The following is a 72,089-nucleotide window of genomic DNA, read 5'->3' on the forward strand; positions in this document are numbered from 1 at the left end:
CCCAATTGCTCAGTTTGGCCAGCTCTAGGAAGAAGTTTGGTGGTTCCAAATAAAACATAAGTCACTTACCAATAAGCCATCCATCCTCAACAGCTCCTTCCTGGAGGATAAGGCCAACTGAACTGTTCTGCACAATGAATGAATCATGTGTCCCACCTGGCCACTACATTCAACATAGCCAAATGTGATTCACAGATGACCTGCACATTGACAGAATGGAAACCTTTTCTGTTGACGTAGTTGATTTCATTCAATGATGTGCTTTTACCTGCGATGTGTGTGCAGTCAATTGCTCCAATGACATTGGTAAATCTAGCTATGGTATGTAAATCCCTTTTCACTCTGGCCTTTTGCACAGCAGTGTATGGAAACTGTATGTATTGTGGGGTCAATAAAATAATGCCATGAAGGACTGCCAGACCGATCCGCAATCTCCCGTTGGAATGTTCCAGTGGCCAAAAATCCCAGGTTGGAGAAGACTTGGGTATGCACTGGGATGGCATTGGTGCGTTTCGTCTCCCTTTCTAATATTGGAGAGAGTTGGCTGCAGAGATACAATAAAATATGCCTTGGAAAAATATATCTACTAATAAACCAAGCGTCGCTCTCAGCAAAAAAATCTGCACGCTCATTAAAAACACGCTCCCTGCGTATTGCAGCTTGTGCCAGACAACAATGCAAGATTTGCCATTTTGGACAAGTCACAATGTCTCAGTGTTACCTTTTATACTATTTAACTGGTTTAACTAAATTGCCTCCAACGTTACATTCCACTCTCTTTCTAATTGACTTTATTATTCAATTTGGCTTAAATGGTTTCATGTTTATGAATTCGATAGCACCCTGAGAAAACTATTAGTAGCTATAGTGTCTATAAAAGAAATACATGAATAATCTATTAATGTATAACCTTTTTTCTTCATAGTTTATGATTTTGTCCAGTATGTCAAGCCTTTCTCCATTTGGGGGATGGTATTTCATTAGGAGTTTGACTTTTCACCCACGCATGGTCAGAGGTGTACTTAAATGTCCGCACATTCTCAAGTATAAATACAAATTGATGAATCCCACACATGGTTTAGGAACATTTCTGTTCGTACACAACATTGATAAATGAGAACCCCTGGATCCTTTCACAGTATTATAAGTCTGCGTTGAGACAATGACTTATCAATGATGCAAGCTCAGCTCCTTTAATCCCTACCATTGTGTCGATGAGTTGTCATAACGCTTCAGCAAATGTACATTATCCCAGGGGCATTGGAAAACACAATGTAAGCAACCTAATGTATGTCCCTCTTACTGTCCTGGAATGCCTCTGCTGACCCTACAGCTATTCTATGCAGTAATCATATGCCTATGAACCAGAGTTATACTGTTAGCACTGAGGTTGTGTGCCCTAGTAGGAAGTCCACTGTGTGCAGCTCACCCTGCACTAACACAAATAACCTGTGCATGTCTGCCTCTGCTAAGCTTCCCAGTAAAGCAAGAAAAACAATCAAGAATCCCAGAAAAGTGTTCAAATTGCCCACGTTAACATATGTACAGTATCTTAAGAAACAAGGTTCATGAAATCAATAATTTGCTAGTAACAGATGACATTCATATTCTGACAATCTCTGAAACTCACTTAAATAATAATGTTGATGATACAGTAGTAGCAATACATGGTTATAAGATCTACAGAAAAAACAGAAATGTGTCTTCAGTCTGACCACTCCAGGCCGGATTGGTGGAGCGCTGCAGAGATGGTTGTCCTTCTGGCTTTCATCAGGCTGCCCACTCAAGAAAGCTCAAGAAAGCTTCAAACTGTAACTAGTGCCTGCAACCTGGTTCAGGTTATCAATCAACCTACCATGGTAGTTACAAAAAGCACAGGAATTAAATAATCAACATGTTTTGATCACATCTTTACTAATGCTCCATAAATTTGTTTGGAAGCAGTATCCAAATCCATCAGATGTAGTGACCACAATATAGTACCCATATCTAGGAAAACCGAAGTTCTAAAGGCTGGGCCTAATATAGCGTATAAAAGGTCATACAAGAAGTTCTGTAGCAATTCTTGTGTTGTTGATGTAAACAATATGTTGGTCCGTGGTGTGTAATGAGGAGCAACCAGACGCTGCACTTTTATGAAATTGCTTATCCCAGTTACTAATAAGCATGCACCCATTAGGAAATTACTAAAACTGTTAAATCCCCATGGATTGATTAGGAATTGAAAAACTGTATGCTTGAGAGGGATGAGGAAAAAGAAATGGCAAATAGGTCTGGCTGTACAACTGATTGGCAAACGTACCGCAAATTAAGAAATTGTGTCACTAAACTGTATGAAAAGAAGAAGAAACTACACTATGAAACAAAGATAAATGACATAAAGAATGATAGTAAATGCTTTGGAGCACCTTAAACTACATTTTCTGCAAAAAGGCAAACTTCGCTCCATCATTCATCACAAAACCCACTGATAATGCCAACTGCTTTAATGATTTTTTATTGGCAAGATTAGCAAACTTAGGCATCACAAGCCAGTGTGTGGATGTATGCGGATGACTCAACACTATACATGTTAGCTACCACAGCGACTGAAATGACTGCAACACTTAGCAAAGAGCTGCATTTAGTTTCAGAATGGGTGGCAAGGAATAAGTTAGTCCTACATATTTGGGACAAATCATTCACTAAACCCTAAACCTCAACTAAATCTTGTCATGCATAATGTGGTAATTGAGCAAGTTGAGGAGACTAAACTGCTTGGATTAACCCTGGATTTTAAACTGTCATGGTCAGAACATATTGATTCAACAGTAGCTAGGATGGGGAGAAGTCTGTCCATAATAAAGCGCTGTTCTGAATTCTTAACAGCACTATCAAAAAGGCAGGTCCTACAGGTGCTGGTTTTGTTGCACTTGGACTACTGTTCAGTAGTGTGATCAGGTGCCACAATTAGGAAATTTGCAATTGGCTCAGAACAGGGCAGCACGGCTGGCCCTTGGATGTACACAGAGAGCTAATGTTAATAATACGCATGTCAGTCTCTCCTGGCTCAAAGTGGAGGAGAGATTGACTTCATCACTACTTGTATTTGTGAGAGGTATTGACATGTTAAATGCACCGAGCTGTCTGTTTAAACTACTGGTACACGGCTTGGACACCCATGCATACCCCACAACACATGTCCCCAGAGGTCTCTTCACAGTCCCCAAGTCCAGAACAGACTATGGGAGGTGCACAGTATTTCATAGAGCCATGACTACATGGAACTCTATTCCACATCAAGTAACTGATGCAAACAGTAAAATTTGATTTAAAAACAAACAAAAAAGTGCCAAGAGTGTGCAAAGCTCTCATCAAGGCAAAGGGTGGCTACTTTGAAGAACTTTAAAAATATATTTTAATTTGTTTAACACTTTTTTTGGTTACTACATGATTCCATATGTGTTATTTCATAGTTTTGATGTCTTCACTGTTAATCTACAATGTAGAAAATTGTAAAAATAAAGAAAACCCCTTAAATGAGTAGATGTCTCCAAACTTTTGACTGGTACTGTATGTATATATGCACCCATCTCAGTGAACAAATCCATTACAGAGGCCTAGACTAAAAGCCAATTTATTATTGATTCTAAAATGTGGTCAGAGGCTCCATGTGGAGGGTCTGACGCAATTGCTGAGCATCCAGAGGCATACAGAGGCCAAATCGAGCTCTGTACCACATCGCCATGCACCTCCCAAATGTTGTAACAATGCGGAGGGCTCTGTATAGCTCTGCATTGCCATGATTAGTTGACGGTAGGTGGGGGTGGTACATCCTGTATAAACTCACTTCCTTGACAACAGCTCTGCGCTGCTCCGGGAAGCGCAAGAAGTATGAATGCCCTGCCTTCTGCTGGGGCCGTACACCGTAAATGCTGCATGGCCAATGCAGAAGTCAGATTGACCATCCGCCCAGATTCACAATGCAGTTCTCTCTCCAGAATGCGCATTCTCCCGCCAAATTTGTGCACATTCATTGTTTCATAACTTCATTGTGTGTATTGTTTTTGTTTTTTAATTGTTAGTGTATATCAATTCCCCATTACATATATCACCAGTAGTACATTTACCATTAATTCCTATAATTTCTAATCTACAATGTTTGTTACTTTGGTTATGGTAATTTATTTTAATGCATTCAAAATTATTATTCCAGTCTTTCTGTTCTCATTGTCAGAGTGGACACATTGTTTGCAGAGCGCACAACCTATGCTACATTTGTGAGAAACAAGTTTTGGTTTATTTAATTCCATTTAAGAGTTCTGTCAATTTAGTAATTGTCTTTTGTTTGGAGCACCCCTGTCAATGTTGAGTAAGGATGCGCACACATAGTAGTAGGCCTATAGGCTACCTGGCCTACATGCAAATGTAGGCATATAAATGTGCCCATTTGGGGATTTGATAGTATTTCTGGTTGGCTTAAAGCACCACCACTAATGACCTGTGGAGCATCTCAAAGTAATGTTTTCTTTACCTCAAACATTTACATCCATTGAGAATTCCAATAGTTCAATGTACTGCATTTGAAAAATCCTTTCGATAACCACTCAGCGTGAAAGGGGAAAATGTTATGCTCTGATCCAGTGGAAACGTCATAAAATAGGCTTCTTATCAGTGCTTGACTTGGAGTGAAATAGGTTCTGGTACTCATTTTGGGTGCTGGTACTGTTTATATTTAGGTGCAGCTCACTGGCTCAGTAAACTCTGAGGGCCCAGAATATTTTATGCAATGTTGCTGGTTTCGGGCCAGACCCAAGTTAAAACCTTTACTTCATACCCATCCCGGATCCGGGAGCATCCTCATCAAAAAAGCTGACTAGCATAGCCTAGCCTAACGCGACAGGGATATCATATAATATAATTTCATGAAATCACAACTCCAATACAGCAAATGAAAGATAAACATCTTGTGAATCCAGCCATCATTTCCGATTTTTAAAATGTTTTACAGCGAAAACACAATATGTATTTATATTAGCTCACTACAGTAGCCAAACACACAACGCAATTTACTCCCCGCAAAAATAGCTTGCACAAAACCGACAAAATAGAGATAAAACTAATCACTAACCTTGAACAAATTCATCAGATGACAGTCTTATAACATCATGTTATACAATACAATTATGTTTTGTTCGAAAATGTGCATATTTATAGCTACAAATCCTGATTATACATTGTGAATACGTAGCATCGATTCACCAGAATCTCCAGAGATATTTTGGACACCTAATCTGACCAAAGAACTCATCATAAACTTTACATAAAAATACTTGTTGTGTGGCAAATGAAAGATACACTGGTTCTTAATTTCTAATAACAGTTTCATTTCTCAAAATCATTGTCATGTGGTTAATCAAAATTTTATCCAAATCTAAATGAAAATTATACAAACCTAAAAAGCAACTTCTATTGCCATTGCCAACAATACAAAACTAGCCTACATAAAGCAAACAAATAAAAACCTTGCAGCCTGCAGGTAGAAAATATCCTGATAAAAATAAATATCCTATAAATCACATTGGCCTGTTTGCAACTAACTTGAAACATTGTATAAACTATTAACTTCTTATGGCTGAAGGGGCAGTATTGAGTAGCTTGGATGAAAGGTGCCCATTGTAAACGGCCAGCTCCTCAGTCTCAGTTGCTAATATATGCATATTATTATTAGTATTGGATAGAAAACACTCTAAAGTTTCTAAAACTGTTTGAATTAAGTCTGTGAGATTAAGTAGAACTGTTTCACGAAAATGTGCATATAAAAACCATAACTGGCATGCGGATTGGTAGAAATGGTAAGATAAATTGGCATTCCACATGAGAAAGGTTGCCGACTCCTTGTGTAGCCTATTAATGGCAACTTCAGGAGAGTAATGGCAGAATCTGCAAAAGCCAGCAGGAGCGGGAGAAGAAAGTTGTGTCAGGTAAAGTTTTCTTTCTTTTGGTTATCTATGTCTCTGGCGCCCTCTTGAGGCATCAAACTGTAAGATTAAAGCATTAGACAAGCTCAATGTATATAGTTGATTTTATTAAAACACATAGGGTGTGTCTATATATGGAAAAATACACGTTTAAAAGTTTTGTGCAATTGATTGGTCGAAAGAAGAGAGGACTTTCAGCAGACTAAGATTTTTTTTGGTCGCGGACAGCCCTAATCTGCACATCTAAAATCCTACTATATAGATGGGAAATTTCTGTTGGGGTGGAGGAATTTTCTGGAATGCTCAACTAGATGATCAAGACAGTCTAGGGTACTGTTTTCCCGAATAGGTGACGTATATAGGATTGTACTTCTGATTCTAATTCTCAAGAGGAAAGTTAAAACCCTTAGCTATGAGGTCACTGACCAACAGTGATAAGGGGATCGCCTGAAAGGGACTGACACACAGGGATGTAACATAAGGATTTTGGGCACTGGCCAGCAGACCACGATTTCTACATTCAGGTCCTAAATCTGTGGCATGTGCTGTTTGTAAAGGCACAATTTCACTGCTGTGTCAGGCTAGTTTGGCACATTGTCTACTAGCCCAGTTTAAAAAGTTCTAACCTTGGGCTATCTTAATAAGGATCCGCCCCTTTTTTCAATTTTCGTTTAAAATGACATACCCAAATCTAACTGCCTGTAACACAGGCCCTGAAGCAAGGATATGCATATTCTTGGTTCCATTTGAAAGGAAACACTTTGAAGTTTGTGGAAATGTGAAAGAAATGTAGGATAATATAACACAATAGATCTGGTAAAAGATAATACAAAGAAAAAACCAACCGTTCTTTTGTAATTTTTTTTGCACCATCATCTTTGAAATGCAAGAGAAAGGCCGTAATGTATTATTCCAGCCCAGCTGTAATTTAGATTTCGGCCACTAGATGGCAACAGTGTATGTGCACAGTTTTAGACTGATCCAATGAACCATTGCATTTGTGTTCAAAATGTTGTGTCAAGACTACCCAAATTAGGCTAAGTTGTTTATTAATAACTTTTCATGTTCAAAACTGTGCACTCTCCTCAAACAATAGCATGGTATTCTTTCACTCTAATAGCTACTGTAAATTGGACAGTGCAGTTAGATTAACACGAATTTAAGCTTTCTGCCAATATCAGATATGTCTACGTCCTTGGAAATGTTATTGTTACTTACAACCTCATGCTAATCGCATTAGCCTACGTTTGCTCAACAGTCCTGTGGAAAGGACACCAATCCCTAAGAAGTTTTAATTTACATCCCTGCTGACATGTATAACTGACTTCAAAGGTTACTTGATTAGTCATGTACAACAGATGCATTTGTGGAATAAAACTGTTTATGTGTTTTGTATGGGGAAAACACAAGTCCTTTGTGAGCTAGCTAGCTAGCCAACATATAAAACAAAAGATAAAACAGTATATCATATAACATTATTACACTACTACATATCTACAATACAAAATGTTTGATACCACCATAAAACAATATCACAATGCATGCGTATGCGCATGTGTCTGTACCTTTGTGTGTGTCTCTTCACAGTCCCCGTTGTTCCATAAGGTGTATTTCTTCCTGCTTTTTAATTCTGATTCTACTGCTTGCATCAGTTACCTGATGTGGAATAGAGTTCTGGCAGTGCTCCTCCTTGCACAAAGGCGGAGGTAGCGGTCCTGCTGCTGGGTTGTTGCCCTCCTACGGCCTCCTCCACGTCTCCTGATGTACTGGCCTGTCTCCTGGTAGCGCCTCCATGCTCTGGACACTACGCTGACAGACACAGCAAACCTTCTTGCCACAGCTCGCCTTGATGTGCCATCCTGGATGAGCTGCACTACCTGAGCCACTTGTGTGGGTTGTAGACTCCGTCTCATGCTACCACTAGAGTGAAAGCACCGCCAGCATTCAAAAGTGACCAAAACATCAGCCAGGAAGCATAGGAACTGAGAAGTGGTCTGTGGTCACCACCTGCAGAATCACTCCTTTATTGGGGGTGTCTTGCTAATTGCCTATAATTTCCACCTGTTGTCTATTCCATTTGCACAACAGCATGTGAAATTTATTGTCAATCAGTGTTGCTTCCTAAGTGGACAGTTTGATTTCACAGAAGTGTGATTGACTTGGAGTTACATTATGTTGTTTAAGTGTTCCCTTTATTTTTTTGAGCAGTGTATTATAGTCTCTAAAAGGAAAAATATTACCACCGTCTCTTGCTCATGTCATTTTCCATATAGAGTATTTTCCAGTAAACAACAATTAGTTTACCTTCATTAGCATACTTTGTTCCAATATTTCTGTCATTCAGTGATATGTATTCTTTCAAAATTAATGGAAGAGGCAAGTGGAAGGGTAAAAGACAGCATTGGGGACTGGGGACAGGCACCTTGGTTGCATGGGGACTGTCATTGTGCTGTATTCCTCTGAGCATGCCACCCACAACGCACACAGGGACTCGGCACTCCTGAGCGCCTCCCTGATTTGGCTCGATGTCTGGAATTCATTCAGCTCAATTTGAATTGCAGTCTCATCCAGCGAGGAAATCGTTTTCTTAGCAAGGGAGAATAATTCTCCACCTGGGCGGACTGTGAGAGGATCGCGTACAAACGCAATGATATCCTTGGGCATGCTGTAGTCTTCAAATCTGGTGGATAAGTTGTCTCTCAGCTGTTTGATGAAATCTTCCATCACCTCTGTGACAATGCTGCCTGTCGTTTCTTCAGTGTGCTGAAGTGCAGTAGTCTTCCAGATGACAAGTCCAAATCGAACAACTCAAGCTTCCTAGTAAAGGCCTCAAAATTCTCCACCTTGTCCACTACTGTTTCCCTCTTCCATGTAACTGCAGATTTAACCCATTTAAGTTACAGAATATGTCCACAGAGAAAGCTGTGTGCAGCATGCAGTTAACAAATCAATCTTTCTGCGTCGGGCCTCTACATGGGGCGGAAAGGCCACTGAAAGTTCTATGCTTAGATTCAAAATTACATCTGAGATTTAATTATTTGCAAACAGTGATATTTTAATTGCAAATAAGACACACTGGTATGGCATAGGAAAAAGATGGAGAGATGAACGCATATGTCTCTGTACATTCTTCTCTGAAACTTTGATTTTCATTATCCACCTTTCTTCGTGATACTTTTTGAGAGCGACATTTTGTCTTGCTATCAAGCAAATTGATCTGAACAAATGTTTACGTTAAAGAAAGTCGTGTAGCCTACAGTAGGTTACGTAGACCTGTTTTCCCCACCAATCAACACACAGAGAAATAGACAAAAATAGTAATTGAATAGAGGCATAGTGATTTTATGAGCGTAATCAGATTATTATCTTATTGTCACTGAATGTATTATGTATTAATCATATGTGTTAAACATGTTACATTTGTAGTATAGGCCAATTAATTGTGCTAATATTATCTACTTGTTATGTTCTGGCCCTCCATCATCCAATTGTTATAGTAGGATTTGAAGCAATAGCCTATCCAGGTGTGGTCAACTATTTCAGCACCATTTCGCGCTGCTCTGAGACAAGCTCTGCTCTGAGACTGGTCTTAATAAATCAATGAGATTTTTATTTTCACTGAATCTCCGTTTGTGTATTGGGTAGCCTACAATCAGGGTCTGTAAACAGTCACATTGTACAGCGCCATATTTTCCAAACAGAAACACTGAAGGTTTCGTTTTTTTGTTTTTCTTAGAATATAAACACCATAATATTAATCTAATTAATTAAGCTACATTTAAAATCAATACCATTTTTGTTCTTACAAAAAAATAAAATCTCTAGTACAGCCAATATTGCAAAAAGTAAAACGCTTCTCAAAGATGCCCTCTAGTGGTCAAACTAGCACTAACTAGCATTAATGGCAACAATGGCTGACACTTAAATAACGTGCCACAGAATTCTGCGGCAGCCCACAAGGAGTGCTGCAGTATGATGCAACTTTTACAGGAAGAACCACTGTACTGTTGTATCAATATGTTTTGACCATGACAGTTTACAATACAGGGTTACTCCAAGCAGTTTAGTCACATCAACTTGCTCAATTTCCACATTATTCATTACGAAATGTAGTTGAGGTTAAGAGTTTAGTGAATGATTTGTCCCAAATACAATGCTTTTAGTTTTGGAAATATTTAAGGACTGACTTATTCCTTGCTACCTATTCCGAAACTAATTGCAGCTCTTTGTTAAGTGTTGCAGTCATTTCAGTTGCTGTGGTAGTTGACGTGTATAGTTTTGAGTAGACGTGTATAGTTTTGAGTATAGTTTTATCTTTACTCAAAGCCAGTGGCATGTCATTAGTAAAGATTGAAAAAAGTAAGGGGACTAAACAGCTATCCTGAGGAATTCCTGATTCTACCTAGATTATGTTTGAGAGAATTCCCTTAGAGAACACCCTCTGTGTTCTGTTAGAAAGGTAACTCTTTATCCACAATATAGCAGGGGTATAAAGCCATAACACAAAGCCATAACACATTTTTTCCAGCATTAGACTATGATCAATAATGTCAAAAGTTGTACTGAAGCCTACAAGACAGCCCCCACAATAATTGTATCATCAATTTCTCTCAGCCAATCATCAGTAATTTGTGTAAGTGCTGTGCTTGTTGAGTGTCCTTCCCTTTAATCGTGCCGAAAGTCTGTTGTCAATTTCTTTACTGTGAAGTAACATTGTATCTGGTCAAACACATTTTTTTCCAGAAGTTTACTAAGGGTTGGTAAAAGGCTGATTGGTTGGCTATTTGAAAGAGTAAAGAGGGCTTTACTTGGGTAGGGGAATGACTTTTGCTTCCCTCCAGGCCTCAGGGCACACACTTTCTAGTAGGCTTACATTAAAGATGTGGCAAATAGGAGTGACAATATTCTCCACTATTATCCTCAGTAATTTTCCATCCAGATTGTCAGACCTTGGGGGCTTGTCATTGTTGATAGAAAACAATCATTTTTTCACCTCTTTTTTCTTGTCTTTCAGGATTTGGTCAGATATACTGTGATGTGTCGTGTCAGCGTTTGTTACTGGCATGTCATACCAGTAATGGCATGCCATTACTGGCATGTTTGCTAATCTTGCCAATGAAAAAATCATAAAAGTAGTTGACAATATCAGTGGGTTTTGTGATGAACGAGCCATCTTATTCAATGAATGATGGAGCCGAGTTAGCCTTTTTTCCCAAAATGTCAATTAATGTAGGTAACTAGCCAACCAAGGTGCCTAACTAGCTCCCCCACCAGGCAATTTTTATCTAGCTAGTTAACATTAGCTCACCATTCATGTAGTGAGACTTTTCTAAGTGGTGGCATGCTAGCTAACCAACTATGCTTGCCATGGTGCCGATTTAACGTTAGTTAGCAAGTCTGACTACACAAAAGGTGAGTTAATATTAACTAGCTAGATAAATATCCCTTTCCTGGTGGGCTAACGATAGCTAGCCTGCCAGCACGTGAAAAAGTATGTCTACACAAACCGTGAGCTAACGTTAACTGGCTGGCTAGCTCACTAAAGACTTGTCAATTAAAGGTCATTAAACAGTCATTAAGCTAGCCTATGCTGGTTTTCTTTTTACTTGTAAGGAAGGTAACATGCGTTGTACACGTAACTACAGCCAGTGGCTATCTAGTTAATTTGTATAAGCACCTAGCTAACCACATATCTTTGACTTACTAAAATTGCTTGTTAGTAGCTAGCAAACAGGGCTTAACTTATCACACGTCTCCAGCGATGCCTCTCGCTTACAGAGGTCGTAAATCTATAAAATGCACGTGTGCTTATTGGAGTAGTGGTTACAATCCAGTACATAGCACAGAACAATCCTTACTTTTAGCCTAAAGTTAACTAGTTCGCTACAAAAGGCCTATTTAAAAAATGTAAGTAACAAAACAATTCTAAGGTTGCTGGGTAGGTAATTTGAAAAATGCGAAACAAGAATACACACAGAAATACACCATATCAATTATTTACACAATAAACTGAAAAGGCTATAATATCTACTTGCTAGGTTACTTGCTACTTGTCGATGAGCTTGCATTGAGAAATGTGTCTTGCGGGATAATGTCAAAGCTTGCGACAAGATGTGTAGTTCTGTATGATAGTCACATTAGCGGCTAATTAGTATTTCATTTTGGGGGGGGTATTTACAGGAGAATATATTGATAAAAGTTACCTTATCCGAGAGAGATTTACGCGGTTATCAAAACATCACGCCAGGGTAAGCCTACACGAAACACTCCCTTACGCAAAAATGAATTGTGTAAAAACTATTGGAAACATTTCAGGGTTTTACTGCTAGGTTTTATGGGTATTATGACTCATACTGTGGAACTCAATGAAGAAGAAGAAAAATGTACTACTTTAAAATGGAGACAGCCTCAATTCCCATGATGTCACAGATGCTATAGTTGCTAGTTACACATACAAAGATGAGTCCTTGGTCTATCTCTATAGCCTGTTGATCACACACGTATCTGCCCTCTCATTGGCTTAGAATGGTCCCACCTGATCTCGCATCCTCCCACCTGCCTTCCATATTTGAGGATATGTTTTGCCATTAGAGCGGTCACTTAACTATCTTATCAATGTAATAGACAATCTTTGCTTTCCCTACCAGAAAACATGTGTTACCGCAAGGTGTTGTGTATTTACGCATCCTAATTCAGGAAGGAAATAATGTTTTTTTGTTATTTTCTATTTAAATGTTCTTGTTTTTATTTATTATTATTTATTAATTATTTTTTATTAACAACAAATCAATACAAAAAGTACATGGGGGAACACAAGTATATATAAAGAGTATTACAAAGGACAATTGGGCGAGGGGGTACAGTATCACATATACACATGTTTAGCTGATATTATTGCAGGTGTAGTGAAATGCTTGTGTTTCTAGCTCCAATTGTGCAGTAATATCTAACAATTCACAACAATACACACAACTTAAAAGTAAAAGAATGGAATTAAGGAATATATAAATATTAGGATGAGCAATGTCGGAGAGGCATTGACTAAAATACAGTATAATAGAATACAGTATATACTACATGAGATGAGCAAAGCAAAAATATGTTAACATTATTATCGGTCCCAGCTTTGATGCACCTGTACTGACCTCGCCTTCTGGATGATAGTTGGGTGAACAGGCAGTGGCTTGGGTGGTTGTTGTCCTTGATGATCTTTTTGGTCTTCATGTGACATTGGTGTCCTGGAGGGCAGGTAGTTTGCCTCCCGGTGATACGTTGGGCAGACCACACCACCCTCTGGAGAGCCCTGCGGTTGAGGGCGGAGCAGTTGCCTACCAGGAGATGATACAGTCAACAGAATGCTCTCAATTGTGCATCTGTAACAGTTTGTGAGGGTTTTAGGTGCCAAGACAAATTTCTTCAGTCTCCAGAGGTTGAAGAGTTGCTGTTGAGCATTCTTCACCACACTGTCTGTGTGGGTGGACCATTTTAGATTGTCAGTGATGTGTACGCCGAGGAACTTTAAGCTTTTCACCTGCTCCACTGCGGTCCCGTCAATGTGGATAGGGGCGTGCGCCCTCTGCTGTTTCCTGAAGTCCACGATCAGCTCCGTTGTTTTGTCGACATTGAGTGAGAGGTTATTTTCCGGTCACCATACTCCTAGGGCCCTTTCCTCCTCTCTGTAGGCTGTCTCGTCAATGTTGGTAATCAGGCCTACTACTGTTGTGTCGTCTGCAAACTTGATGATTGAGTTGGAGGTCATGGCCACGCAGTCATGGGTAAACAGGGAGTACAGGAGGGGGTTGAGCACTTACCCTGGTGGGGCCCCTTTCTTGAGGATCAGCGGAGTGGAGGTGTTGTTTCCTACCTTCACCCCCTGGGGACAGCCCGTCAGGAAGTCCAGGACACAGTAGCACAGGGTCCCGAGCTTAATGATGTGCTTGGAGGGTACTATGGTGTTGAAGGCTGAGCTATGGTCAATGAACAGCATTCTTACATAGGTATTCCTCTTGTCCAGATGGGATGGGGCAATGTGCAGTCTGATGGTGATTGCATCGTCTGTGAATCTATTGGGGCGGTAAGCAAACTGAAGTGGGTCTAGGGTGTCAGGTAAGGTAAAGGTGATATGATCCTTATTAACTAGCCTTTCAAAGCACGTCATGATGACAGAAGTGAGTGCTACAGGGCGATAGTAATTTAGTTCAGTTACCTTTGCTTTCTTGGGTACAGGAACAGTGGTGGACATCTTGAAGCAAGTGGGGACAGCAGACTGGGATAGAGAGAGATTGAATATGTCCGTAAATACTCCAGCCAGGTGGTCTGCACATGCTCTGAGGACGTGGCTAGGGATGCCGTCTGGGCCGGCAGCCTTGCGAGGGTTAACACGCTTAAATGTCTTTCTCACGTCGGCCATGGAGAAGGAGAGCCCACAGTCCTTGGTAGGTTGGTCGGTGGCACTGTGTTATCTTCAAAGCGGGCAAAGAAGGTGTTTAGCTTGTCCGGAAGCAAGACGTCTGTGTCCGCAACGTGGCTGGTTTTCCCTTTGTAGTCCGTGATTGTCTGTAGACCCTGCAACATAGGTCTCGTGTCTGAGCCGTTGAATTGCGACTCCAGTTTGTCTCTATACTGACGTTTTGCCTGTCTTACTTGGCCATATTCCCAGTCACCTTGCCATGGTTAAATGCGGTGGTTCGCGCTTTCAGTTTTGCACGAATGCTGCCATGGTTTCTGGTTAGAGTAGGTTTTAAGAGTCAGTGGGTACAACATCTCCTATACACTTCCTGATAAACTCAGTCACCGTATCTGTGTATTCGTTGATGTTATTCTCAGAGGCTACCCAGAACATATCCCAGTCCTCGTGATCAAAACAATCTTGAAATGTGGATTCCAATTGGTCAGACCAAGATCGAATAGTCCTTAGCATGGATACTTCCTGTTTGAGTTTCTGCCTATTGGAAGGGAGGAGCTAAATGGAGTCGTGATCAGATTTGCCGAAGGGAGGGCGGGGGAGGGCCTTGTAGGCATTTTGAAAAGCTGAGTAGCAGTGGTCTAATGTTTTCTGAGAATGAGTGCTACAGTCAATGTGTTGGTAGAACTTCGGTAGCGTTTTCCTCAAATTTGCTTTGTTAAAATCCCCAGCTACAATAAATGCGGCCTCAGGATATGTGGTTTCCAGTTCGCATAAAGTCCAGTGAAGTTCTTTGAGGGCCGTCGTGGTATCGGCTTGAGGGGGAATCTACACGGCTGTGACTATAACCGAAGATAATTTTCTTGGGATGTAATATGGTCTGCATTTTACTGTGAGGTATTCTAGGTCGGGTGAACAAAGGGACTTGAGTTTCTGTATGTTATCACAATCACACCATGCGCGATACACTGAGAACCCAGCTGGCTGTATGGACAAAGACAGTATATCCCGAGAGAGCCATATCACAAGAAAACAAAATACTGCAAAGTTGCTTAGGAGCTAGAAGCAGAGCTTCCTTATCTGTCAACACCATCTTGCTCATCTCAAGGACCTTAAGGGACATACACACATGTATAATGGGGCTCCCGAGTGGTGCAGCGGTCTATCTCAGTGCCAGGTGTCACTACAGTCCCTGGTTTGAATCCAGGCTGAATCACATCTGGCCGTGATTGGGAGTCCCTTAGGGCGGTGCCCAATTGGCCCAGCATCGTCTGGGTTTGGCCGGGGTAGGCCTTCATTGTAAATAAGAATTTGTTCTTAACTGACTTGCCTAGCCAAATAAAGGTTAACATTTTAACTTTTTTGTTGGTAGAGTATTTATTTTGTCTTAAAATATATTTCAATTTAAATAATTTTTATTTGGATGGTTTGACTGCTTTTGTGAGGAACTGACGCACTTTGACATTCAATTTGACAGGGAGATGAGAGAATCAAATTAAAGCCAATGAATGAATCAACTGAATCACATTTGAATTAGTTATTCAAATAAGTCATCGAGTTAAATAAGCGTATGAACTGATTGGAATTGACCAGAATGTATCAATTGGACATGCACGGTGGACAGCTACCCAGGGAGGAGATGGTTGTTTGGCCAATGAAACAGTAAACAATAACGTAATTTTTTTTACGGAAGTGGAGATCTTAAACACGGCTGCATCACAGAGTTTCTAAACCCAGAGGCGCAACATCGCAAGACTTCCGGGAACGCTTGTGAAACAGACCAAGCAGACCAGGCCGGGTTTGAGAAGTCAGAGAGAAATGAAAAGTAGTAGTTTAACATGTTACTACTCCAACCGCGTGAAAGTGACAAACTGACAAGTTATCATTTTCGTCAAAAACAGCTTGATTTCGAAATAGTACCTTTGAGTTGACGGCTTGCACATGCGCAGTTCGACTGATAGACCCAACGACGTGTTTCTGTGCATCAGCCTAGCCAGCCAACGTCGCCATGACATCGCCTACATGTGTGATCAGGGATTTTTATTGGAGAAGCAGTTTCTGCCTCTCTTTACTGTACTGTCTTTGACTGGAGCCTGTGGGCACAGAACAAGGTGATAACTTTTTTAACATGAATGCATTTTGGTTTATCTAACGCAAACCTATTTCAGAATTGAATCAAGTGGATTACGATCTACTGAGTTTAGTCAAGGAATACCACCCAAAGGTGAGAAACCTTATTTGAAAAAGTATTTATGTTAAATCTTGTTGGCATGCGGACCGCTATTGGACCACGTTGTGTATGCTAGTTAGCTAGCCATTTTCAATGCTATACTCCTGTTTTTCCATTTCAATAAAGTGATCGAAGAAAAAGGTTACTTCCATACGTTAAGTATGTGTAGACGCTAGTGGGTAGCTAATTTAAGCATAATCAACTCCAAGCTGTCTGATGTTGCAGACTTAAATTGTTAATACTTGGTAGCTAGCTAGCTAGTTAGTTAGCTAGCTAGTTAGCTAGCACATGCTGCTCTGCATACAACAACGCTGTAGGTAGTGGTTCTGCCTGCTCAGTTTTAGATTTGGTTTATTTGAGTGTTCATATTTTATTTGTTCGTCACAAATTAGGTGGGCGCAAACTATCCGAAGATTAAGAGGAGCCTTATCAACATACAGAAATGGCTTCATTCAAATCCACAAAAATCCCAATATATCCCAAACTTGGAGAGAAAGTTACTCCGGACACATTGTATTGGAAAAACTACAAGGTAAGCCTGTCACACTGTCGATGCAAGTGTTGTTGGTGGCAGCATGAGCATACTAGCTATTACGTTTCCATATTGCAGTAACAAGACAATAATAGCCTACTATTGAACTGATGAAATTGACTTGTCTTTTGATTGTGATCTCTCAACTATTCTCTGTTGCTGAGTGTTTTTCAGGCCCCAGTCCAGATAAAGGAATTTGGAGCAGTCACAAGCATTGACTTCTCCCCCCTGGCACCACACAACTATGCAGTGACGGCTTCTACACGGGTAGGTTGGTCTCACTGCCATTCACATACACGTTAGTAGACTTAGTAGACTAGGAAAACAATGGTGGTTTGTTTAGGTTCTGACCTATATCCGCTCATTAAATCCATGATGACAATGGCATATAAAGTGATTCCTTCTGTGATCCATCGACTGAACTACAAATGATGATCTAAACATTTCTGACCATAGCCTCTACGAGCCATCATAAACAATCATAGTCTTGATAGTGTTGGTTTGCCATCTACACAAACTGAAAGTGTGTGTCCCTCACTCACTCTAAACCCGCTGCCTGTTTCAGATCCACATCTACGGACCGTTTTCTCAGGAGCCAGTCAAGACTTTTACTCGCTTCAAGGACACGGCGTACAGCGGAAAGTTCCGGTCAGATGGTCAGCTCTTGTTGGCAGGATGCGAGGACTCCGTGGTGCGGCTCTTTGATGTCAGCGGCAAGGTGGCGCTCAGGATGTTCAAAGGGCATACAAAGTAGGTCCTCAATTCAACGTCACCGGGTTCTCAATGTCTGGTTGGAAAATGTCCCCTAATCCTTCCCTATCAGCGGGCAAAAATAAAATTGCTATTCTCAGCAGCAGGCTGAGGTTGAGTGACGATTCCTTGAGTGATCCATCAACTGAACTAAAAATGATGGTCTCAACAACTCTGACAACAGCCTCTGATGAGTGTCTTGTGTGGATGTTTTGGATCCTATTTTTCATTCCTTTTTCTGGTGTTCTTTACTACAATTAACTGAACTGTTTGTCTCTGCTCAAGGGGGGTGCATGTAACAGATTTCACCTCAGACTGTTATCACATCCTGACGGGCTCAGACGACTACACTTGTCGCCTGTGGGACATCCCCAATTCCACTGAACTGACCTCGTACAAGGAACACACGGACTATATCCGCTGTGGCACCACCAGCAAACTCAACAGAGATATCTTCATAACTGGTGAAATGAAACGCATTTACTGATACAGCGCCATGTTTTCAGAAATCATAATTTCACACAACTGCCTCTACCAGCCATTGTAAAGGGATCATTTGGGATTTTGGCAATGAAGCCCTTTATCTACTTCCCCACAGCCGGATGAACTCGTGGATGCCATTTTTATGTCTGCGTTCAGTTTTAAGAAAGTTGCCAAATAGCATTAGCGCAATTGCTAACTAGCGTTGGTGTAATGACTGGAAGTCTATGGGAAGAGCTAGCATGCTAGCTGTTTCTGTAAACTTCCAGTCATTGCGCTAATGCTAGTTAGCATTGGCTTGTGAAGCTACCTCTTAGTTCCTTTATACTGGACGCAGAGACATTAAAATGGTATCCACAAGTTCTTTTGACTCTGAGGTAGTCGGTAAAGGGCTTCATTGCCAAAATCCAGAATTATCCCTTTAAACACCCATACATTCTTGATAGTGTTGGTTTGCTATCTACACACACGCTGAAAGTGTGTTGTTTGTGTGTCACTGTACTGTCTCTGTCCCCTACCCTCAGGCTCCTATGACCACACACTAAGGGTGTTTGATGCCAGAGTGGAAAAGAGTGTGATGACCATGGACCACAGCCAGCCTGTGGAGAGCGTTCTGCTCTACCCCTCTGAAGGACTACTGGTTTCAGCAGGTAAGCTGTAACAGCATAGCTGCATAACCATAATATTGTACTGTGATTTTGAGTTCCATAACCATTTGTGGTCCTCAAGATGAAGACCAGACACCACACATTTAGTATGGTATGTTAGGTTTCGTAGGATATGTATTAATTTGTGCATGTCCATCACCCACTTCGTATGATTTATGAATTACAATTCATATGATATATTACAAATTTGCAAAGCGTACAATTTGTTGCGAATTTACAAAATGTTTGATATGCTAGCTGGCTAACGTTATCTAGGCTAGGGGTTAGGGTTAAATGGGAAGGGTTAGCTGACACGCAAAATGGTTGCAAAAAGTAGTAAATAATTAGCTAGAATGCTAAAGTTGTTTGTGATGAGATTCTAACTTGCAACCTTTTAGTTGCTAGACGTTTGCGTTATACGCCCAACCAACCACCCTACATTTGTTTTTGCCTTAAGTAACCATCTGTCATACCAAATTTAACATATCATACAAATATGTCTAGTCTGAGACCAGGCTACCTATACGTACAGTGCCTTCAGAAAGGATTCATACCCCTTGACTTATTCCATATTTTGTTGTTACAGCCTGAATTCAAAATGGACAATAAAAATCAAATTTGCCCATCTACACACTACCCATAATGACAAAGTGAAAACTATTTAAAAAAAAAATGTTTTAATTCAGAATTATCTCATTTACAAAAGTATTCACACCCCTGAGTCAATTATTTGTAGTTTTTGAATTTATTAAGGATCCCCATTCTCTTCCTGGTGTCCAGCACCATTTAGACAGTTATATACAGTTAAAAGAATTACACATTACATTTCATAACACTTTACCCAATACATTTAGTGTGTTCCCTTGCATCAGTTACCTGATGTGGGTTCCATGTAACCATGGTTCTATGTAGTATTGTGCGCCTCCCATAGTCTGTTCTTGAGATTGTGAAGAGACCTCTGGTGGGTGGCATGTCTTGTGGAGTGGCATGTCTTGTGGGGTGTGCATGGATGTCCGAACTGTGTGCTAGTAGTTTAAACAGACACCTCGGTACATTCAGCATGTTAACACTTCTTACAAAAACAAGTAGTGATGAAGTCCATCCCTCCTCCACTTTGAGCCATGAGAGATGTATTAATGTTAGCTCTCCGTGTACATGTAAGGACCAGCCCTGCTGCCCTGTTCTGAGCCAATTGTAATTTTCTGAGGTCCCTCTGTGGCACCTGAACACACGACTGAACAGTAGTCCAGGTTTGACAAAACTAGGGCCTGTAGAACCCTAGTTGTTGATAATGCTGTTTAGAATTCAGAACAGCACTTTATTATCGACTGACTTCTCCACATCCTAGCTCCTGTTGTATCAATATGTTTTGAACATGACAGTTACTCCAAGCACTTTAGTCACCTCAATTTCCACATTATTTTTTATAAGATGTAGTTGAGGTTTAGTGAATGATTTGCCCCAAATACAATGCTTTTAGTTTTGGAAACATTTAGGACGAACTTCTTCCTTGCCACCCATTCTGAAACTAACTGCAGCTAGTTAGTTCAGTCATTTCAGTCGCTGTAGTAGCTGACGTGTATAGTGTTGAGCCACCTGCATACATAGCCACACTGGCTTTACTCAAGGCCAGTGGCATGTCGTTAGTAAATGAAAAAGTAAGAGGGCTAGACAGGTGCCCTGGGGAATTCCTGATTCTACCTGGTTTATGTTGGAGAGGCTTTCATTAATGAACGCCCTCTGTGTTTTGTTAGACAGGTAACATTTTATCCACAATATAGGATGGGGTGTAAAGCCATAACACATACGTTTTTCCAGCAGCAGACTATGATCGATAATGTCAAAAGCCGCACTGAAGTCTAACAAAACAGCTCCCACAATCTTTTTATCATACATTTCTCTCAGCCAATCATCAGTAATTTGTGTACGTGCTGTGCTTGAATGTCCTTCCCTATAAGTGTGCTGAAAGTCTGTTGTCAATTTGTTTACAGTAAAATTGCATCTGGTCAAATTTATTTTCCAAAAGTTTACTACGGGTTGGTAACAAACTGATTCGTCGGCTATTTGAGCCAGTAAAGGGGACAATACTTTTCTTGGTGCTGTTGTATGACTTGCTTCCCACCAGGCCGGAGTGCACACACTTTCTAGTAGGCTTAGATTGAAGATATGGCAAATAGGAGTTGCAAATCTTCCGCTATTTTCCTCAGTAATTTTCCATCGACGGTGTCAGACTCCGGTGGCTTGTCGTTGTTGATAGACAACCATTTTTTCACCTCCTTCTTCCACACTTATTTTACGTAATTCAAAAGTACAGTGCTGGGCCTCCCGGGTGGCGCAGTGGTCTAGGGCACTGCATCGCAGTGCTAACTGCGCCACCAGAGTCTCTGGGTTCGCCCCCAGGCTCTGTCGCAGCCGGCCGCGACCGGGAGGTCCGTGGGGCAACGCACAATTGGGCTAGCGTCGTCCGGGTTAGGGAGGGTTTGGCCGGTAGGGATTTCCTTGTCTCATCGCGCTCCAGTGACTCCTGTGGCGGGCTGGGCGCAGTGCGCGCTAACCAAGGGGGCCAGGTGCACGGTGTTTCCTCCGACACATTGGTGCGGCTGGCTTCCGGGTTGGAGGCGCGCTGTGTTAAAGAAGCAGTGCGGCTTGGTTGGGTTGTGCCTCGGAGGACGCATGGCTTTCGACCTTCGTCTCTCCCGAGCCCGTACGGGAGTTGTAGCGATGAGACAAGATAGTAATTACTAGCGATTGGATACCACGAAAATTGGGGAGAAAAGGGGATAAAATTTTAAAAAATAAAAATAAAGTACAGTGCTTGTCTTTCATAATTTAGTCAGTTATACTTGGATGTACAGTGACAGCTTTTGTTGCTGGCATGTCATCCCTAAATTTGACAATTTAAATTTAAACTTGCCAATGAAAAAACCATTAAAGTAATTGCCAATATCAGTGGGTTTTGTGATGAATGAGCCATCTGATTCAATGAATGATGAAGCTGAGTTTGCCTTTTTTCAAAACATTCCATTGAAGGTGCTCCAAAGCTTTCTACTAACATTCTTTGTCATTTATTTTTGGTTCATAGTGTGGTGTCTTCTTTTTATTCAGATTAGTCACATTTTTTCTCAATTTGCGTTACGTTTGCCAATCGGTTAGGCAGCCAGACTTATTTGCCATTCCTTTTGCCTCATCCCTCTCCACCATACCATTTTTTAAATTCCTCATCAATCCACAGGGATTTAACAGTTTTTAGTCATTTTCTTAATGGGTGCATGCTTATTAGTAACCGGAATACGCAAATTCATAAATGTGTCAAGTGCAGCGTCTGGTTGCTTCTCATTACACACCACAGAACAACAAATATTCTTTACATCCACAACATAGGAATCACTACAAAACTTAGTATGACCTCTTATACACTACATTAGGCCCAGCCTTTGGAACTTGGTTTTCCTAGATATGGCTAATATATTGTGATCAATACATCCGATGGCTTTAAAGCTAATTTCTGCAGCATTAGTAAAGATGTGATCAATACATGTTGATTTCATTCCTGTGCTGTTTGTAACTACCCTGGTAGGTTGACTGATAACCTGAGCCAGGTTGCAGACACTGGTTACAGTTCAAAGCTTTTTCTTGAGTTGGCAGCTTGATGAAAGCCAGTCAATATTTAAATCACCCAGAAAATATACCACCTCTGTTGTTATCACATACATTATCAAGCATTTCACACGTTATCCAGATTCTGACTGTTAGCACTTGGCGGTCTACAGCAGCTTCCAACCAGAATGGGCTTTAGGTGAGGCAGATGAACCTGCAGCCATAATACTTCAACAATATATAACATGAGATCCTCTCAAAGCTTTACAGGAATGTGGTTCTGAATATAAACGGCAACACCTTTGTCATTTCTGTCTTTTCTGTAGATGTTATAACCATGTATTGCTACCACTGTATTCTCAAAGAAAGGTATTATCTAAATGAGTTTCAGAGATTGTCAGAATATGAATGTCATCTGTTACTATCAAATTGCAATCCCAGCGATGAAGGCGCAGGTAGATCAGGCACCAGTGCAGTGAAGCTATTCCTTATGTCAATCTGCTCTGAACCTCTCGCAGTCACTCCCATCCGCTTAACAGTATGCAGCTGCCTTCGATTTCCACAATTTGTGACATTGGACCAGTGCTGATTGGAACAATCCTCTTGCAGTTTTTACATGTTTTATTTATTTAACCTTTTTTTAACTAGGCAAGTCGGTTAAGAACAAATTCTTATATACAGTGATGGCCTACACCGGCCAAACCCAGACGACGCTGGGCCAATTGTGTGCTGCCCTATAGGACTTCCAATCACGGCCAGTTGTGATACAGCCTGGATTCGAACCAGGGTGTCTGTAGAGACGCATCTAGCACTGAGATGCAGTGCCTTAGACTGCTGCGCCACTCGGGAGCAGTTCTCCGTCTACTCCACTACAAAATGGAGGTGGAGAAGCAGATGGAGACGACTTCCTTGTCAGGGATGTTTCAGGTAGCACAGGCTATTAGAAAAGGGACAGATGACAAGGCGGGGAAACATCCATCAGGCCTGAGCAGCGTCCAGCCACAGGAGTTGAAAATGAGAAAGTTCCAATTATCTTTTCCCCATAAGCTTGCGTAGAATTGAGATTTACTTGCTAAGCATAGCCACCTCATTTCTGTAATCCTCCGCTAGCAAACAATTGCTGCATTGGAACTCCGGATTGTCACTGTTGTCCCTTACAAGAGCGTAATAAACACAGCTTCTACAGCGCTGGAAAAGTTCGTTAGCTATTCCATGCGAAGTGGGCTCCATTGCAACCTAGCTAGCTTGTTGGTAGCAGGTGTTGACACAAACACTTATGAACAAAATAAAACTTCGGAAACAACAGTTCGTGGCGCCCGAGGCATCTGAGTTAGTGACAGGAATTGACGCGTCCAGGAAAATGTAGAAGCACCTTTGGCAGTGATTACAGTTATAAGTCTATAATAGCTTTCCATTGCTACACAACCATTTTCAGATCTTGCTATAGATTTTCAAGCAGATTTAATTCAAAACTGCCACTTGGTAAGCAACTCCAGTGTAGATTGGGCCTTGTGTTTTACGTTATTGTCCTGCTGAAAGGTGAATTCATCGCCCAGTGTCTGGTAGAAAGCAGACTGAACCAGGTTTTCCTCTAGGATTTTGCCTGTACTTAGCTCCATTCCGTAAATTTTTTTATCCTAAAAGACTCCCCTCCCCATTCCTTAACGGTTACAAGTAGGGATGCACCGATATGACATTTTTGGCTGATATCCGATATTTTCCTTGCCAAGAAAACCATACCGATAACCAATGTTTTTACATTTTAGCAGCCTTTTAAGCATTCCAGTACAGTTAAATAGTTAACACACACACACACACACACACACACACACACACACACACATGGACGCAGCATTGCACTGCATCTCAGTGCGTCACTACAGTTCATGGTTCAAATCCAGGCTGTATCACATCCGGCCGTGATTGGGAGTCCCATAGGGCGGCACACAATTGACCCAGCGTCGTCTGGGTTTGGCTGGGGTAGGCTGTCATGGTAAATAAGAATTTGTTCTTAACTGACTTGCTAGTTAAATAAAGGTTACACCACACCACACTGACCAAAAAGTTATTTTGTTGGCGTTTACGTACAGTTGAAGTCGGAAGTTTACATACACTTAGGTTGGAGTCATTAAAACTCGTTTTTCAACCACTCCACACATTTCTTGTTAACAAACTATAGTTTTGGCAAGTCGGCTAGGACATCTGCTTTGTGCATGGCACAAGACATTTTTCCAACAATTATTTACAGACAGATTATTTCACTTATAATTCACTGTATTACAATTCCAGTGGGTCAGACGTTTACATACACTAAGTTGACTGTGCCTTTAAACTACTTGGAAAATTCCATAAAATGATGTCATGGCTTTAGAAGCTTCTGATAGGCTAATTGACATCATTTGATTCAATTGGAGGTGTACCTGTGGATGTATTTCAAGGCCTACCTTCAAACTCCGTGCCTCTTTGCTTGACATGGAAAAATCTAAAGAAATCAGCCAAGATTGTAGACCTCCACAAGTCTTGTTCATCCTTGGGAGCAATTTCCAAACGCCTGAAGGTACCACGTTCATCTGTACAAACAACAGTACGCAAGTATAAACACCATGGGACCATGCAGCCATCATACCACTCAGGAAGGAGACGTGTTCTGTCTCCTAGAGATGAACGTACTTTGGTGCGAAAAGTGCAAATCTATCCCAGAACAACAGCAAAGGACCTTGTGAAGATGCTGGAGGAAACAGGTACAAAAGTATCTATATCCACAGTAAAACGAGTTCTATATGGACATAACCTGAAAGGCCGCTTAGCAAGGAAGAAGCCACTGCTCCAAAACCGCCATAAAAAAAAGACAGACTACGGTTTGCAACTGCACATGGGGGCAAAGATCGTACTTTTTGGAGAAATGTCCTCTGGTCTGATGAAACAAAAATAGAACTGTTTGGCCATAATGACCATCGTTATGTTTGGAGGAAAAGGGGGGGATGCTTGCAAGCCGAAGAACACCATCCCAACCGTAAAGCACGGGGGTTGCAGCATCATGTTGTGAGGGTGCTTTGCTGCAGGAGGGACTGGTGCACTTCACAAAATAGATGGCATCAGGAAAATGATGGGGATATATTGAAGCAACATCTCAAGACATCAGTCAGGAAGTTAAAGCTTGGTCGCAAATGGGTCTTCCAAATGGTCAATGACCCCAAGCATACTTCCAAAGTTGTGGCAAAATGGCTTAAGGACAACAAAGTTGAGGTATTGGAGTAGCTATCACAAAGCCCTGACCTCAATCCAAGAGAGAATTTGTGGGCAGAACTGAAAAAGCCTGTGCGAGCAAGGAGGCCTACAAACCTGACTCAGTTACACCAGCTCTGTCAGGAGGAATGGGCCAAAATTCACCCAACCTATTGTGGGAAGCTTGTGGAAGGCTACCCAAAACGTTTGACCCAAGTTAGACAATTTAAAGGCAATGCTATCAAATACTAATTGAGTGTATGTAAACTTCTGACCCACTGGGAATGTGATGAACGAAATAAAAGCTGATATCATTCGCTCTACATTTCACATTCTTAAAATAGTGGTGATCCTAACTGACCAAAGACAGGGAATTTTTACTAGGATTAAATGTCAGGAATTGTGAAAATCAGAGAGAATACCACAGAATCAGTTGTTCACAGCCTCGAGTACTTTTGTAAGTTTTAACCCCAAGGTCTGTGTAGTTTTGTTGAGCAGGCGTTTCAATGCCATGACAGAGGGTATCACGTCTGCTGCAAACGCAGTTGATTATCTTATCAGTTGTTCGAATGGCACTAGGATTGTGTTCATGTTCTCAAATGCCATTGACATGGTAGCAGCGATGTGAGAACCAGCACATTCTTGAGCATGCAATACAGCTTTCCTGGGTACGAAATCTTCGTCGATTCACTGTGCTGTCAGACTCGGCATGCTCATGGGGCTGACATCGCTTGTCCAAATGTTAGTCGTGACACCCATAGCAAGTAGCATAATGAATTCCATTATCTTGGCGTTAATGGATTTCGCCTTTTGAGTTGTCTCGCTAAAATTCTTACACTTTCAAATGACTGCTCAACTTGGAACATGTTTAGTTGTTGGTAGTGTGCGCTTAGTATTTTTCAGCTTTTGTTCTGTGTAGCACTGTATTTTTCGTGGCGTCTTTACGTCACAAGTCAGCTTTGACATTGGTCAGCTTTGACATTGGTTTTGCACATCGGCGTTAAACTAGACATCGGGCCGATGTTGGCATTTTTAGATAATATCGTCCAATTCCGATATGCTCACAAATATATATTGTGCATCCCTAGTTACAAGCATACCCATAACATGATGCAGCCACCACTATCCTTGAAAATATGGAGAGTGGTACTCAGTAATTATAGGATTTGCCCCAAACACATTGTATTTAGGAGAAAGTTTATTGCTTTGCCGCATTTTATTGCAGTATTACTTTTGGAATATGTTTATTCTGTTCAGGCTTCCTTTTCACTCTCAAATAGGTTAGTATTGTGGATCAAATACAATGCTGTTCAATGCTGTTCACCCACCCAGTTTTCTCCTGTTACAGCCATTAACCTCTCTAGGGGGTGTGGGACGCTACCGTCCACCTGGCCAACATCCAGTGAAATTGCAGAGCGCCAAATTCAAAAACAGAAATACTCATTCTATAAATTCATAAAACATACAAGTGTTACACATCAGCTTAAAGATGAACTTCTTGTTAACCCAACCGCGGTGTCAGATTTCAAAAAGGCTTTACGACGAAAGCATACCATGAGATTATCTGAGGACAGCGCCCAGCACACAAAACATTACAAACAGTAACCAGCCAAGTAGAAGAGTAACAAAAGTCAGAAGTAGCGATAAAATTAATCACTTACCTTTGATCTTCATATGGTTGCACTCCCAAGACTCCATGTTACACAATAAATGTTTGTTTGTTTGATAAAGTCCCTCTTTATATTCAAAAACCTCAGTTTTGTTGGTGAGTTTTGTTCAGTAATCCATTGGAACAATGCGCGGTCACAACAGACAAACAAAATCTAAAAAGTACTATAAAAGTTCATAGAAACATGTCAAACTATGTTTATAATCAATCCTCAGGTTGTTTTTGTCATAAATATTTCGATCATATTTCAACCGGACAATAGCTTCATCAATAGAAAAGGAAAAACAAGAAAGGCACACTCCCGGTCATGCGCAGGACTCATGTCTGGAAATTTCCATTGTCCTCTCATTGAAAGTGGTGTTTCACCCTCATTTTAAAAGCCTGAAACAATGCCTAAAGACTGGCCACATGTAGTGGAAGCCACAGGGATCGTGAACTGGGTCATAAGTCTTTGTATGGTGGATAGGCTTTCAATAGAAAACAGCCATTTCATAATAATAGTTCTTCCTGGATGGATTTTCCTCAGGTTTTCGCCTGCCATATCAGTTCTGTTATACTCACAGACATTATTTTAACAGTTTTGGGAACTTTAGAGTTTTCTATCCAAATCTATCAATTATATGCATTTCCTAGCTTCTGGGCCTAAGTAGCAGGCAGTTTACTTTAGGCACGCTTTTCATCCATAATTCTGAATGCTGCTTCCTACCCTAGTGAAGTTAAACTCTAACTGTTTTAAAGTCCCCATTGGGCTCATGGTGAAATCCCTGAGCGGTTTCCTTCCTCTCCGGCAACTGAGTTAGGAAGGACGCCTGTATCTTTGTATTAACTGGGTGTATTGAAACACCATCCAAAGTCTCATTAATAACTTCACCATGCTTAAGGGGATATTCAATGTCACTTTTTTTTTTTTTACCCATCTACCAGTAGGTGCCCTTCTTTGAAAGGCATTGGAAAAACTCCCTGGCCTTTAATTTTTTTTTTTTTTAATTGAACCTTTATTTAGCTAGGTAAGTCAGTTAAGAACAAATTCTTATTTACAATGACAGCTTACCCTGGCCAAACCCTAACCCGGACAACGCTGGGCCAATTGTGCACCGCCCTATGGGACTCCCAATCACAGCCTGGAATCGAACCAGGGTCTGTAGTGACACCTCTAGCAATGAGAAACAGTGCCTTAGACGGCTGCGCCACTGGTTGAATATGTTTGAAATTCACTGCTCGACTAAGGGACCTTACAGATAATTTTATATGTGGGGTACAGAGATGAGGTAGTCATAAAAAAAATGTTAAACACTTATTGCACACAGTGAATCCATGTGACTTAAGAAGAATTTTACTCCTGAACTTATTTAGCCTTGCCATAACAAAGGGGTTGAATGCTTATTGACTCAAGACATTTTAGCTTTTCATTTTAAATGAATTTGTCATATATTTTTTTTAAACATAATTCCCCTTTGCCATTATGGGGTTTTGTGTGTAGGCCAGTGAGAAAACATCTCAATTTAAACCATTTTAAATTCAGGCTGTAACGCAACAAAATGGGGAAAAAGTCAAGGGGTGTGAATACTTTCTGAAGTTACTGTATTACTGTTATTAATGAAGCACAGTTACTCTCACAAAGGCATGTTGAATGATGATTTCTTTAGCGATCCATCAACTGAACATTACAAATGGTGAGCTCAACATTTCTGACAACAGCCTCCACCAGCCATCTTGAACAATCATACAGAACTCACTTGAAAAAGAGATCAATGAGTCAATCTCAACTTGACTTCCCGGGTTAAATAAAGGATAACTTGTTCAATAAGGATGCGTTTGTCAATATTAAGCCATCCCCCTTACAGGATAATATAATTAACCTCATACCTGTGCCCCTTATCATGACTTTACTTTTTTAAACCCCAGCCTTACTTATGATTCAGTACTACACAAATTGGTTTAATTTATTTTCTAGGTGAGTAAATGATAACACAGGATAAACCTGCACACTTAATACATTAAAAGCAGGTCCCTAGCGGACTGACACAATATGGTGGCTTGTTACAAAAAGACATGGAGAGGGCGAGAGAGAGAGGAACAGAGACATAATACTTTTAGAAACTACTCTCACAGTAATCATATACTTTGCACACGAACTGCCGCCCGTTTGGAGTAAGAAATCATGAATGTATACGTGTGAATGCCTTGGTTCGCCGCGTATCTCTGTCGGAACCAAGCCTTCTTGGAAAGGGGTTTGGTTGGGCCTTTCCACGGCACGCTTGTAATGCTCTTATTGTCTTAAAGGGGTCCCCACCTATCTTCTACTGTTGTCCTCCTCTGCCGTCGTCCGGTATCTGTTGACTTGTCGTGTAGTCCTGAGTTTATTCTACTTTCCATTCGCTCCTGAAGCTGCCTCTTTGAAGATAGGCTAGCCAGCCATGTCGATGGTTCCCATTGGGGGATGAGAGTAGCATTCTAGGGTGATTTGAGAAGAGCAGTAGAATGGTCCCACTTAAGTTTACTTTTCTAGATAGTTTACATAGGACAGCTAATCAGCTATACCAGTGATTGTCCGGTAGGTGACTATCGTCTCTACCTCGTGTTGAGATTTCAGAGTTCGAACCACGTTGGATGTGAGCTGCAGCTACACGCCTCTCTGGTCTGATATGTTAATTCTTAACCCACCGTTTTATACAGTTCATTCAAAAGGGGCGGTTCGTGAGGCTGTGACAAGCTCTCTGACCTCACTCAAGGGGGCGGTGACTACTCGTACAAAGTTATAGAAACATTTTCCTCTTATTGTTTCTAAGATCACATCCCTCTCTTTAACAAAAAAACACATCATTTTCATATTTCATACACAGCGTAGAAGATGGACACGTCACACAGTGTGTATACTTTTCAAGTTACAGTATTTCCTTTATAACATGTTTAACCTTTACAGGCCTGGCGTTCCGCTAGCGGAACTCCTCCCACATTCCACTGAAAAGGCAGAGCGGCAAATTCAAAAAATATTTTTTTAGAAATATTTAACTTTCACACATTAACAAGTCCAATACAGCATTTGAAAGATAAACATCTTGTGAATCCAGCCAACATGTCCGATTTTTAAAATGTTTTACAGAGAAAACACCACATATATTTATGTTAGTTCACCACCAAATACAAAAGAGGACAGACATTTTTCTGTAGGATGCAGGTAGCATGCACAAGCCAACCTAACTAACCTAGAACCAACCTAAATAACCTAGAAAAAACTCCCTCAGATGACAGTCCTATAACATGTTACACAATAAATCTGTTTTGTTAAAAAAATGTGCATATTTTAGCTATAAATCAGTTTTACATTACTGCTACCATCATAGCTACAGTCAGAAATCGCACGGGAGTAGCCAGAGAAAATACAGACACCAACGTCAACTACCTAATTACACATCATAAAACATTTCAGAAAAATATATGGTGGATAGCAAATGAAAGACAAAGATCTTGTGAATACAGCCAATATTTCCGATTTTTAAAATGTTTTACAGCAAACACCACATATATTTATGTTAGCTCACCACCAAATACAAAAGACAGACAGACATTTTTCACAGCAACGGTAGCATGCAAGTAGCATGCACAAAGCTAACCTAACTAACCTAGAACCAACCTAAATAACCTAGAAAAAACTCCCTCAGATGACAGTCCTATAACATGTTACACAATAAATCTATGTTTTGTTAAAAAAATGTGCATATTTTAGCTATAAATCAGTTTTACATTACTGCTACCATCATAGCCACCATAATAGCTACAGTCAGAAATCGCACGGGAGTAGCCAGAGAAAATACAGACACCAACGTCAACAACCTAATTACTCATCATAAAACATTTCAGAAAAATATATGGTGGATAGCTAATGAAAGACAAAGATCTTGTGAATACAGCCAATATTTCCGATTTTATAAGTGTTTTACAGCAAACACAATATATCGTTATATTAGCTTACTACAATAGCTAATACACAGCAGCATTGATTCTAGTCAAACGGTAGCGATAGCACAGTTCGACAGATATATGAAAAAGCATCCCAAATTGGGTCCTTATCTTTGCTGATCTTCCATCAGAATGTTCTCCAAGGGGTCCTTTGTTCAGAACCGTGTTCATTTGGATCCAGAACAAACTATTTCCCTCTTGAATTAGCAAGCACACTGGCCGTGCGGTGCTAACCTCTCCATCTTGTACAAATTCTTGCAACGAATCACGTCTAAAGTCCAGAATAAATTTCAATAATATAATTAAATTATATTGAAAAAACATACTTTAGGATGATATTGTGACATGTATCAAATCAAATCGAAGCCGGAGGTCATATTCACCTATAACGACAGTTTTCCAGGATGCGAGTCCTGGTCCAAATTCGCGCCCTCAAAAAAAAATTAATGGCGCTCCTCTCAGTCAAAGAGGTTGTATTCAACCCCTGAACGAGATATTCAAGTCATTTCTGCTCTCACTTCCGCATGACACCCAGGGGAAGGCGTAAGACGTGTTTCTACAGTCATAAGTGCCATGCCCTTTTATGGACAAGCTCTTGAAGAGAGACATCGATTTTGGAAATCTCACTTCCGGATAGGAAATGGGCTGTAAAAAGAGTTCTGTTTCACTTAGAGAAATAATTCAAACTGTTTTAGAAACTAGAGAGTGTTTTCTATCCAATAGTAATAATAATATGCATATTGTACGAGCAAGAATTGAGTACGAGGCCGTTTAATTTTATACGATTTTCCCCCAAAGTGAAAATAGCACCCCCTGTCCTTAAGAAGTTAATGACATCAGAAAATAACAACCCATATGACATTAGTGTTCTTTTAGGTCACCTCTGCCCATTCCCCACTTTCTTTGTTAGAAATATTGTTCCAGTATTCAGTTTAGAACATGTTAGAGTTTCGGCGTGGAAATGTCTGTTGAGACAAAGGCACATTCCTGTGTGAACATTGGAGAGGGATGTTCTCTCCTTGATTTACAACAGGGTGTGATCTGTCAACCCCTCCACCAGCTCCTTTCTCCCCCCTTTGGGGGTGAGAGGGGGTCTGGCTGAAGTTATTTATTGCCAAGCTGATCTGACCAATTCAGATCCTCACAGGACAGTCATGACACCCTCCATTATTTGTTGTGCTCGTCACATCTGTGCTGATGGAGGAAATAACCATTTAAGACCAAGTTGTCTCCCCTCCCCCCTACAGGAGGGCGCTATGTGAAGGTGTGGGACCTGCTGAAGGGAGGTCAGCCTCTGGTGTCACTGAAGAACCACCACAAGACCGTCACCTGCCTCAGTCTCAGCAGCAACGGACAGAGACTGCTCTCTGCCTCCCTCGACAGGTGTGTGTGAGCAGCTCTAGACAGACGGCTATCTGCATGCCTGGACAGGTTTGTGTGTGTATTGCAGCAGGCATGTTGAGTGAAGGTTCCTTGATTGATCCATCGACTGAACTACAAATGAGCTCTTCAACTCTGAAACAGCCTCTGACAAACATATCATATTTTATTAACGAGATTATTTTTATCCGCACCATTGGGATGTTTTGATGGATCTCTTGATTAGATGAATATGCGTGTTTAATATATATATATATATATTTTTTTTACCCTGCAGGCACGTGAAAATCTACAACACAACCAACTACAAGGTGGTTCATAACTTTGACTACGCCGCCTCCATTCTCAGTCTGGCCCTGGCTGTAAGTTCACAAGTACTGCCAAACTGAGACTGAGCAATCCACTATTATGATGCTGTTTGATATGTGGATTGTGTATGAAGGCTTTTCAGATATTAATAAAGTCACAAGGCTAATGGTTTCTGTCTGTGTATGTTTAGCCTGATGACGAGTCCATTGTCGTGGGGATGACCAATGGCGTCCTGAGCATCAAACATAGGAAGAGCCCTGAGGGGAAACAGGAAGTTGCTGGCAAACAGAGAAGGCGGCCAGTGTACCGCGTCTTTGTCAAAGGAAGAAACTACGTCCCAAAAAATGTAAGTGCCGATTCCCCCAACTGTTTTATTCTACTACAAAGAACAATTCTCACTACTGTATAAATGTTTGCAGGGGTTTTTAACCTGGTTTCTGGAAAGCTGCAGTGTGTAGAGCTGTGTTCGAATACTCATACTAACCACACTAACTGTACAATTTGTGATGTGAATTGAGTATATAGTATGCTTATTGGTCATAGTATGATCTAGTTAGTATGCCAAAAGTTCCCTGATTTTGTATTAAATTCGTCAAAATATGAAGTATACACGCAGAGGACAGTATTTTCGTACTCTAGGGCCCATAATGCAAATCTTCAGGGAATGGGCGTGGCTTCAAATCGTTTTCAGATTTGAAGGAAATGGGGGAGAATATACTGCCGAAGTCCATGAGAGTGCATACAAATGAATTGCTTTAACTGATCATGACAAATGTTAAGAAAATGTTGAGCAGTGTAATGAATTTTCAAATAGTTACCGTACATGATATGTTGGCTGGCAATTTGTTAGCTATGCTGTCCTTATGAACCACATAGCATATCATTACAGCAGTATGTACCGGTATGTTAGCTAGCTTCCTAACGTTAGTTGGCTACTTATACATCAAACTTGACAGTATATTAACCTCTCTTGGGTAGGGGGCAGTATTTTGACATCCGGATGAAAAGCGTGCCCAAAGAAGCTAGGATATGCATATAATTGGTAGATTTGGATAGAAAACACTCTGAAGTTTCTACAACTATTAAAATAATGTCTGTGAGTATAACAGAACTGATATGGCAGGCGAAAACCTGAGAAAAATCCATCCAGGAAGTGGGATTTGTTTATGTTTGTAGTCTATTGAATGCCAATACAGTATCCATTGACTTAGGACTCAAATTGCACTTCCTATGGCTTCCACTAGATGTCAACAGTCTTTAGAAATTGTTTCAGGCTTGTATTCTGAAAAATTAGGGAGTAAGACCAGTCTGAGTGATTGGATAGTGGAAAGTCCCCAGACCTGTTTGGCGCACGCGACCTAGAGCGCGCCTTTCTTGTTTTTCTTTTATATTGACAAAGCTATTGTCCAGTTGAAATATTATTGATTATTATGACTAAAAACAGCCTGGTGATTGATTATAAACATCGTTTGACATGTTTCTATGAACTTTACTGATACTATTTGGATTTTTCGTCTGCCTGTTGTGACTGCCTTTGAGCCAATGGATTACTGAACAAAACACGCCAACAAAACAGAGGTTTTTGAATATAAAGAGGGACTTTATCGAACAAACAAACATTTATTGTGTAACATGGAGTCTTGGGAGTGCAACCATATGAAGATCAAAGGTAAGTGATTAATTTTATCGCTATTTTCTGACTTTTGTGACTCCTCTACTTGGCTGGTAACTGTTTGTATTGTTTTGTGTGCTGGCCGCTGTCCTCAGATAATCGCATGGTATGCTTTCGCCATAAAGCCTTTTTGAAATCTGACACCGCGGTTGGATTAACAAGTAGTTCATCTTTAACCTGTCTTAATCTTGAACCCCGTTCCGCTAGCGGAACCCCTCGCCAACAGCCAATAAAATTGCAGGGCGCCAAATACAAATCAACAGAAATCTCATAAATCAAATTTCTCAAACATACAAGTATTAGGCACCATTTTAAAGATACAATTCTCGTTAATCCAGCCACAGTGTCTGATTTCAAAAATGCTTTACAGCGAAAGCACACCAAACGATTATGTTAGGTCACCACCAAGTCACAGAAAAACCCTGCCATTTTTCCCACCAAAGAGAGGAGTCACAAAAAGCACAAATAGAGAAAATTAATCACTAACCTTTGATCTTCATCAGATGACACTCATAGGACTTCATGTTACACAATACATGTATGTTTTGTTCGGTAAAGTTCATATTTATATCCAAAAATCTTATTTCACATTGGCGATTTAGATTCAGTAGTTCCAAAACATGCAGTGATATTGCAGAGAGCCACATGAATTCACAGAAATATTCATAATAAATGTTGATGAAAATACAGCTATTATACATGAAACCTTAGATACACTTCTCCTTAATGCAACCGCTGTGTCAGATTTCGAAAAAGCATAATCTGAGAACGGCGCTCAGAGCCCAAACCAGCCAGAGACATATCCGCCATGTTGGGTAGTCAACATTATTAATAAATAGCATTAGAAATATTCACTTACCTTTGATGATCTTCATCAGAATGCCCTCCCAGGAATCGCAGTTCCACAATAAATGCTTGTTTTGTTCGATAATGTCCATCATTTATGTCCATTTATGTCCAATAGCTTCTTTTGTTAGGGCGTTTAGTAAACAATCCAAAAGCGCGATCTGGTCCATTCGGACTAAACGTTCAAAAAGTTATATTACAGGTTGAAGAAACTTGTCAAACTAAGTATAGAATCAATCTTTAGGATGTTTTTATCATAAAAGTTCAATACTGTTCCAACCGGAGAATTCCATTGTCTGTAGAATTGCACTGGAACGAGAGCAACCTCTCAAGTGAAAGCGCGTGACTGAAAACGAGGCTGTTGGCAGACCCCTTTGTATAACATCTCCCATCCGGCCCCGCTTCACATGAGCAGCCTGAAACCACGTTCTAAAGACGGTTGACATCTAGTGGAAGCCTTAGGAAGTGAAAAATAACCCATATCCCACTGTGTATTCGATAGGGGTGAGTTCAAAAACTACAAACCTCAGATTTCCCACTTCCTGTTTGGATTTTTTCTCAGGTTTTTAATGTGACAGGTGAAATGAAGAACGCAGTCTGCTTTATCTCCTGGCGTATTGCACAAGTTTACCGCATGTATTAACTTAAAAAATAGCTACAAATATTCATACTTATTGAAAAACCATCCCGTGGCTTTTTCCAAATACTCCAGTATATGGTGTTCAGCCCAAGCCTAATGGTCAGTATACATACTGTGACCCTACTAACGATACCAGAGATGGTAGCCTTGAAGTCGTTCAGTGCTGGGATCCTAAATGCTATGAACAACAGGCATGTTGAGGGATACCTTGAGTGATCCATCGACTGAACTACAAATGATGATCACAACCTCTGACAAATATGTTAGTCAACAAGATCATGTTTAATGGCATGTATTTTCAATTAAGGATTGTCCAAGGACTTATTTTTAGTTTACTGTTTAGAATTCAAATAAGTCCGTAGAACGGCCGGCTGAATTCAGTAGTGGTTTTTATATTTCATTTTTTTAAATGCGAAACCACATTTCCATCCACAGTTTATATGCGAGTAAAGTAAACAAAAAATCACGACAGAGCCTCCCGGGTGGCGCAGTGGTCTAGGGCACTGCATCGCAGTGCTAACTGCGCCACCAGAGTCTCTGGGTTCGCGCCCAGGCTCTGTCGCAGCCGGCCGCGACCGGGAGGTCCGTGGGGCGACGCACAATTGGCATAGCGTCGTCCGGGTTAGGGAGGGTTTGGCCGGTAGGGATATCCTTGTCTCATCGCGCTCCAGCGACTCCTGTGGCGGGCCGGGCGCAGTGCGCGCTAACCAAGGGGGCCAGGTACACGGTGTTTCCTCCGACACATAGGTGCGGCTGGCTTCCGGGTTGGAGGCGCGCTGTGTTAAGAAGCAGTGCGGCTTGGTTGGGTTGTGCTTCGGAGGACGCATGGCTTTCGACCTTCGTCTCTCCCGAGCCCGTACGGGAGTTGTAGCGATGAGACAAGATAGTAATTACTAGCGATTGGATACCACGAAAAATTGGGGAGAAAATGGGATAAAAAAAAAAAATCACGACAGCTATGATGGAAACAGGACATTTTGGTACAGTTTTAGAAATGCCAACAGATAATGTTTGTTCAACATAGTGGGATCTTTTTGTGTCTTTAAAATTAATTCACTCAACAAGCACTTTAAACACAAATGACTGATTGGCTGAGAGAAATTGATGATAAAATGATTGTGAGGGACTGTCTTGTTAGACTTCAGTGCAGCTTTTGACATTATCAATCATAGTCTGCTGCTGGAAAGACGGATCTTATGGCTTTACACCCTGCTATAATGTGGATCTAGAGTTACTTGTCTAACAGAACACAGAAGGTGTTCTTAATGGAAGCATCTCAAACACAATGCAGGTAGAAGCAGGAATGTCCCAGGGTAGCTGTTTAGGCCCCTTGCTTTTTTCAAACTTTACTAACAACATGTCGTTGGCTTTGAGTAAGGCCAGTGTGTCTGTGTATGCGGATGACTCAACACTATACACGTCAGCTACTACAGCGACTGAAATGACTGCGACACTTAGCGTCCCACATATCCTAGAGAAGTTAACGTCCCACTTGGCCAAAAGCCAGTAAAAATGCAGAGCGCCAAATTCAAATATATAACTATAAAAATCAAACTTCCATGAAATCACACATGAAAGGCACCAAATTAAAGCTACACTTGTTGTGAATCCAGCCAACATGTCTGATTTCAAAAAGGATTTACGGCGAAAGCACACAACGATTGTTAGGTCAGTACATAGCCACAGAAAAACACAGACATTTTTCCAGCCAAAGAGAGGAGTAACAAAAAGCAGAAATAGAGATAAAATTTATCACTAACCTTTGATGATCTTCATCAGATGACACTCATAGGACTTCATGTTACACAATACATGTATGTTTTGTTCGGTAAAGTTCATATTTATATCCAAAAATCTGAGTTTAGGCGGGACGCTACTGTCTCACTTGGCAAAAAGCCAGAGAAAATGCAGAGCGCCAAATTCAAATAAATTACTATGAAAATTACTATATAAATCAAACTTTCATTAAATCACACATGAAAGATACCGAATTAAAGCTACACTGGTTGTGAATCCAGCCAACATGTCAGAATTCAAATAGGCTTTTTGGCGAAAGCAAACGATGCTATTATCTGAGGATAGCACAATGGTAAACAAAGACAGAGAAGCATATTTCAACCCTGCAGGCGCGACACAAAACGCAGAAATAAAAAATATAATTCATGCCTTACCTTTGACGAGCTTCTGTTGTTGGCACTCCAATATGTTCCATAAACATCACAAATGGTCCTGTTGTTCGATTAATTCCATTTATTTGGCGCGTTTGATCCAGAGAAACACCGGTTCCAACTTGCTCAAACGTGACTACAAAATATCTCAAAGGTTACCTGTAAACTTTGCCAAAAAAATGTCAAACTACTTTTGTAATACAACTTTAGGTATTTTTTAACGTTAATAATCGATAAAATTGAAGACGGGATGATCTGTGTTCAATACAGGATTAAAACCAACTATAGCTAGCTTTCTGGTCACGCGCTTCTATCTAACAGGACACTTCATGTGACTCTCATTCAAGATGGCCGCACTTCTTCATTACACAAAGGAATAACCTCAACCAATTTCTCAAGACTGTTGACTTCCAGTGGAAGCGGTAGGAACTGCAAGCAGGTCCCTTAGAAATCTGGTTTCCCAATGAAAATTCATTGAAAAGAGAGTGACCTCAAAAAAAAAAAATTCTGAATGGTTTGTCCTCGGGGTTTCGCCTGCTAAATAAGTTCTGTTATACAGACATGATTCAAACAGTTTTAGAAACTTCAGAGTGTTTTCTATCCAAATCTACTGATAATATGCATATCTTATCTTCTGGGGATGAGTAGTTGGCAGTTGAATATGGGTATGCTTTTCATCCAAACGTGAAAATGCTGCCCCCTATCCTAGAGAAGTTAACAAAGAGCTGCAGTTAGTTTCAGAATGGGTAGCAAGGAATAAGTTAATCCTAAATATTTCCAAAACTAAAAGCATTGTATTTGGGGCAAATCATTCACTAAACCTCAACTACTCTCGTAATGAATCATGTGGAAATTGAGCAAGTTGAGGTAAATAAACCGCTGACTGGCTCGCAGTCGGCGTTCCAAATACTACTTTTTGCCAACACGGGCTCATTTCTGGAGAGGTATATTTGCAGGTGTGTGGTGCGCCCAGATCTCAAAATTGGTATTCATTTGCATTCCAAGTGGTATTAAAAGGTCTTGGGTCTTAAATTCAACTTCATGGAACCTGCAGATAGCCTGTATTGATATTGTATCCATCCTATTGCCGTAAACTTGGAGTCAAAAGTGGGAGGACCACATATGGTGTGTGGTCCTCCCACTACGACTCGGGAAAGCATACAGTTAGCCTACATACAGATTAAATAACTTATGAACTTCACAGGGTGATCTTGTTGCTGCTTTCCAATAACTATCGTCTGATTCTGGTGAAATGATCGACGCTTGACTGCTGTTTGACAAATTTTCTTGCTCTTTTTCATAATATTATCATCATATAGACTAGCTTACTCGCACAGCCTACCCACACTGTATCTGCGAGCTGTTGGCTAGTGCGCACATGCCATGATCAGAGTAGGCACACTTGCTAAATAACGCAACAGTTTTTGTGACAAATCTATCAGTAGAATTGAAAACGTGATGGAAACACATTGAAAATTAGCCGGCTGGCTAAAACCGGCACTTTTACTGAAATGTTGATTAATGTGCACTGTCCTTGTAAACATAAACTCAACTCAAACTCAACATTTATATTTTTATTCTGTACATAAGAACTTAAGCGAAAAAGTACATTGTCTGCACTACATCACCACTCACTGTTTTTTATCTGCAACAATTCCCTTTGGTGGAAACACCACCGGCGGGAAAATGCACATTTTCTTTATGCAGATTTTAGAATATTCGCCTGAAACTCTGTCACCAATTGGATGGATACCTAGCTAGTGACCTGAAATCGAACCTCCTCCCTCCTTAGGATGACTTTCTTGTCAGCAAACCAGTGAAGAGCAATCTGGCCAAATACGACAAACAGCTGAAGAGATTCAACATCTCCAAGGCCTTGGATACCGCCCTGGAGGTACAATTACTTTCCTGATGATCTCAGCAACTCAGACATCTCTCTTGTACAATCTTGATCGTTTTTTAAGTGTGTGTGTGTGTGTGCTTGCAGTCGTGGCAGAAGAACAGAAAGCCTGAGATCACGGTGGCGGTGATGAAGGAGTTGGATCGCCGAGGAACTTTGAAGAACGCTCTGGCAGGACGAGACGAGCAGAACCTCTCTCAACTCCTCAATTTCCTGATTGGGTAACACTCACTCAAATACCCAGTTCCAAATCAGCGCCTACCTACTCCCTAGTGTTTGTTTTTTAAAATGTGTATTTTTTTTATTGGTATTTTCTCTTTGAGATAAAGTGACGGGTAGACAGGTAAGAGGGATACAGATTTGAAGACACAGGCTAGAGGGGGCAATGTGTGGTCAGGAGTCTGCAGCACAACCACTACACCAGACTGCGGCACACCTGTTCATGCATCTTGACATAGTTTTATCTTCTCCTTCACAGGAATGTAGTTGATCCCAGGTTTACACCTGTCCTGGTCACCGCCACTGAGATGATTCTAGGTGAGTTTGTGACACAAATCTTAATTCTGAGTATGTATACAAACCTGCCAACCTGCACAAAATGTGGTACCATGCACGCAGTTTGTTGTTATGATGCCTTAGCTACTTTGACCTCAAAGGTAGTTAGCTACAGCGTTTAGTCAACTAAGCAAGGACACTTTTTTGCCTGCACATGCTTTGATCTCTGCAACGGTAGTAGGTGCAAGTGCATTGACGAGCAAGGAAATGTGAGGTGTTGCAGTAGTTTAGTGCGCGTCCCTACGTGAATGGAAACAGACATCTCAGATGTTCCTCTAATACTGTCCTTCACAAAGACAGTTGTTTCATATTCCAAATGGCCTACAGTAAGCTAAGCTACTACATTGCATCAAGTAATTTAATTATTCTGAATTTTCTCCCCAAACAAAATTAAGCCAGTTTACATTTTCACTAGACTATGCACAAAGTATAAAATACTATTAAAAGTAATCATTACCCCTAAATTTAACCTAGAAAATGTGTCATTGAGACCCTCAATTTAATTTAGGATCAAACCAGACGTCTGTGTTAGCTACATTATTTGATATAATTTAAGACTAGGTTTGAAGAAATGACAGTTACAGGTTTTTCAAAAATACAAAAAGCTCCAACTTCCTGGGGGGGAAGTTGACTGACTTTCCCTTCCCAACCTTAGGCCTACATCAGCACCACCTTGTCAGAAAATCCTAGGGAGAGCTCTGATTTGTACATTTAAATGTATTTCGAGTTGGCTACTGAAGAGCAGCCAATGACCAAGTATCCATAACAGTCTGTAACCTACCATTTCTAATGAGGCAGTCATTTGCCAAATCATTATTAGGCAAAAAAATAAATAATTGCCTATGATTTGAGCAGTGTTGGTGTCGCATGCATGCCGTTGTGGGGTCTGCAGGGCCAGGGGTACTGCTGCCGCACTGAAGTTGTACTCTTAAAAATTCTTTAAGTTTGTTAGGTGTGTGTGTGTGTGTGTGTGTGTGTGTCATTCTCCTGCCCTCGGTTTCCTCAGACATCTACCAGGCAGTGGTGGGTCAGTCTTCAGTAGTGGACAGACAGCTTGTGCGTCTCCAGGAGCTAGTGGAGAGAGAGATTGACTACCAGCAGGAACTCCTGGAAGTTCTGGGGATGTTGGATACTCTATTCGCCGCATCCCTCCCCAGGAAAGAGGTGCCTTGCCCAGGCAGCAGCCGGCCTAATGGCTTGGCAGAGGGGGGTTTGGGGGCTCCAGTACCACAGCTCCAGGCCGCCTGAGGCCCCTACAAAAGACTGTTCCACCGGGGTACCAGAGTGCCTGGGCTGCCCCCGTCACGACTAGTTCCGGAAGCGCTTCTCGGTCTTTGACGGAACATCGTAAGACTTCGAGAACCCATGACTACATCCTGCTATCTGAATTAACACCACCAACTAAAAAATAGATTTGAGCAACCAAGCTGAGCCTTGTTCCTGTTGTGCTCCCTGGTTTTAACAGAAAGGGTATTTTAACTGGCTCCAGAGAGCAGACAAAATGGGTTTGACTCTTCAGAGACAGTGTTTTGTAAATGTACACATCTGTATGTATGACTAAATCTCTGTATCAGACTGGACACAAAGCGACAATTCATTTTATTGGAACGCTGTAAAATTGTCTTTCACAGCTAATGTTTCTCTAAACATTGACTGTGAGTGTATTCTGTTTCTCTTCGCCCTATCTGTTCATGTTTGGTTTGATTTTTTATAGAATTTGCATACATTTCCAATGTGCCGTAAATAAAAAGAAAGCTGAAGTAAACTATCAATGTTGAAAACAAGGCGACCTGGATCCTCTTTGATCACACTTTCACATGCGCACCACACACAGTATACTTTCCCAATTGTCATTCTCTCCATCCTCACAGTGTGCACTTGTTCACCAAAGATGGTGAATCAACGAAGATGTCTTACTCTGGCGGTTTACCATTTGAAGAAAATGGTCACCGTTACGTACTGCTTTAAAGGGTAACCGTCAAACACAATTTCTGCCTTTGCCCAACCCCTTCCCCTCCTTTCATATTTAAATAAATAAAAGCATTCAGGTGGGTAGTTGTGGGTGTGGGGAATTGCTCATAAATATTCATTTTGGGTTTGGGTAAACATTGTCCCAGATCCCAACACTTTCACACTAAAGTATACTTATGCAAATATGCAAAACTGGGACATTTTGAGCTTCCAGGAATTGTGTACAGTTCCTTGTGACATGGGGCCGTGGATTATCATGCTGGAACATGAGGTGATGGCGACGGATGAATGGTACGATAATGGACCTCAAGATCTTGTCACGGTATCTCTGCATTCAAATTGCAATTGATAAAATGTAATTGCGTTCATTGTCCGTAGCTCATGCCTGCCTGTACCATAACCCCACCTGTCTGCAGTTCTGAGGCCTTAACTTGTTTTACCAAGACTTTACATGTTGCATTTATATTTTTGTTAAGTGTAGATAAATGCACAAAAAAATGACAGCCTTGTTCTAAAAAATACCTATATTTTTTCATTTGAGTAATGTAAAAAAATCATGCAAGTTCGTGAAAAGTAAAAAACAAAGTCAAATGCCCATCCCTACTAGAGCACATGGCCAAGGAGCTATTGAATTTAAGGAATTTATTTATAAATATAGAGTACTAGCCAAAAGTTGACACACTCATTCCAGGGTTTTTCTTTATTTTTACTATTTTCTACAACTGTAAAATAACAGTGAAGACATCAAAAGTATGAAATAACAAATGGAATCATGTAGTAACCAAAAAAAGTGTTAAACAAATCAAAATATTTATCCACATATTTGAGATTCTTAAAAGTAGCCACCCTTTGCTTTGATGACAGCTTTGCACACTCTTAGCATTTTCTCAACCAGCTTCCATGAGGTAGTCACCTGGAATGCTTTTCCAACAGTCTTGAAGAAGTTCCCACATGGAAGGTGTAACGCAATTGCAGAGCCTCCAGAGGCATGCAGATGCCAAAACAAGTTAGCATCCCAAATTTTGTACCAATGCTGAGGGCTCTGTATAGCTTCTCCGCATTGACATAATTGGTTGACAGTAGGTGGGGGTGGTACATCTTGTATAAACAAACTAACTTCCTTGACAACAGCACTGCTCAGCGAAGCGCAAGAAGTATGAATGCTGGGGCCGTACACCGTAAATGTCGCATGGCCAATGTAGACGTCACCGGTTGTACATTTACCCGTAATTCCTAATCTACAATGTTTGTTTCAGTCATTTCTGTTAACAGTAGTCCACTGGCACGCTCTGATGATAAAATTATGTGAATCTCGGCCTGTCATGCCAAATAGTTTCCCCTTGCCAAAAAGTGCCCCTCCCCTCCGCGTCACATTGGGTTTCAATCCTATGGTTCTAACAATGACTTTGGCCTTAAAATGCCTTTGGAAATCCATGCCCTGGACAATTTGCTCACTGTGGTAAAACTATGAGTTCCTGACATCTATTGTCACTTGATGTTTAAGTGTGAATCCATCATGTGGCATAAAAAAAATATATTTGATATGTGGACTCATTTATTGTGGTATTGTTTTGGGAAGAAAATCACCACCTTGAAAATGAAGATTAGGGGTTCAATTCAATCCATCCCGCATTTACAGTATTTACGCAGTACTTTTTTTGCTCAAATGAACTCACAAATTTGTCTTGGGTACTGTATAAAAACCTACAACTACTATGCGGGGGTCAGACGTGTCTAGCCATAATGGACATTTTTGTGACCTTATTTGACCTTTTCTGCTGCTTTTGAGACACGGTTCAGTCCCACCTTGGGGCACTACATGTTGAGTAATTAAAACTAAACAATTACAATACAGTAACTATTGTTCACTCTTATGGCTTATTCTATGTATTTATTATAGAATTTAACGTTATTAATGATAATCCGTTTTTTACTGCGCTCTAGAGTTGTAGGCCTAGATATCTTACTACAGTGCCTTTGGAAAGTATTCAGAACCCTGGACTTTATCCACATTTTGTTAGGTTACAGCCTTATTCTAAAATGGATTAGTGTTTTTCCCTCATCAATCTACATACAGTACTCGATAATGACGAAGCAAAAACTGTTTTGTGTAATTGTTGCTTATATATATATATACAGTGGGGAGAACAAGTATTTGACACACTGCAGATGTTGCAGGTTTTCCTACTTACAAAGCATGTAGAGGTCTGTCATTTTTATCATAGGTACACTTCAACTGCGAGAGACGAAATCTAAAACAAAAATCCAGAAAATCACATTGTATGATTTTTAAGTAATTAATTTGCATTTTATTGCATGACATAAGTATTTGATATATCAGAAAAGCAGAACTTAATATTTGGTGCAGAAACCTTTGTTTGCAATTACAGAGATCATACGTTTCCTATGGTTCTTGACCAGGTTTGCACACACTGCAGCAGGGATTTTGGCCCACTCCTCCATACAGATCTTCTCCAGATCCTTCAGGTTTCGGGGCTGTCGCTGGGCAATACGGACTTTCAGCTCCCTCCAAAGATTTTCTATTGGGTTCAGGTCTGGAGACTGGCTAGGCCACTCCAGGACCTTGCGTTGCTTCTTACGGAGCCTCTCCTTAGTTGCCCTGGCTGTGTGTTTCGGGTCGTTGTCATGCTGGAAGACCCAGCCACGACCCATCTTCAATGCTCTTACTGAGGGAAGGAGGTTGTTGGCCAAGATCTCGCAATACATGGCCCCATCCATCCTCCCCTCAATACGGTGCAGTCGTCCTGTCCCCTTTGCAGAAAAGCATCCCCAAAGAATGATGTTTCCACCTCCATGCTTCACGGTTGGGATGGTGTTCTTGGGGTTGTACTCATCCTTCTTCTTCCTCCAAACACGGCGAGTGGAGTTTAGACCAAAAAGCTCTATTTTTGTCTCATCAGACCACATGACCTTCTCCCATTCCTCCTCTGGATCATCCAGATGGTCATTGGCAAACTTCAGAGGGGCCTGGACATGCGCTGGCTTGAGCAGGGGAACCTGCGTGCGCTGCAGGATTTTAATCCATGACGGCGTAGTGTGTTACTGATGGTTTTCTTTGAGACTGTGGTCCCAGCTCTCTTCAGGTCATTGACCAGGTCCAGCCGTGTAGTTCTGGGCTGATCCCTCACCTTCCTCATGATCATTGATGCTCCACGAGGTGAGATCTTGCATGGAGCCCCAGACCGAGGGTGATTGACCGTCATCTTGAAGTTCTTCCATTTTCTAATAATTGCGCCAACAGTTGTTTCCTTCTCACCAAGCTGCTTGCCTATTGTCCTGTAGCCCATCCCATCCTTGTGCAGGTCTACAATTTTACCCCTGATGTCCTTCTCTGGTCTTGGCCATTGTGGAGGTTGGAGTCTGTTTGATTGAGTGGGTGGACAGGTGTTTTTTATACAGGTAACGAGTTCAAACAGGTGAATTCTTACTGGTTGGTAGGTGATCAAATACTTATGTCATGCAATAAAATGCAAATTAATTACTTAAAAATCATACAATGTGATTTTCTGGATTTTTGTTTTAGATTCCGTCTCTCACAGTTGAAGTGTACCTATGATAAAAATTAGAGACCTCTACATGCTTTGTAAGTAGGAAAACCTGCAAAATCGGCAGTGTATCAAATACTTGTTCTCCCCACTGTATATATATATATATATATAAACTGACATCTACATAAGTATTCAGACCCTTTACTCAGTACTTTGTTGAAGCACCTTTGGCAGCGATTACAGCCTCAAGTCTTCTTGGGTATGACGCTACAAGCTTGGCACACCTGTATTTTGGTAGTTTCTCCCATTCTTCTCTGCAGATCCTCTCAAGCTATGTCAGGTTGGATGGGGAGCGTTACTTCACAGCTCTTTTCAGGTCTCTCCCAGAGATGTTCGATCTGTTTCAAGTCTGGGCTCTGGCGGGGCCACTCAAGGACATTCAGAGACTTGTCCCGAAGCCACTCCTTTGTTGTCTTGGCTGTGTGCTTAGGGTTGTTGTCCTGTTGGAAGGTGAACCTTTGTCCCAGTCTGAGATCCTGAGCGCTCTGGAGCACGTTTTCATCAAGGATCTCTCTGTACTTTGCTCTGCTCATCTTTGCCTCGATCCTGACTAGTGTCCCAGTCCCTGCCGCTGATAAACATCACCACAGCATGATGCTGCCACCACCATGCTTCACCGTAGGGATGGTGCCAAGTTTTCTCCAGATGTGACGCTTGGCATTCAGGCCAAAGAGTTAAATCTTGATTTCATCAGACCAGAGAATCTCTTGTTTTTCATGGTCAGAGTTCTTTAGGTGCCTTTTGGCAAACTCCTGTCATGTGCCTTTTACTGAGAACTGGCTTTTGTCTGGCCACTCTCCCATAAAGGCCTAATTTGTGGTGTGGTGCCGAGGTTGTTCTTCCGAAAGGTTCTCCAATCACCACAGAGGAACTCTAGAGCTCTGTCAGAGTGCCCATCCGGTTCACCTCCCTGACCAATGCCCTTCTCCCTCGATTGCTCAGTTTGGCCGGGTGGCCAGCGCTAGGAAGAGTCTTGGTGGTTACAAACTTCTTCCATTGAAGAATGATGGAGGCCGCTGTGTTCTTGGGGACCTTCAATGCTGCAGAAATGTTTTGGTACCCTTCCCCAGATCTGTTCCTTGACATAATCCTCTCTCGGTGCTGTACGAACACTTGCTTCGACCTCCTGGCTTGGTTTTTGCTCTGACATGCACTGTCAACTGTGGGACTTTATATAGAAAGGTGTGAGCCTTTCCAAATCATGTCCAATCAATTTAATTTCCCACAGGTGGACTCCAATCAAGTTGTAGAAACATCTCAAGGATGATCAATCGAAACAGGATACACCTGAGCTCAATTTCGAGTCTTGTAGCAAAGGGTCTGAATACTTATGTAGCTAAGGTACAGTTGAAGTCTAAAGTTTACATACACCTTAACCAAATACATCTAAACTCATTTTTTTTTTTTTTTTTTTTACAATTCCTGATATTTAATCCTAGTAAAAATTCCCTGTTTTAGGTCAGTTAGGATCACCACTTTATTTTAAGAATGTCAAATGTCATAATAGTAGTGATTTATTTCAGCTTTTATTTCTTCCATCACATTCCCAGTGGGTCAGAAGTTTACATACACTCAATTAGTATTTGGTAGCATTGCCTTTAAATAGATTAACTTGGGTCAAACGTTCCAGGTAGCCTTCCACAAGCTTCCCACAAGTCATTTTTGTAGGCCTTCTTGCTCGCACATGTTTTTTCAATTTTGCCCACACATTTTCTATAGGATTGAGGTCAGGGCTTTGTAATGGCCATTCCAATACCTTGACTTTGTTGTTCTTAAGCCATTTTGCCACAACTTTGGAAGTATGCTTGGGGTCATGACCCATTTGCGACCAAGCTTTAACTTCCTGACTGATGTCTTGAGATGTTGCTTCAATATATCCCCATAATTTTCCAGCCTCATGATGCCATCTATTTTGTGAAGTGCACCAGTCCCTCCTGCAGCAAAGCACCCCCACAACATGATGCTGCCACCCCTATGTTTCACATTTGGGATTGTGTTTTTCGGCTTGCAAGCCTCCTCCTTTTTTCTCCAAACATAACGATGGTCGTTATGGCCAAACAGTTCTATTTCTGTTTCATCAGACCAGAGGACATTTCTCCAAAAAGTACAATCTTTCTCCCCATGTGCAGTTAGTTGCAAACCGTAGTCTGGCTTTTTTATGGCGGTTTTGGAGCAGTGGCTTCTTCCTTGCTAAGCGGCCTTTCAGGTTATGTCCATATAGAACTCGTTTTACTGTGGATATAGATACTTTTGTACCTGTTTCCTCCAGCATCTTCACAAGGTCCTTTGCTGTTGTTCTGGGATAGATTTGCACTTTTCGCACCAAAGTACGTTCATCTCTAGGAGACAGAACACGTCTCCTTCCTGAGTGGTATGATGGCTGCATGGTCCCATGGTGTTTATACTTGCGCACTATTGTTTGTACAGATGAATGTGGTACCGTCAGGCGTTTGGAAATTGCTCCCAAGGATGAACCAGACTTGTGGAGGTCTACAATTCTTTTGCTGAGATCTTGGCTGATTTCTTTTGATTTTCCAATGATGTCAAGCAAAGAGGCACTGAGTTTGAAGGTAGGCCTTGAAATACATTCACAGGTACACCTTCAATTGACTCAAATGATGTCAATTAGCCTATCAGAAGCTTCTAAAGCCATGACATCATTTTCTGGAATTGTCCAAGTTGTTTAAAGGCACAGTCAACTTAGTGTATGTTAAACGTCTGACCCACTGGAATTGTGATACAGTGAATTATAAGTGAAATAATCTGTCTGGAAACAATTGGTGAAAAAATTACTTGTCATGCACAAAGTAGATGTCCTAACCGACTTGCCAAAACTATAGTTTGTTAACTTCTTTCAGCTAGGGGGCAGAATTTTTATGTTTGGAAAAATAACGTTCCCAAGGTAAACAGACTATTTCTCAGGTCCAGATGCTACAATATGCATATAATTGACAGATTAGGATAGAAAACACTCTAAAGTTTCCAAAACGGTCAAAATATTGTCTGTGAGTATAACAGAACTGATTTTGCAGGCGAAAACCTGAGGAAATCCAACCCGGAAGTGACTTTTATTTGGAAAAATCCCTGTTCCGTTATCAACCAGTTTCCCTTTCCAATTGCTTCCCCAGGCTGTGACCAGGCTTTAGACATAGTTTCAAGCTTTTATTTTGAAAAATGAGCGAGATTTTTCAAAACGCGTCAGGTGTCCTTTGATTAGTTCCTGCGCGCGAGAGATGTAGCTCGACATTTTCTTTCTCTGCTGTATTGAATAGGTTACCGCCCGGTTGAAATATTATCGATTATGTATGTTAAAAACAACCTGAGGATTGATTATAAAAAACGTTTGACATGTTTCTACGAACATTACGGATACTTTTTGGAATTTTCGTCTGCCTTTCAGGACCGGAACGAGACTGTGGTTTTCTGAACATAACGCGCAAACCAAATGGCGGTTTTTGTTTATAAAACAAATCTTTATCGTACAAAAATAACATTTATTGTGTAACTGGGAGTCTCGTGAGTGCAAACATCCGAAGATTATCAATGGTAAGCGATTAATTTGATTGCTTTTCTGACTTTCGTGACCAAGTAAATTTGAGGCTAGCTGTTCTTACTGTTTTGTCTAGTTATTGATAAACTCATTAACGCTTGGATTGCTTTCGCTGTAAAGCATATTTTCAAAATCTGACACGATAGGTGGATTAACTTCTTGCCACTAGGGGGGTGCCATTTCGACATAGTCCAAATTCGTTTCCAAATTAAACTGCCTCGTACTCAATTCTTGCTCGTACAATATGCATATTATTATTACTATTGGATAGAAAACACTCTCTAGTTTCTAAAACCGTTTGAATTATATCTGTGGGTGAAACAGAACTCGACTTTTCCTATGTGTATGTCAGAATGCTGAATTTTACTGGCTGTTCTGAGACCTGTGTATTAATTTGCCTGTCCTCTATTGGTTGAGATGCACTGCATACGCCTTCCCCTGGGTGTCAGCGAATAGGGAGACTTGAAATGGAGTCTCTGCGTAGTTCCCAAAGGTTATAAATTGATTGGAATCACGGTGGCCGTTCTTTTGGATCTTCGCTCGGGCGCAAAGAGGAGCTTGGCATATCGTTGTAGAAGCTCTGGTTTTAGCTCCTTAGATAATTCCGGTCATGTTTTTATTCGATATAGGCTTTAAAGACATCATAATCTTGTTATTTTGAACCGAATTATTTCAGTTTATATCAGTTTAGTGCGATTTTCTGGCATTTCTTTGTGACACACTTTCAAGAGTTGGACACTTTTCCGGTACATGCCGAACGTTAGTGGCCATTTCGACAGGACAAGAGGACATCTTTCGACCAAAAGACGATTAGACCGGAGAAAGGACACATTGCCCAAGATTCTGATGGAAGCTCAGCTAATAGTAAGAACTATTTATGCTGATAAATCGTTGTTCTGTTGAAAAATGTTAAACGCATAAGCCGCCATTTTTTTTTGGGTAGCTTCGCTTTGGCGCACCCTGAATTGCGCAGTAAGGTTAATTTAAAAAATGTAATTCAGCGATTGCATTAAGAACTAATTTGTCTTTCAATTGCTGTCCACGCTGTATTTTTTAGTCAAGTTTATGATTATTTATTGATTAGACTAAGTCACTCTCCAAGATGGCGCCCGACATTTTCTGTCCAGTTTGGCTACTTTTCTCATTGTATAACCACGATTTTTGTGGCTAAATATGCACATTTTCGAACAAACTCTATATGTATGTTGTAATATGATGTTACAGGAGTGTCATCGGAAGAATTCTGAGAAGGTTAGTGAAAAAATTAATATATTTTGGTGGTGATAACGCTATCGCTCTTTTTGCCTTGAATCAATGCTGGGATAATGTTTGCACATGTGGTATGCTAATATAACGATTTATTGTGTTTTCGCTGTAAAACACTTAGAAAATCTGAAATATTGTCTGGATTCACAGGATCTGTGTCTTTCAATTACTGTACGCTGTGTATTTTTAAGAAATGTTTTATGATTAGTAATTAGGTAATACACGTTGCTCTCTGTAGTTATTCTAGTCGCTTTGGTGAGTTTTGTGATAGTGGCTGCAATGGTAAACTATGATTTATACCTGAAATATGCACATTTTTCTAACAAAACATATGCTATACAATAAATATGTTATCAGACTGTCATCTGATGAAGTTTTTTCTTGGTTAGTGGCTATTTATATCTTTATTTGGTCGAATTAGTGATGGCTACCTATGCAGGGAAAAATGGTGGACAAAAAAAAGTTGTGTCTTTTGCTATGGTGGTTAGCTAATAGAAATACATATTTTGTCTTCCCTGTAAAACATTTAAAAAATCAGAAATGATGGCTGGATTCACAAGATCTGTATCTTTCATTTGGTGTCTTGGACTTGTGATTTCATGAACATTTTATTATATGATATCCCTGTAGCTTTAGGCTAGGCTATGCTAGTCAGCTTTTGTGATGGGGGGGATCCCGGATCCGGGTTTGGTAGCAGTGAAAGGTTAACAACAAGCTAAGCTGTGTTTTGGTATACTTCACTTGTGATTTCACGATTATAAATCTTTTTTGTATTTTTTTTTAATTTGGCGCTCTGAGATTCAGCGGTTGTTTACGGCAAGAAGTTAACAATAAATTTGTGGAGTGGTTGAAAAATGGGTTTTAATGACTCCAACCTAAGTGTATGTAAACTTCCGACTTCAACTGTATGTCCCAGCTGCTTGCTGTAGGTTTTAAGTAATAGTGAAAAAACAGGCCTGCCAGCTACTATTAGTTATATTGAGCACCGTGGCACCAAATCAACTTCCGAACATTTTATTCTCAGCCCATTGTTCTGCATCACAATTCCATCTTCGCTATTGTTGGCTATGAGACCAGGCCGCGTTAACCTTGTAGGCTCACCTCAGGTAACTTAATGTTAACAAGCTCACTGTTCGCCTCGGTACACGTTGTGGTGATCCAAAGTGCAATCGATGGCTGGCGCATAGCCATCAAGCGTTAAACATTTTCTGCTGTTGATTCCTATGTTGTTGATGTTAAAAATGTTTGTTGGTCTGTGGTGTGTAATGAGGAGCAACCAGACGCTGCATGTGACACATTTATGAAATTCCTTATCTCAGTTACAAATAAGCATGCACCCATTAAGAAAATAACTGTACAAACTGTTAAATCCCTGTGGTTTGATGAGGAATTGGAAAAAAGTATGGTTGAGATGGATGGGCAAAATAAATGGCAAATAGTTCTGACTGTACAACCGATTGGCATATGTACTGCAAATTGAGAAATCATGTGACTAAACAAAATAAAAGAAGACACTACTATGAAACAAAAATAAATGACATAAAGAATGATAGTAAAAAGCTTTGGAGCACCTTAAATGAAATTTTGGGCAAAAAGGTGAACTTTGCTCCATCATTCATTGTATCAGATGGCTCATTCATAACGAAACCCACTGATATTGGCAACTACTTTAAAGATTTTTTTCACTGGCAAGATTTGCAAACTTATGCATGACATGCCAGCAACAAATGCTGATGCTACACATCACAGTATATCTGACCAAATTATGAAAGACAAGAATTGTTCTTTTGAATTCCGTAAAGTGAGCGTGGAAGAGGTGAAAAAATTATTGTTGTGTATCAACAATGACAAGCCACCGGGGTCTGACAATCTCGATGGAAAATTACTGAGGCTGATATTGCCACTCCTACAATTTTATTTATTTTATTTATTTCACCTTTATTTAACCAGGTAGGCAAATTGAGAACACGTTCTCATTTACAATTGCGACCTGGCCAAGATAAAGCAAAGCAGTTCGACACATACAACAACACATAGTTACACATGGAGTAAAACAAACATACAGTCAATAATACAGTGAAAAATAAGTCTATATACAATGTGAGCAAGTGAGATGAGATAAGGGAGGTGAAGGCAAACAAAATATATAAATAAATAAAAATATAAAAAGGCCATGGTGGCGAAGTAAATACAATATAGCAAGTAAAAAAAAAACACTGGAATGGTTGGTTTGCAGTGGAAGAAAGTGTAAAGTAGAGATAGAAATAATGGGGTGCAAAGGAGCAAAATAAATAAATAAATACAGTAGGTAAAGAGGTAGTTGTTTGGGCTAAATTATAGATGGGCTATGTACAGGTGCAGTAATCTATGAGCTGCTCTGACAGCTGGTGCTTAAAGCTAGTGAGGGAGATAAGTGTTTCCAGTTTCAGAGATTTGTGTAGTTCGTTCCAGTCATTGGCAGCAGAGAACTGGAAGGAGAGGCGGCCAAAGGAAGAATTGGTTTTGGGGGTGACCAGAGAGATATACCTGCTGGAGCGCGTGCTACAGGTAGGTGCTGCTATGGTGACCAGCGAGCTGAGATAAGGGGGGACTTTACCTAGCAGGGTCTTGTAGATGACCTGGAGCCAGTGGGTTTGGCGACGAGTATGAAGCGAGGGCCAGCCAACGAGTGTACAGGTCGCAGTGGTGGGTAGTATATGGGGCTTTGGTGACAAAACGGATGGCACTGTGATAGACTGCATCCAATTTATTGAGTAGGGTTTTGGAGGCTATTTTGTAAATGACATCACCGAAGTCGAGGATTGGTAGGATGGTCAGTTTTACAAGGGTATGTTTGGCAGCATGAGTGAAGGATGCTTTGTTGCGGAATAGGAAGCCAATTCTAGATTTAACTTTGGATTGGAGATGTTTGATGTGAGTCTGGAAGGAGAGTTTACAGTCTAACCAGACACCTAGGTATTTGTAGTTGTCCACATATTCTAAGTCAGAGCCGTCCAGAGTAGTGATGTTGGACAGGCGGGCAGGTGCAGGCAGCGATCGGTTGAAGAGCATGCATTTAGTTTTACTTGTATTTAAGAACAATTGGAGGCCACGGAAGGAGAGTTGTATAGCATTGAAGCTCGCCTGGAGGGTTGTTAACACAGTGTCAAAAGAAGGGCCAGAAGTATACAGAATGGTGTCGTCTGCGTAGAGGTGGATCAGAGAATCACCAGCAGCAAGAGCGACATCATTGATGTATACAGAGAAGAGAGTCGGTCCAAGAATTGAACCCTGCGGCACCCCCATAGAGACTGCCAGAGGCCCGGACAACAGACCCTCCGATTTGACACACTGAACTCGATCAGAGAAGTAGTTGGTGAACCAGGCGAGGCAATCATTAGAGAAACCAAGGCTGTCGAGTCTGCCGATGAGGATGTGGTGATTGACAGAGTCAAAAGCCTTGGCCAGGTCAATGAATACGGCTGCACAGTATTGTTTCCTATCGATGGCGGTTAAGATATCGTTTATGACCTTGAGCGTGGCTGAGGTGCACCCATGACCAGCTCTGAAACCAGATTGCATAGCGGAGAAGGTATGGTGGGATTCGAAATGGTCGGTAATCTGTTTGTTGACTTGGCTTTCGAAGACCTTAGAAAGGCAGGGTAGGATAGATATAGGTCTGTAGCTGTTAGGGTCAAGAGTGTCCCCCCCTTTGAAGAGGGGGATAACCGCAGCTGCTTTCCAATCTTTGGGAATCTCAGACGACACGAAAGAGAGGTTGAAAAGGCTAGTAATAGGGGTGGCAACAATTTCAGCAGATAGTTTTAGAAAGAAAGGGTCCAGATTATCTAGCCCGGCTGATTTGTAAGGGTCCAGATTTTGCAGCTCTTTCAGAACATCAGCTGACTGTATTTGGGAGAAAGAGAAATGGGGAAGGCTTGGGCGAGTAGCAGAGGGGAGGGCAGTGCTGTTGACCGGGGTAGGGGTAGCCAGGTGGAAAGCATGGCCAGCCGTAGAAAAATGCTTATTGAAATTCTCAATTATAGTGGATTTGTCGGTGGTGACAGTGTTTCCTATCTTCAGTGCAGTTGGAAGCTGGGAGGAGGTGTTCTTATTCTCCATGGACTTTACAGTGTCCCAGAACTTTTTTGAATTTGTGTTGCAGGAAGCAAATTTCTGCTTGAAAAAGCTAGCCTTGGCTTTTCTAACTGCCTGTGTATATTGGTTTCTAGCTTCCCTGAAAAGTTGCATATCACGGGGGCTGTTCGATGCTAATGCAGAACGCCATAGGATGTTTTTCTGTTGGTTAAGGGCAGTCAGGTCCCATTAATTTGCCTAGATAAATGCAGACGAAGAAAGTTAGATATGCATAGGTGTAGTGTCCTGATTTTTTTCTGGATATATGAATTACAAACAACCCTTTTATTTAAATCATGTTTCTAGTCTATTGCATAGTTACAATGTGTAATCATTGATGGCCCAGGAGCAGGAGTGGTAAACACTGTTGAAGTGTATAATTGTAATATATACATGCAGACACAGCATCATTCAAATAATGGAGTTTGATACACCTGGTATTGGATATGACAGAAAAAGAATGTCTCACAGAGATTCATACCTGAACCGCACCTTTATTTGCCAAGGAAGAGTACATGATCAGTGAATATATTCAATGTACAGGCTACAATGTGGGGATCGCATGCGTGGTAATAACTACAATATATGTATATAGGACTTACATCCTAGGCAGAATAAAGTTATTATATTCTAGTCAATCCATAGGCTTCATTAATGCCATTCAGACTTGAAGTCGATGCAACAACTATGATAGCTGAGGTTAATAGATAGGTTAAACCTAGTTCAAAACCTTTCATTGCTACCCATTCCGGATCCGGGAGCATCCTCATCAAAAAAGCTGACTAGCATAGCCTAGCCTAACGCGACAGGGATATCATATAATATAATTTTAATGAAATCACAAGTCCAATACAGCAAATGAAAGATAAACATCTTATGAATCCAGCCATCATTTCCGATTTTTTAAATGTTTTACAGTGAAAACACAATATGTATTTCTATTAGCTAACCACAATAGCAAAAGACTCAACCGCATATTTTCACCATTTTTCTACCGCATAGGTAGCTATCACAAAACCGACCAAATAGAGATATAATTAGTCACTAACCAAGAAACAACTTTATCAGATGACAGTCTTATAACATGTTATACAATAAATGTATGTTTTGTTCGAAAATGTGCATATTTGAGGTATAAATCATAGTTTTACATTGCAGCTACCATCAAAAATATCACCAAAGCAGCCACAATAATTACAGAGAGCAACGTGAAATACCTAAATACTCATCATAAAACATTTATGAAAAATACATGGTGTACAGCAAATGAAAGATAAACATCTTGTGAATCCAGCCAATATTTCCGATTTTTTAAGTGTTTTACAGCGAAAACACAATATAGCATTATATTAGCTTACCACAATAGCCAAACACACAAATGCATTTATTAGCAGCAAAAGGTAGCGATCGCAAAAACCAGCAAAAGATATAAAATTAATCACTAACCTTGACCAACTTCATCAGATGACAGTCTTATAACATCAGGTTATACAATACACTTATGTTTTGTTCGAAAATGTGCATATTTAGAGCTGCAAACCGTGGTAATACATTGTGAATATGTAGCATCGATTCACCAAATTGTCCGGAGCTATTTTGGACACTCACCTAATCTGACCAAAGAACTCGTCATAAACTTTACTAAAAAATACATGTTGGACAGCAAATGAAAGATACACTAGTTCTTAATGCAACCGCCGTGTTAGATTTTTAAAAATAACTTTACCATAACAAACAGCTTACGTTATAGCGAGACAGCGCCCGCAAAAAGGGCGGAAAATAGGACTCCACATTTTCCACAGAAATACGAAATAACATCATAAATTGTTCCTACTTTTGCTGAGCTTCCATCAGAATCTTGTACAAGGAGTCCTTTGTCCAGAATAAATCGTTGTTTGGTTTTAGAATGTCCTTCTCTCCTGTCGATTTCGCTCCACAAGGCTAGCCAATGTTGATGACGTTCCCAATTTCTCTCGACGCAGAGAACGGAAAACTCAAAGTCCCATTAAACGTTGAATAAACTGATGAAACTCGGTTGAAAAAAACCTACTTTATGATGTTTTTCATATATGTATCAAATAAAAACAAAGCCGGAGATATTAGCCGTGTATACCGAACGCTTATCATAAGACAATAGGGAGGTGCTTCCCGCGCCTAGGTAGAGAAAGGAAATTCTGGACACGTCATTCCAAGAGCTCTTGTTCGACCTCAGATCAAGCTAGACACCCCATTCCACCTTCCACTGCCTGTTGACATCTAGTGGAAGGGGTATGCAGTGCATGCATATCCATAAATATAAGGCAATTCAATAGGCAGGCCCTGGAACAGAGCATCGTTTTCAGATTTTTCACTTCCTGTCTGGAAGTTTGCTGCAAAATGAGTTCTGTTTTACTCACAGATATAATTCAAACAGTTTTAGAAACTTGAGAGTGTTTTCTATCCAATAGTAACAATAGTAATAATAATATGCATATTGTACGATCTACAGTTTAATTTGGGCACAATTTTTTCCAAAGTGGAAACAGCGCCCCCATATTGACAAGAAGTGAATTATTACATGATTAAACTAATCATGTAAACATTAATTAACTAGGATGTTGGGGCACCACGGGAAAATGTTTAGAGTTACAGTTATAATTTCCCGAATATAACTTCAGATATTTTAATATCTTATCAATTTCATTAATGATTATTAATTCTTACCTTCGTTAGTCTCATTCCAAACGTCGTAAAATTCTTGGTTAGCCTAAATCTTGAATCAGCGATATACAAATTGGCTTAATTGTTTATTTACTAACTAACTACATAATCACACAGGATTACATAACAAACAAACAGTAGATATTTGGGTTATTACATGATACAAAGAAAAAGTCCCTAGCGGACGAAGCCGATATGATGGCTTGGTAGACAAAGGAAAGGGGTGGGGACTGAAAAAGAGCAGGATAGACAAAATGGATTCATTACACACAGTGGATAATTATATTAATTGAAATTATAATCTTTTGCACATGAACGGCAGCTCATTTGAGAATAATTGCAATGTATATATTTATACCGGTATGCCATTGTTATCTTCTCTGGTGGAATCGCCTGTCCGTCTGCTGGAAAGTCAGTTCATTATCATGGTCTAAAAATCATGTTTTAGGCAATTTCCTCACTTCAACTCGTACATAATTGGACAGATGGGAGACACTTTGTGAGTTACAAAGGTGACCTCTTTTCTAACTGTTTTCCATAAACTTGGGCTAAACTCATGCTTTAGCATATTTCCACAATTCAAAGTAGTACAAGACAGGAAGGACAGATGTTAGGAGACAGGATTTTTATCTTTCAACTGTGGTACACCTTCACTAACAGCTTTCCATTATCATGGTTTAAAAATCATTTTTTTAGGCAATTTCCACATTGCAACTGGTATAGAATTGGATGGATGGGAGACACTATTTGTGAGTTAGTACGGTGACATATGTTCTAAAGAGTTTCTAAAATCATGTTTTATGCAATTAGCAAGCAAAAACTAATACAGGACTAATAGGAGATATGGTGGTAGAAACAATGAAACTATTTAGTCATTCAACTGTGAAATAGATATGACCCGATTCAGTGAACTAGGCGTATGTCGCAAGTCACGACTTCACAGGAGAGCCGTTTGACCGTAAAAATAGTTTTTGTTATCAAAATGTGATGTTTTGGCAGAAATGCCTTTTCGAACATGTTAACTTGTTAACATGTTAACATGTTAACTTTCATGTACCAAACTTTTATGCCATCTGAAAATACTAAAAAAATTGTTAAATTGTTGGATAAGCCACAGAAAAGTTAGCAACCTTCCCACTAGCCATGATTGGCTGAGATAATGAGTGGGCTGGACATGCCGATGAGTTTGGATTGGTCTGCCATAGAAGGCTTCTGTCTATTTGAGCTCGTCAGTCTGTGTTGGTAATCCTGTCGAATGCAACTTTTTTTTAAATGTATTGTGTAGTGGAGCTGCATAAGTGCTGCTCTCCACTTTTTGAAGGATCAAGTTTTGAAATCAGTGGAATTAGAGAATGATAGCTAAAGAGATGGAGAAAACACCTGTCTCCGCATTACATCTTCAATGTAAGGGCGAACGTGTTATGGCATTCCTGACAGGGAGACGCGTCCATCATGCATGATGATGTCTACAGGTAAGGCAAAACGGTTTTAAAATACATTTCACACTAAATTGTTTCACTGTTTCTACTACCATCTATCCGACTAGTCTTGTGCAAGTTTTTGCTAACAATTTGCCTAAAACATGATTTTTGACCATGTTTATGGAAAGCTGTTAGAAAATATGTTACAGTTGTGTTGCACAAACAGCATCTCCCATCCTTCCAGTTCTGTACTAGTTGCAATAGGGAAATTGTCTAAACATGATTTTTAGAACATGATAATGGAACGCTATTAGTAAAGGTGTATCACATTTGTAACACACAACTCGTGTCTCCTAACATCGCTCCTTCCACTCATGTATTACTTGAATTGTGGAAATATCCTATAACATGATTATAACCCATGGCAAGGCAAAACGGTTTTAAAATATATTTCACACTAAATCGTTTCAAATACCATCGATCCTATTAGTCCTATTCACGTTTTTGCTAACAAATTGCCAAAAACATGATTTTTGACCATTTTCAAGGAAAATTGTTAGAAAAACAGGCATCATGCATCATGCCCTAGTCTTGCGCCGACGCGAACCTCATGCGAACGTGGATCGAGACCAGGGAGAAGAAGTGGATCAAACCCATCCGGGCCAAGCTCGGCAAGAGGACACATCCTCTCGCTGACTGCAGGGAGGTTATGTATCATTGCACAGGCTGTAAAAACTTCTACAGGGACCTGTTCGCCAACAACGTCCTGGCCCACAGGCTTATCCAGCGCGTCTATGGCCAAGACAAGAGGAGAAAGATAGGACAGTGTGTCAACGAAAGACGGTGGCTCTCTTGATCCTCGCTTTGGCTCGCTCTCCTCCACATGGCCCCTACGCCACGTGGCTCAACTTAGATTGAGACAAAAAATCACCGTATATATGCGATTTGGTAGACATGCATCGAGCAAACCCTGGCGATAGAATATTCCTGCTCCCAACCCAGGGTTAAAGATGTCTTTGTCAGAAGGAGTACGTTTTCTCCCACACCTTGACCAGGGTCAGTCAGGCCCATCAGCCTGCGATGTTCAAAATCGACTTGCATGGTCTCACACCCTTTGGCGACTGCAGCACTCTGTTCGTCATTGACAACATGAGCGTTACCGCCTACAAGCAAGGCACCTTGGAAAAAATACCAGTCACGTTCACCGTCCTCAACGACAACAAGAAAAGGGTCCTGACGAACGATCCGTGTAAGCTTTCCTCCAAGTGGCAGGTCGACATTAACTGTGGATCCTGCATGAAGGTAGCGGGCACCGACACCGTACCTTTTAATCGCACCCTATCTGTGTACGATGAAGAAAACAGGCAGGCTCTCGTCAATGTCTTGGCGTTCATGAAGTCAAACAGCCTCTGGGCCTCGGACAGAGCGAGAGGTGCTTTCGACATCCTTGTCACCTCTAACCGAGGGGAGTTTGAATTCACTGCGACATGTGTTCGGAGATAGGCCTTGCCAGCGTTATGAAAGGACCCAGCGGACTTCCCTCGTTCTCTTTCCCTCAGTGTGCGGAAAGCTATGTGTGCATACCTTCCCATCAACCCTGCGCTGACTATGAGGCTCTCAGAAATCTCCTAGCTCTTTTGCGATCGGCTTCCCTTGACAACCTTGCCAATTTTAAACTGAGTCATTCAGGAGATGGCCACAAACCTATCCTTTCAAGTGCTCGACTGCACATCTTTCCCTCCTAGACACATGTACAGCGGGAGCATCGTAATTCCATACCATGTTATGAAATACATCACCTACCTGTACCAGACCATGAGCGAGTACGCCGACAACATCGCCATCATAGACAAAAATACACCTCACATCAAAGTCTTGATCGAGAGCCCCTCGGAGAACATAGGTGAAATCACCGGGCATGTGTCCCTCACCATAATCTATGGATCAACCCTCTCTGTCATTTACACCAAACTCACCCATCTCCTGCGGCATGCAGAGGGATGTGAGGAACAACAAATCGACAGTATTGCCACTTTCACACAGTTGAGCACTGACGTGTTGATCAAGAGAACGCAGTTGAATTTTATGTTGAATAATCATATGTCCTTAACTACTCTAGGGTAGGGGGCAGCATTCGGAATTTTTGATGAAAAGCATGCCCAAAAAAACTGCCAGCTACTCATCCCCAGAAGATAAAATATGCATATTATTAGTAGATTTGGATAGAAAACACTCTGAAGTTTCTAAAACGGTTTGAATCATGTCTGTGAGTATAACATAACTTATTTATCAGGCGAAACCCCGAGGACAAACCATTCAGATTTTTTTTTTTCCGAGGTCACTCTTTTCAATTAGGTTTCATTGGGAAAACAGATTTCTAAGAGACATGCTTGCAGTTCCTACCGTTTCCACTGGATGTCAACAGTCTTGAGAAATTGGTTGAGGTTATTCCTTTGTGTAATGAAGAAGTACGGCCATCTTGAACGAGAGTCACATGAAGTGTCCTGTTAGATAGAAGCGCGTGACCAGAAAGCTAGCTATAGTTGGTTTTAATCCTGTATTGAACACAGATCATCCCATCTTCAATTTTATCGATTGTTAACATTAAAAAATACCTAAAGTTGTATTACATAAGTACTTTGAATTTTTTTGGCAAAGTTTACAGGTAACCTTTGAGATATTTTGTAGTCACGTTTGAGCAAGTTGGAACCGGTATTTTTCTGGATCAAACGCGCCAAATAAATGGACATTTTGGATATATATCGATGGAATTAATCGAACAAAAGGACCATTTGTGATGTTTATGGGACATATTGGAGTGCCAACAACAGAAGTCCGTCAAAGGTAAGGCATGAATTATATTTTTATTTCGGCGTTTTGTGTCGCGCCTGCAGGGTTGAAATATGCTTCTCTGTCTTTGTTTACTATTGTGCTATCCTCAGATAATAGCATCGTTTGCTTTCACCGAAAAGCCTATTTGAATTCTGACATGTTGGCTGGATTCACAACCAGTGTAGCTTTAATTTGGTATCTTTCATGTGTGATTTAATGAAAGTTAGATTTTTATAGTAATTTTCATAGTAATTAATTAGAATTTGGCGCTCTGCATTTTCTCTGGCTTTTTGCCAAGTGAGACAGTAGCGTCCCGCCTAAACTCAGATTTTGGGATATAAATATGAACTTTACCGAACAAAACATACATGTATTGTGTAACATGAAGTCCTATGAGTGTCATCTGATGAAGATCATCAAAGGTTAGTGATAAATTTTATCTCTATTTCTGCTTTTTGTTACTCCTCTCTTTGGCTGGAAAAATGGCTGTCTTTTTCTGTGACTTGGCTCATACCTAACATAATCGTTTGGTGTGCTTTCGTCATAAAACCTTTTTGAAATCAGACACTTTGGCTAGATTTACAACAAGTGTAGCTTTAAAATGGTGTAAAATACTTGTATATTTGAGGAATTTAAATTATGGGATTTCTGTTGTTTTGAATTTGGCGCCCTGCAGTTTCACTGGCTGTTGACGAGGTGGGATGCTACCGTCCCACATACCCTAGAGAGGTTAAAGGATTGGATTGCTACTATGGGTGAAATGAGCGCGCTGACAATGTTACTGATAGTTGTAATGTATGTGAATAAAAAGAACACATCTCTGAACCGACTGGTCATTACCTTTATTTATTGATGTGAAGTCATAACAGGGTTACATACGGTACACTCTAATTACACCTGTACTGCCTGACATATTCATTGAGATGAGCAGGAGTTCAATGTTCATGTCCTCCGCCTCCATGCATATGGGCTGGCCTGTATGAAACATTTGAGATGGGGTGGAATAGACTCCACTTGTCTCAACTTGTATCCCCCTCCTTCTCCATCCTGCTCCATCCTTGTCAGTCGTTCTCCTGCATAACTGTTGCATTATAGGGAAGGTCTTAACAGTGCTCATGTAGTGCAGCAAACCTCCCATGGTGGAGAAGTGTACACCGGTCCCAAGCTGAAACCCCGACCTATCGAACTTTACCTTCTATCTCTTTCCTTTCGCTGTTACAATTTCGAAGAGGTATCCAAGGCGGTCTTCATCCATATGACAGATTGCTGCAGCTGGATTGCTGTATTCAGCATCCATCTGTTGTAGATCCTGTATCACTTCACTGTGCTCGCATGACCCTGGGGCCTACCAGTTGAAAGTCCCCACCATGCACCCTTTAGTAACTGTATCATGTCACGCATTTCTTCCACTACACGTGTGCAGGAAATCTCGTTTGGACCATCAGGTATGTCTCTGGGTCTAGCCATCAAGTAACCTTCTGGGACGGCTTCAATCACATTTGCTGTCATCCTAACAGGATCACTGTATTCCTATTCTACCAAGTCGGTGCATTTGTAATAGCAAATGGGACGATGGTATTCTCAGCGGTCTTCACCATACCTGAACACACTCCTCCGTGCATGTCACCAAAGTATCCCGCGATGGCAATAGCTCCAACATTAACCTCAGGTCTATTCAGGGAAGATATAATCTGTTATTCAGAGACGGAGCCCCACCACGCTCACCCAGCCATTCTACAAATGAAAGCCATGATCTGTCCAATAGAGGCCAGTTGCCATACGTATTTTGCCTCAGATCCATGTCGAATATAGTTGATACCTCTTCCCCAGTGTTGAGACATGCAAACTGTTGTAAGAACAGACCTTGGTATTAAACTGCTTCCCTGTAGTACTCGGTTGGATGAATAAGCCCTGGTTGGATGAATGAGCCCTGGTTGGATGAATGAGCCCTGGTTGGATAAAACAGCCATGGTTGGATGAATGGTCCGAGGTTGAATACACCAGCCACGGTTGGATGAATGGTCCAACGTTGGATAAACCAGCCACGGTTGGATGAATGAGCCCTGGTTGGATAAAACAGCCACAGTTGGATGAATGGTCGAAGGTTGGATAAACCAGCCACGGTTGGATGAATGAGCCCTGGCTGGATAAAACAGTCATGGTTGGATAAATTAGCCCTGGTTGGATAAAACAGCCACGGTTGGATGAATGGTCGAAGGTTGGATAAACCAGCCACGGTTGGATGAATGAGCCCTGGTTGAATGAGTGAGCCACGGTTGGATGAATGGTCGAAGGTTGGATAAACCCGCCACGGTTGGATGAATGAGCCCTGGCTGGATAAAACAGTCACGGTTGGATGAATGGTCGAAGGTTGGATAAAACAGCCACGGTTGGATGAATGAGCCCTGGCTGGATAAAACAGCCACGGTTGGATGAATGAGTCCTGGTTGGATAGCACATCCTACGTGTTGATCAGGAGAACGCAGTTACATTTTATGTTGAATAATCAGATGTACTTATGGCTGCAAGGGCAGTATTGAGTAGCTTGGATGAAAGGTGCCCAGAGTAAACGGCCTTCTCCTCAGTCCCAGTTACTAATATATGCATATTATTATTAGTATTGGATAGAAAACACTCTGAAGTTTCTAAAACTGTTTGAATTATGTCTGTGAGTATAACAGAACTCATATGGCAGGCAAAAACCTGATAAAAAATCCAAACAGGAAGTGGAAATTCTGAGGCTGGTCGATGTTAAACTCATTGCCTATTCAATTCCCTGTAATATATGGATCTGTTTGCACTTCCTACGCCTTCCACTAGATGTCAACAGTCGGTAGAACGTTGAATGAAGTTTATACTGTGTTGTGGGGCCGGATGAGAGGGGAATGAGTCAGTGGTCTGGCAGATTGCCAGTTCCTGGTCACGCGCATTCCTCATGATATTGCCTTGCATTCCATAACTTCTACAGACACGAAGGAATGCTCCGGTTGGAACGTTATTGGATATATATGATAACAACATCCTGAAGATTGATTCTCTACTTAGTTTGACCAGTTTATTCGACTTGTAATATAACTTTTTTAAGTTTTCGTCCGACGTTTGCCTGCATCTGCGCGAGAGTTTGGACACGTGTACTACACATGCTAGTAAAAGTAGCTACTTGGACATAAGTAATGGACATTATCGAACAAAACAACGATTTATTGTGGAACTAGGATTCCTGGGAGTGCATTCTGATGAAGATCATCAAAGGTAAGGGAATATTTATCATGTAATTTATGGTTTCTGTTGATTCCAACATGGCGGCTAATTTGGCTATTGTTCTGAGCTCTGTCTCAGATTATTGCATGGTTTGCTTTTTCCGTAAAGAGTTTTTTTTAAATCTGACACAGTGGTTGCATTAAGGAGAGGTATATCTATAATTCCATGTGTATATATATTATCATCTACATATATGATGAGTATTTCTGTTGAAACGATGTTGCTATGCAAAATCACTTGATGTTTTTGGAACTAGTGAATGTAACGCACCAATGTAAACTCAGATTTTTTTATATAAATATGAACTTTATCAAACAAAACATACATGTATTGTGTAACATGAAGTCCTATGAGTGTCATCTGATGAAGATCATCAAAGGTTAGTGATCCATTTTATCTCTATTTCTGCTTTTTGTGACTGCTATCTTTCGGTGAAAAAATGGCTGTGCTTATTGTGGTTTGGTGTGACCTAACATAATCGTTTGTAGTGCTTTCGCTGAAAAGCATATTTGAAATCGGACACTTTGGTGGGATTAACAACACGATGCCTTTTAAAATGGTATAATACACATGTATGTCTGAGGAATTTTAATTCTGAGATTTCTGTTTTTTGAATTTGGCGCCTTGCACTTTCACTGGCTGTTGTCATATCATCCCGTTAACGGGATTGCAGCCATAAATTAAGGCCGAAAATGGTAGTTGCATCCGGGGGTCAAAATCTTCTACAGCAGTCATTATATCTTAAGCTTTAAGACACACTGGGGCTTGTAGCATAAGTCAGTAGCCAAAGAGCAATGTGGTCCCGTCAGGCAATAGCAGTCTCTTGTCATAGACTACCCTGAATCTTTTAGTAAGTGGGGCATTCCTTAGATGGAAGCCCTTTTTATCCCTAACAATTTTTTTGTAGGAGCTCAAAATCTCCAAGTCACTATTCCGGTCGTTTATGAACCCCTCGACCAAGCGTGTGATTGATTCCAAGTTTACACGCGGGGCATTTTCATAGTTTTGAGTCACGCCTTTGGCTTTCAACACCACGTGATTGTCTTTAGTCCTAAAAGCATAGCTTTTGGGACCACAGGAGGACCATTCTGTGATATGGTCACCCTCTTCGAGTTCACTCGTTAAACCACACAGATAGTTGCTAAGTGGGGGGCTCCAATCACCCTGTTTGCTTACATAGACCACAGAGTCTGTGTCGTGGTAAAGAACCCGCCTCTGAAGCTGTTCCATGAGGGTATACAGTTCAAGTCGGCCACAGGCCGTGGTAAATGCTGCAAGAAACACATTTACATTACCCGGGGGTAGAACCCACTTCTTGTTACGCCTCCATTGCACCAGGGCAATGTCTTTACTCAAGAATGAAAATGTGAAATTTCGTATTGGTCCAAAAAAACAAATTCCAAACATTCAACGGGGTCTTTAATGATCGACGTTGTTAGCATATTGCATCTCTGCGATTTCGACACATTTCTTTTGGTTTTGTTGACCTCTATTCTGTCAGGGTCAAGAAGTATGCCTTCTCTGTCGTGATAGTCTTGAATGTACTTGTCTTTGCTCTCTTGATCTGTGACCGATGCAGAATAGCCTGAAGCCATTTGCTTGCATCTCAAGAAGGTCTTGATGTACTCTTTAAAAAGAGTGTCTGATTTCCTGCAAAAGTTCCACACTTCAAAGATTTTGGCCACACGATACCCCATCTCTAGAGCCTGAGAGAATACACCTGTCAGGGCTCTTTCTTGATCTGAGTGATCACAAGGGTTTTCCTGGTTGTTGTTTTCACTGCAGGTGCGACAAAGGGGAAATAAACGTCTTCTATCTTATCTTCTGGGGATGAGTAGCTAGCAGTTGAATTTGGGTATGCTTTTCATCCAAACGTGAAAATGCTGCCCCCTATCCTAGAGAAGTTAAGGCAATGGTATTGCTGTTGTGATTAATTGTGTGGTTTTGGGTGCCGGTAGTTAGGAGCTTTTTTTTGTAGGAGACAGACTGTGAGTCAGTGAGGGTGGTGAAAGGGAAAGAGCCAGGGAGAGAGACTTCAGAGGACAGTGTCACAGACACGGCAGGACCAGGTGTCAACCTTGTTGCCAGCAGCACCAGTATAGGGGACAGTGGCACAGCATTGTCCAGTTACCTCAGTGATGGCACAAAACCATTTCAGTCACACCCACAATTTATAGAACCGCAAACTCTTGCCAACAGAGTGTTGATGTTTCAAGAGAGATGGTTTCGGGATTTCCTCTGGCTACATTATAATCCGTCAATAAAAGGAGTGTTGTGTTTTCACTGTAGCCACGGGTTTTCAAGCCAGCCATCTTTTGGCCAAAGAGCAGATGCTGCCTTCATTAGTGCAGGATTTAGGAACTGGAGAAAAGCAATTGAAAAATTCACAGTACATCAAAACTGCCAAACCCACCGCCACTTTGTAACTGTAACAGCACACCAGCTAAATCCAATCAGTGTCCAGTTATCCAGCGCGTGGGTAAACAGCAGGAGGACGCAAGGCATTGCTTGATGAAAATTGTTAGTTTGGTGCGGCATGTAGTAAGACAGGGACAAGCCTTTAGAGGCCACACGGATGACAGTGGGAATTTATACCAGCTTTTGAAACTTAGGGCAGAAGAGGATGATCCCATTTTACTGAAGTGGTTAACAGAGCGTACCACAATGTACACAGGGCCCTAAGCACAGAGTGAAATTCTGAACATCATGGCCAATACAGTCATTCGAGGCATTGCAGTTGAGATTAGGTCTCTTCCGATTGTACAATTTTCAGTAATTGTTGATGGTACTCAAGATGTCTCTGGTGCTGAACAGGAGTGTCTGTCTGCATTATGTTGACCATGGCCTTGTCCCTCACGAGGAGTTTATTGGGCTATACAGAGTGTCGGAGACAACAGGCGAGGGCATTGCGAAAGTGGCAACTGATGTGTTGTTGAGGCTCAATTTGCCCATGTCTGGCTTATGTGGGTAGAGTTACGATGGTGTCTAAAACATGTCAGGAAAAAACACAGGTGCACAGGCAATTATGAGGAGGCAGCAGCCATTAGCCCTCTATGTACATTGTGGAGCACACTGTGTAAATCTGATTACACAGGCTGGCGGCTCAGCCTCCCCACTGATCCGGGATTCCCTTTCTTGGGTCCATCAGTTTGGTGTCCTCTATGGCCAGTCAGGAAAGTTTAAGAGCATGTTTGAATCAATTGCCACGTCCAAAGAAACAAATCTCACCACCCTGAAACCCCTATGTCCAACAAGGTGAACTGTGCGGAATACTGCTATTAGAGCTGTGCTAGGGCAGTATGAGCGGGTACTAAGCAGCCTAGAGGAGATGGCAGAAACTGCATCCAAGACAGCTTCAACTGCCAGTGGCTTATTCGAGCACTTCAGCAAAGGCAAGACTGTGTTGGGCCTCTGCTGTTCTTGGAGAGCTTGAATGTCTAAACATTTCACTGCAGAAGAAAACTCAGACTGTCTCTGGTATGCAGGCTGCAGTCGAGTGTGTGCGGTCATCTCTTAGGAGCAAGATAAAAGACGAAAGCTACCTTGCACTGTATAAGAAAGCAACAATATTGATTGACTCTAATTGAATCCATTGAGATGCACTCAAGACAATTTGCTGTCAAAGCAGTGGATCACTATAGGGCAGATTTTTTTTGAAGTGTTGCATGGTGTGGAGGTTCAGTTTGGCGACCGTTTTGACCAGGACAGTGTAAACGTCCTGCAAAAGTTGGAAAGAGCGCTTCTCATGGGGGAGTTGGATGAGTCTCCAGATCAGTACCCAGAGCTGAACATAGATTCTCTTTCAGTGCAGATCCCTCTCTTTCACAACAAATACCCCTGTAGCAGCAGTGGAGAGGCAGCAGAGGTCCTCAGGAGGCTTCCAGTGGAGGTGCAGGGGTTGTTTCACCAAGTTGAGGTGCTGATCAGAATTTTGTTTGTGGTACCAGTGTCTTCATGTGAGGCTGAGAGGAGTTTCAGTGCACTCCGCAGGTTAGAGACTTGGCTACGGGCTTGCATGGGCCAAGAGAGACTGAACGGCGTAGTTGTCTGTAATGTACATAAAGACAGGCTGGACAGTCTCAAGAGGGAAAATATCTGCCAGCAATTTTTTGGATCCATTGAAACCTGCAAACATGTGTTTGGTTCTTTTGTTCAGTAGTGTGTATAGCAGTGGTTCTCAACCTTTTTTGGGGTACTGCATAGTTTGAGGCAAGGAAGGCAAGGTTTTGAGCGGTCCTCAGGGACCTCCACCCCCTCTATATTATATGTAAAGTTAGTGGAAACCTTGTGGTAGTGAATACGTTCATTACACTTTTTGATTTCACGGACCCCTTGCAATTACACCGGGGACCCCTGTTTGGAAACCTCTGGTGTATAATATATTTATTCTTTTGTTTAGTAGTTTTTAGTACATGACAGTACACTTACGAATTATTTATATCATGTTATTTTATTTAAAATGTCATACTTTGTGTCCATAGCAAAGTATGTCCATAGCTGCTGTTTGAAGAGTTGAGACACTGACTGAATGATATTTGGGTTATTCATTGAAGTAGTTATTTTGCTTTTAGAACTGTACTCATTTTGAGCTTTTTGTTCTTGTAAAGCTATTGTAGTAGACTCAGGGCAGTGGCACATATTTAATGACTATATAAATGTATCAGAAAAAGTCAAATTAAAAGGTCAATTCTATACGGAGACCAACTTTGTGATGGTTCTCAATTGGAGATTATTTTAGACGAGATCACACCATGTTCATTGTATTTACCAAAACTGCACCCATACAGTGTACAGTACCATTGCCACCTACTGGCCTTTCTTGGTATTGCTGGTTTGTAAGTACAAATACCTGCATACATACTGGACTGATAAGGAACACTGCTATAACTATTATTAGTAGTACTATTATAATGATTTAAACATTTGAACAAGTTGGGACAACCCTTCAGTTAACTACTGTACCTATCAATTATCCAGTCGTAGTGATTATGGTTCGTCAATATACATTTAACATATTACAACGTAGGCTATGTGTTACAGCACTACTTTTGGTGTGCCCCTCAGGAATTGCTCTTGAGAAAATTTCATGTAATTGTCCCCTCCAAAGTTGATATCTGTTTCGGTGTGTGAGAAGTTTAAATCACCAGGACTCTGGAAAGTTCGATGACGCAACAGATGGTGAGATACGGACCGATTCCCAGCTCCGACATGTGAGATGACAGATTTATGCCTCCAAGCCTAGTAGATGATTCGGATCCCTTCAACCCCGAGGAGCCCATGTTGAATGAGACTATCTTTAATGTTTAGAAAGACTGTTTTTTTAATGAAAAAAAAACAGGAAAGAGGCCTCCCCAACTTATGTTAGGGTGAGTAACTATTAGGAATGGCTAGAAGATAATGAGAAATGATGTGTTATTATTGTGGAAAAATACAGCCGACCTAAAGGGAGGAGTTTCTACTGGTGTGTGTGTATGAGTTATAAAATGACTGTGTTCTCATTTTTTACTTCAGAGTACTCTCTGAATAAAGAATTAAAGTATTGCTGAACCTGAGACTTTCCCTAATTATTATTAAACCCAGGGTCTTACAAACCTCGGGGAATTGGTCGAAGGTTAAATGATTGATTAGTTAACATAATTGGGATTGAAAATTCTCGTGACAACTATATAAACCAAATACTGGTGACACTACAATAACCGAATACAGGTTGCACAACATTAACGTAATACCTGTGATACTATTTTAACTTCTTGACGCTAGGGGACAGATTTTTTAATTTTTTTTAAAATAACGTTCCCAAGGTAAACGGACTATTTCTCAGGCCCAGATCGTAGAATATGCATATAATTTACAGATTAGGATAGAAAACACTCCAAAGTTTCCAAAACTGTCAAAATATTGTCTGTGAGTATAACAAAACTGATTTTGCAGGCAAAAACCTGAGGAAATCTAACCCGGAAATGCTTTTTAAATTATTTTTATCCCTGTTTCATTGCCCCCCCCTCTTCCATTTAAAGGGGTATCAACCAGATTCCTTTTCCAATGGCTTCCTCAGGCTGTGACCAGGCTTTAGACATAGTTTCAGGCTTTTATTTTGAAAAATGAGCGAGATCTTTCAAAACGAGTCAGGTGTCCTTTGATTAGTTCCTGCGCGCGAGAGGGGTAGCTCGACATTTTCTTTCTCTCTTTTATTGAATAGGTTACGGTCCGGTTGAAATATTATCGATTATGTATGTTAAAAACAACCTCGAGGATTGATTATAAAAAACATTTGACATGTTTCTACGAACATTACGGATACTTTTTGGAATTTTCATCGAACGGAACGAGGCTGTGGTTTTCTGAACATAACGCGCAACCCAAATGGCGTTTTTTTTTTAGAAAACTAATACTTATCGAACAAAAATAACATTTATTGTGTAACTGGGAGTCACGTGAGTACAAACATCTGAAGATTATCAAAGGTAAGCGATTAATTT

General features: G+C 40.9%; 1 protein-coding gene across 1 annotated transcript; it reads left to right on the top strand.

The window, feature by feature from the left end:
* The first annotated feature begins 16,426 nt into the window (after nucleotides 1-16,426).
* utp15 (UTP15 small subunit processome component) lies at nucleotides 16,427-42,684 on the top strand. Its single transcript, XM_038988927.1, has 13 exons — nucleotides 16,427-16,588; nucleotides 16,987-17,126; nucleotides 17,301-17,393; nucleotides 17,692-17,876; nucleotides 18,162-18,340; nucleotides 18,881-19,006; nucleotides 32,702-32,837; nucleotides 33,112-33,196; nucleotides 33,334-33,489; nucleotides 40,262-40,363; nucleotides 40,457-40,590; nucleotides 40,848-40,906; nucleotides 41,931-42,684. Exons 2-13 carry the CDS (start codon nucleotides 17,037-17,039, stop codon nucleotides 42,170-42,172), a joined length of 1,587 nt encoding a protein of 528 aa, XP_038844855.1. The 5' UTR covers nucleotides 16,427-16,588; nucleotides 16,987-17,036; the 3' UTR covers nucleotides 42,173-42,684.
* The last annotated feature ends 29,405 nt before the right edge of the window (nucleotides 42,685-72,089 follow it).

The sequence above is a fragment of the Salvelinus namaycush genome, chromosome 1 (assembly GCF_016432855.1).
Source record: "Salvelinus namaycush isolate Seneca chromosome 1, SaNama_1.0, whole genome shotgun sequence".
Lineage (NCBI taxonomy): Eukaryota > Metazoa > Chordata > Actinopteri > Salmoniformes > Salmonidae > Salvelinus > Salvelinus namaycush.

Coding starts and splice junctions, on each gene's coding strand:
- utp15 (XM_038988927.1), top strand. CDS start 17,037: ATGGCTTCATTCAAATCCACAAAAATCCCAATATATCCCAAACTTGGA. Junction 32,838..33,111: donor CTCTCTGCCTCCCTCGACAG/GTGTGTGTGAGC, acceptor TTTACCCTGCAG/GCACGTGAAAATCTACAACA. Junction 40,364..40,456: donor CCTTGGATACCGCCCTGGAG/GTACAATTACTT, acceptor GTGTGCTTGCAG/TCGTGGCAGAAGAACAGAAA.